General features: G+C 32.7%; 2 protein-coding genes across 2 annotated transcripts; both read left to right on the top strand.

Annotated features, from left to right (window-relative positions):
* Positions 1-11,889: 11,889 nt before the first annotated feature.
* On the top strand, positions 11,890-37,232 carry LOC127701634 (protein PF3D7_1417600-like). Its single transcript, XM_052205615.1, has 10 exons — positions 11,890-15,273; positions 19,479-19,626; positions 23,074-23,265; positions 23,668-23,776; positions 24,256-24,329; positions 25,845-26,038; positions 27,201-27,284; positions 30,043-30,124; positions 36,049-36,164; positions 36,755-37,232. The coding sequence occupies exons 1-10, from the start codon at positions 12,014-12,016 to the stop codon at positions 36,891-36,893; spliced, it is 4,398 nt and encodes a 1,465-aa protein (XP_052061575.1). The 5' UTR covers positions 11,890-12,013; the 3' UTR covers positions 36,894-37,232.
* Positions 37,233-51,050: 13,818 nt separating this feature from the next.
* On the top strand, positions 51,051-52,927 carry LOC127701923 (sex peptide receptor-like). Its single transcript, XM_052205893.1, has one exon. The coding sequence runs from the start codon at positions 51,051-51,053 to the stop codon at positions 52,128-52,130; it is 1,080 nt and encodes a 359-aa protein (XP_052061853.1). The 3' UTR covers positions 52,131-52,927.
* The last annotated feature ends 19,162 nt before the right edge of the window (positions 52,928-72,089 follow it).

The raw sequence follows: 72,089 nt of genomic DNA, 5'->3' as shown, positions 1-72,089 counted from the left end.
CCCATTTTTAAACTCGACAGTGAACCAACAAAGTATACAAAAAAGAACAAACTATAAAAACGAGTACAAGAGAGAACTGAATTCTAGAGTAACGATACATTACAGTACAAAAATTAACAAAAAAGAGTAAAAAAGCAAACCCAAAAACCCAAAAATCTATGACAAAGTTCATGTATACTTGCCATATTTAATCTAGTGTACACAAATCCCTTTGAGTTTTACCACTTCTGAAAACATCGCCAATCACCTACAAACAGATATATGATAAAAGGTTGTTTTTAGCCGTATCATTCTGTTAAATTGCATAGATACTTTCTGTATTAAAATTAAAGTAGAATGGAACATGCAAGTAATACCTGGACCTAATATGTTGGGTACGGATTACCAAAAAAACAGACTGAAACATAGACTGAGACAAATCCATTCATATGAATCTCTTTCATAGGGTATACATTTTCTTTTTTCAAAAAATGAAGTTTGTAGCAACATAAATATATACTAGTATTTAAAAGAAAAAATGTCAAATTTATAAAGTATTTGAGAGCATAAAAAAGGACAGCCAATACATTTTTAGAAACAGAAATGTATCTCGCATGTGGATAATTTTGATAGTATAATCAATAATAGAAATATTAAATAGAATTCTAACATTTAAACAATATGCTAAAGTTTCCAATTCAATTGACCAATTCTGATAATAAATATTAACAAATAATCTCCATAGTAATGAGAGCCGTCAATTATTGACTCTGATAGAGATTTCTCTTAAAGTGACGTTTTCACTAACTTTAACATTAGCGGGCTACCGTCATCGCCGACACCGTGAACAATACACTACACCTTATTCTCGCTTTCGCGACTTTGTCAAAGCGCACAAATCATAATGTTTCCAATACCAAAGCACTTTTCTTTTCTTCGTTCGAACCATTCCTACGCAAGTCATGTTTTTGAATGTCAAGGTCTACACAATCAAACCTCAATAATTGGCGATTATTTCAAAAGGTTTTTAGGCAAATTTATTTTTGATTTTTGTTTTAGAATATTACATCTTATGTAAATGTGCAGTAAAGTTGAACTTGTGATCATTTGTTTTTATTATTAAACATAGATTTTGAACACGAAGTCTTAAAAGAAAAATAATCAAACACAGAAATAAATTAAAGGTATGAAGGATGGTGTTACACTGTCGTTTTCTACAACAGAAATGCTGCACGTTCTGTGGTTTTACTTGTAAAGTATTTATATTGTGGTAAGCGAAGTAATGAGGGGTAGGAAAAAAAGGAGACATCAGAATTGATAGATATGCCTACATTTGCTAATGATTCGAAATTTCGTTCATTTATAAGTGATCATCAAACAACATGATAATTTAGATAGTTTTGTCGGTTTATTACATAGACCCTCGTGACTTTCTCTTCAAAGGTCGTTGGAAATGCTTGATTTTCGTTTTTGATATAAAAATAAGAAGATATGGTATGATTGCCAATGAGAAACTTTCCACCAAAGACCAAATAACGTAGAAGTTAGCAACTGTAGGTCGCCGTACGGCCTTTATCAATGAGTAAAACACATACCGCATAGCAAGGTATGAGTTCGAATGCATAACGGTGTTTATGACTCCCCTATTCTTTTAGGACGTGGCCGCACTAGATTAAAAAATAATTTGTATCAGAAAAGAAGAAGATCTGAAGATGTTTATACACATCTGCGACTCTTTTCATAAAAAATCTTACAATTAAAATTGATCGTAAGTTATACTGAAATGTGTATGACTACTCTTAAGATTTTTTGTGAAAAAAGCCGCTGGTTTGATCTTATTCTGGTAGAACACTGCATTTATTGTTCTAAAGGGCTTAAAAATGGCTTAGAAATGGAACGTTCCGGTTTTTGCGCATACAGCGATCTAACGACGTCGCCTACATTATGACGTTACGTTCTTTCTAAGAAACGTTTTCCAGTGAAAACAAACGCATAACAAATCCATGCATAGAATTGCAAATACGCTTTGAATTCGAAATGCAGGGAAAAGTTGCCAAGAAGACAAAAAAATGTAAGCAGTGTAAAGGGCCGTGTAAAGGACACCCGTGTGATGATGATAAACCTCCCGATGAAACCGACACACACCCCGAACATGGATATTCTCCAGCAGAACAGAGTATGGAAACTTTAGGAAACGATTTTATAGACAAAGAAGAACTTCCAGAAGAAATCTTTAAACTAGCAACTAAAGAGGAGATGGTAAGAGAAGCACAAATTAAAAGATAGTAATAATAATAATAATAATAATAATAATAATAATAATAATAATAATAATAATAATAATAATAATGATATTATTACTATTATCATTATTATTATTATTATTTTAATGTCCATACTAAAAATAATAATAATACTTTACGGTTAGTGCTTGGTCCAATTTTATTCTTAATATTTATAAATGATTTGGCAGAATATATTGAAAATAGTACATTAAGATTGTTCGCAGATGACAGTATTAATTATAGGGGGAAAAAAACCAGATGACACATATAAATAACAGTCTGACTTGGAAGCGGCCGGTAGATGGGAGCAGGACTGGCTCATGCATTTTCACCCTGATAAGTGCAACATTCTCAGTGTAACTCAAAAACACAAACCTTTAGACTTCACTTATAAATTACACAACCACTCTCTGGAAAAAGTTGACTCTACAAAATATTTAGGCCTAACTCTTCAATTAAATTTAAAATGGGACAAACATATCGATAACATGATGTCAAAAGCAAATCAGTCTCTTGGATTTATTCGTAGAAACCTAAAAATAGCCTCACCTAAAGTTAAAGCTCATGCATTTAAAGCTCTTGTCCGACCAAAACTAGAGTACTGCTCAACTATTTGGGATCCAACTTCAAAAACAGCAAATTTCACAAATTGAAAAAGTTAAGAGAAGAGCAGCGCGCTTCTCATGCAACCGCTTCCATAACACCAGCTCAGTAACTGAAATGATGACAGACTTAAATTGGTACCCACTTGAAATTAGGCGTTTACGATACAGACTTGTCTTCTTTTACAAAATTATACACGAAATTGTTGCAGTCCCTACATATAACCTTTTGATCCCATAGACAATAGAACTAGACATAGCAATCCACACTCATCTAGGCAAATACAAACATCTAAAGACAGTTATAAATATTCATTTTATCCACAGTTATAAATTGGAATCATCTGCCACAACAAATAGTATCATGCAGTACAGTACAGGGATTCAAGAGTATGATCTCAGAATCTGCTGTCATCCCCATTTTCTATCCCTAACTATTTTGTTATCAAATGTATATAGTTTTATCTAAATGAAATTTTTCAAATGTACCTACATTATATTGATTCAGTTTTGATTTTGTTTTTTTTATTTTTCTTGCTACAATGTAAATTATAAAATTTTATAGTCGACGCCCGTCGAATAATCTTCAATAATTGAAGGATCGCTAGAAACTTAAAGAAGAGAAGAAGTTAGGTTTAGGGCGAGCTGTTTTAATTTTAGGTTTTATTTAGTGTAACCCATATGGTCCGAATCTAAATAAAGTTTAACTTACTTACTTACTTACTTACTTATATGGGTTGGGTCCCCTAGATTAAATGAAGGCCATAATAATAATTAAACGTGGCAAACGATATTTTTTATATGCAAAGTATAATTTCAGTGAGTTGGAAACAGTTATCTCTCTTTTTACGTGAAGTATATTTTTTTATATTCGGGCATTTGTTACCTTTTCTGACATCGGATTCGGACTTCTTTTAAACTGAGTTTTACTACATGCGTATTGCTATGTGTTTCTTTTCTTTATTCTACATTGGCTAGAGGTAAATGGGGAGGGTTGAGATCTCACAAAACATGTTTAACCCCGCCGCATTTTTGCGCCTGTCCCAAGTCAGGAGCCGCTGGCCTTTGTTAGTCTTGTATGTTTTTTAATTTTAGTTCATTTATATGTTTTGGAGTTTAGTGTGACGTCCATTTTCACTGAACTAGTACACAATTTTATTTAGGGGCCAGCTGAGGACATCCTCCGGGTGCGGGATTTTCTCGCTGCGTTGAAGACCCATTGGTGGCCTTCGGCTGTTGTCTGCTCTTTGGTCGGGTTGTTGTCTCTTTGACATATTCCCCATTTCCATTCTCAATTTTATTGAGGTTTTTTAATAAATGACAGTACATAAGCATTATTTTATCATTTTAGTATCAACTTGGGATGGACCCAATTTGTATTGTAGCAGCTATGGGACATCTTGACGGCATACGAAGATTTGTAGAGGCTGGTACTAACTCAAATGACAAAAGATCAATGGTATATAAACCGCCCTGTTGATAACATTCAATTCATCCAATGGAGGGAGATTTAGTCTACACAATCAAGGGAATAAATATGACTTTTAAAAAACCCAAACAAGATGATTATAAAAAAAAATCATGCAAAATAAAACATTACTGAATAGCAAAAAAATAAGTATGTGTGGTATCACTGCCAATGAGTCAACCCTCCACCAAAGACAAGGATTTAAACAGCTATAAGTTACAGTACGGTCTCGGGCAGCAATAACAAAACCAATAGTCAACTATGAAAAGGCCACAGGATAACAATATTTAAAACATTGCAAAAGAGATAATTAACGGCTTGATTGTGTAATTATTTTACATCATTAACTAAGAAATATATCTGTGAACAAGATACGATGGATATTTTTAGTGAAGACAGAATTTAACATGATAACTTTGCTTTGCATAAGAGGGGATGTGAGTTATGCGCCAACGAGACAGCAAACCAACACCACACAAAATCTAACATAAGTACATCTAGAAAGTCTACATATTATGAATACGACAATGAGTTTCAATCGTAACTGCACACGTATATAAAAATGTGCATATTTTAAAGGATTTTTATTCAATAATGTTTAGAAATTGAATAAGTTATTTGTATTTTTTTTCGATTTTCAATTACAATCCAACTTGTCGAAGTTGATCTTGAACTTTAGATATGTTATTATTTGAGGGGAAAAAAACTTGGTGAACGTACAAAATTAATTCTGGTATGTAATCATGTAGCCACGCACACAAAAGTCAATGTTGTTAACGCAACAGTTCGTTGAAATGAGAGTATAAAAAGACATGAATTCTGAACCAACTGAAGTTTTCTTGCCCGCTGTTCAAACGCATTTTCCAGTGCCGTTAAAATGAATGTAAATTAACATAACAATTCAAATAAACATATTGTGCAAGAATCGGAGACAGGCCACTGGTCACAGATATATTTAGTGGTGAACGTTTAAATTTATTCACAACCTTAGTATACACATATATAGATCAAGGACGATTTAGAGGTTGACACATTGTGCAGACACATGTCTATTGTTGAAGACTGTATGTTGCCTTCTAGATGTCTTTTGGTTGTTTTCGTCGTTGGAGTGCTGTTTCATTGACGTATAACCTAAATCTCCCTTTATTCATACGCGAACATAAACACAAAGCTGATTAAAAGCCACTTTGTGTTATAACTGACTAAGAAATGGTTCAAAAGTAACGACTTTTTTTTTATTAATTACACAGGATGGTAGTACCCCTCTGATGTTGGCCACACAAAATAAGCATTTAGAAGTGGTAGAATTGTTACTGAACTACAGTGCTGATGTGACGGCGGTTAACAATGTGAGTATATAAACGATGTGTTTTACATCCCAACTATCAAAAAGGCTTATTATGTACAATACATAATACAGGGACAAGTAAATATACTACAGAGTAAACTGAGACACGAACACTTGTCGATTGCATAGAAAAATGCAGTTAAAATTTAAGATAAATATAGATTCTACCACTTGATCGAGTGTGATACGATATTTCTTCAATCGAAGCCGTAAAATTTTTAAACATATTTAAAAATTTGGTAGCTAGCTACGATCCTGGCCTAATCTAGCTTCGTGTCGCTGACAAGTTGATCCCGGAACCCAGGCTAACACATAGATCTTTAGACGATGTATGTAGATACAGAGTTTCTTTCTTTTCAAATAATCTGCACAAAAGATGTGTCTTTCAGACACAAATAAATTATTAGGAATGTCATTAATTGAAATTTAAAAGTAAAAACAAGAAGGTCATCATCCGAATAATTTACTATGTCTTTGATTCTGTTTTTTGTTTCCCTTAATGTATCTCATTGACATATACCCCTCACTGACGTTTATCCCTCATTGACGTTTACCGTTCATTGACGTATACCCTCAATGACGTATACCCCTCATTGACGTATACCCACTTATTGTACATTGACGTATACCGTTCACTGAGGTATACCCCTCATTGACGTAAACCCTTCATTGACGTATACCCCTCATTGGGTTCCCTTCTAGGGTATCTCGTTGACGTATACCCCTCTTTGACGCATATCCCTCATTGACGTATACTCCTCATTGGGAGTCTAGTGTATCTCATTGACGTATACCCCTCCTTGGGTTCCACTCTAGTGTACCTCGTTGACGTATACCCCTCATTGGGAGTCTAGTGTATCTCATTGACGTATACCCCTCATTGACATATACCCTTCATTGGGAATCTAGTGTATCTCATTGACGTATACCCTTCATTGACATATACCCCTCATTGACGCATACCCCTCATTGACGTATACCCCTCATTTGGAGTCTAGTGTATCTCATTGACATACACCCTTCATTGACGTTTACCCCCCATTGACGTATGCACCTCTTTGACTTATACCCCTCTTTGACGTATGCACCTCATTGACATATATCCCTCATTGAAGTATACCCCTCATTGACGTATTCCCCTCATTGACGTATACCCCTCATTGACGTATACACCTCATTAGGTTCCACTCATGTAAATAATTATTTTTACATACGAAATAAATAGCGAAATGTTCAGGTAGCTATGAAAAAGTATAAAAAAACGTCTACAACAACGATTTTAAAACCCCTCCAGATTGAAAACAAAATGCAATTGAACTTCGTGGCATTATAAATACTAACCTGAAAGAGATCCGATATCAACTTCGAAAATCGATTTAAAAAGCTTACTAGATGTGTTTATGTAGTTTACTGAATATCGACTCTAACCAAAACTCTGAATTGACTTGAATTGGATTTAACTTTTTTTTAGGAAAATAGCAATGCTTTCATGGTAGCCATAAGGACAGGTGATGCCAAATTAGTCAACACTATATGGCCATACAGGGGAAACTTAGACGTCAATCACCAGAACAACGTACGTTTATTGTTTATAGCTATAATAAATAGTCTTCACGAGATTAGTACTAACAGTGACTACATGGTATATGACTAGATTTTGTTTTGTCCAACTGGAAATATTATGTCGTGATACATGCGAACAAATATTCAGAATCGGCCGGTGACATTCCGAATCTCAGTCTTGATGATTAGTTTGAGGAATGGCATTTCTATATTGAAATATAAAGAAAAAAGGGAATAAAAAAAAGCTTTCGCTTACTGTAGGGTAATACACTAAAACAGATCGTCTTTTGACAACGAAGTGTATTCACAAAACAAGAAACGAGGCTTTCAAAAAAATGTTGGACGATAAACATACTGAAATATTCACTCGCTAAATGTAAAAAATCACAAATAATCCAATCTCTTTTATGAACATTTGTGTGGTTTCTGATTAGTTTCCTTTTGGAAGATCGATTCGATGAACAATGACAAGTACTTCCAAATATAAAAATGTCCAAACCCGTTCACTAAAATATAAAATTAGTACATCTGAAAAGGTACAATGATGAGGGACTCTGGCGATTATTACTAATAAACTGTTAAATTTAGCTAAATCATGTGATGTAACTTTTTCTATAGCTGGGCAACACTGCTCTCCATATTGCCACAGACAAGTGCTGGGATGCCTGTGTACAGTTTCTCTTAGCTAATGGTGCAAATATCGACGAACAAAATAATGTAAGTCATCAATAAAGATACATACCATTAAATGTTGCCGTGTCAAGATCAATTCCTGAGACTCGGCTATCGGTAATGTAAAAAAGTGATCAACTTGTCTATATTAGCTGCGTTTAATCTTTATAAAGAAAATACCAGAAATAAACTCTATTTACAGACTATGTATTTATAAGTCATTCTCTATTAATAACTGTGAAACATACATATCGTAACCTAGAACGGATTTTTCTTCTTCTTCGTCTCCTTTAATTTTAAGGTTTTTTGTTTTTATTTTTTCCCTTTTAAAAACATTTAAAAAGCTTCTTTGTGGACCTCTTCAGAATACCATACTGATTGATTAAAGTGTTGTGAAGTTGTTAACTGAACTGGGCTTAGGGAACAATTAAAACTTGTTCGTCTGAAGAATGCATGTACCAATAGACTTAGAAGAAGCGCAGTGTGGCAGTTTTATTCTAGATCTTACACGCGCATCGATCATCACGTACTAACACATTCACACGTACATGTCAATAGATCAACGATCGAGCTTTATCTTAATATTAGGTCTCTAATTTCGTGATAATTCGCCGTTTTAGAATCTAAAGGATCATGGATAATTTCATTGTTCTTACCCCGAAAGAAAAACAACTTCACGTCATTGACTGAATTTCAATTGTTTGGGACGTTGTAAGCCAATCACAGGGTTTTGGCATACGCTTTTGAAAATATTACCCAGAATGCATTAGATTCTGAAACGGCAAATTGGCCTTCGGAACACCCAAACAAACATTAGCACACGAATACCTCGCATAATGTAATAAACTTTGTTCTTAGAGTTTGTACCAAACGTCATAGTTCAAATAAAAACGAGTATAAAATTCAAGATTTTTTTTATTACTAATAAGTATTTCAAAATATAGGATGGATACACGCCGTTGATGGTGGCTTCTTTGAAAGGTGATCTGAAAGTATTAAATCGACTTTTGTCATCTGGAGCAGATCTACTAAAGGAAGACATAGTAAGTATCTTACGAGACAATGTCTATCCTATCCTATAGTGAACCGACTGTTGTCGGCTAGAGCAAATGACTAAAGTATTAAAGTAAGTACTATACGACATAAGTCTCGTCGTATCACACTCAGCAGATTGTTATGCAAGACAACCATAGTATACTTTTTATTGGGTGTATCAGCGGAATTCTTATGTATTACATAACTATACACTCGTCCCGGCATGCTCTTATGGCACAAAGTAGAAAGACGGAGAGCAGATACAAATGATCATGTGACATAGTATAAATGTGATAAAAAAGATGTTGGATCAACGTCAATGAAACAACACACAAAATGATAAAAAGACATAATGCGCTCGTTGTTGGCGTCCGTACGACCTATAGTTGCTTAAATCCGCTTTATTTTGGACTTTTTTTGGATTCTTGATTAGAAGTTCACTTTTATACCGGATACATGTACAAAAACGGTGTTCACACCGTTATGAAAAAATAAACATCAATTTTTATTCACTTTATGGCATTCATGAATGTCATATATATATATATTATATATATATATATATATATATATATATATGTACCGATCTTTAGACCTATTTTTAAAACTGTGGACACTTAGTTATTTAATAAGATAAAGAAAGTGATAAGTTATCATTAAAACTTGGAACGCTTAGTTATTTAATTGAATAAAGAAAATTATAAACAAGACTCAAAAGTAACCTGCAATTATGTTGATTTATTGAGACTTGAAATTATATGTAACAGTCATACTTTTCTTTCCAGCAAGGATGTACTGCATTGTGTCTTTCAGCCGAACCAGACCACGAATCAGTTCTAGATACACTCTTAGCTAAAGTTTCCGACCTGAATCTTAAAGAAAGCTTTGTAAAGGTACACTTTAAAGCATTTGCGCATAACGAACACTTTACGACACATTCAATCGGAGAAAGAAAATGAAACAAGTTAATACATTTCTTTGACATTCTTATTTGTTCTTTTTTATTTGGGAAAAATTGTTCCTCCTTTATTTTTGACTACATTTTTTGGATACTGTTATTCCTTCTATTCTTTCACGAGGTCAAAGATAAAACTCTAAGGAAACAAGTATCAACGTCATAAACAAGGATTAGTATGGTCAGTTATCGGTCTTAACTCTGCCTGTATCACCCTGCTCAGAGCGCCCTTCATGAAATTGCATTTTACTGCCTTGTGATGTCAAATTTATTGACACTGCCTTGATAACTTAAACCCGGACTTATCACCGACGTAATAGTGTTTGACACCACATTCCTGGACAATATGACAGGTGTCGTTATTTCAAAAGGAAATGCTCATCGTTTTAGTTGGGTTTCTGTATCTCAATCTTCTTTACTGTGTAGTGTTTTGTAAACTTGATTATCTCCACGTCCTTTTTTTGTCTTTATGACGTTGTGTGAGCACGATGAGCGGCCGTATTTCCGAAGTAACTGCTTACCATTTTATGCTGAGTTCGTTTGTCACAATCTTTTGTTGTCTGTTTGTGATATGTTGACCAATGTTTATCTTTAAGGTAACAGGTCCTTTAACGAGTGTAATCACAAAATTTTATGAACTTTTGAATGCAACTTAACCATGCGAAACTGCATATTAATATTAAATAAGTTTTACACTTTTTGAGATAAAGCAAATTCGAAATCTTATTTGGATTTTATTTTCTGAAAACACGTTATCAACTCATATTTATCTTACAATTCTACCGTTTACCTTCTTTTTATCACACAAAATTAGATTTTCCATACACATTCTGACAATTTTGCACATCCGGTAGCTTGAAAAGAGCTTTATGACCCATACTTTTTATGTGATATTTTTCAAATAAGCATGATATAAACTATATTTTGGCTAATCATTAAAATAATCTATCGAATTTGATTTAGACCCCCTGATCTATCTTAAGGCATAAGTAGTTATCCGATGTATAAAACGGAACTTCTAGTAGCAATCGGAATTTTTTTTTTAGAACAGGCCTTTACAGTAAAACTATGCAATATTTGTTTTGGTAATATCGAGGGTGATATTTACGTGTATCCTATACATTTGTCATTTTTTTCTGCAGGATATTTAATTTGCTTTATCTCCCAAAGTATAAAAGTTAATGACAATTTTTTTTCGATATTCATATGCAGTTCCACATGCGCTAGTTGGTTGCTTATATCATAGAAATTCACGAGATCGCCCATGTTCGTGCATGCTACTTTAATTGAGTCATTTTACTTTGTAGCCATTGTTTACCTTTCTTTTTTAACTGATGATTTTTACACCTTCCTTATATTTTTTGTTTATTGCCATGATGATCATTTTTATTATAACAATTACTATTCTGAATGCTCGGGAGCATATCATTCAATAAAATACAATCTCCTCTGTATTGATTTCACGAATCTATAAATGTATATCAACATACTGTCGAATGAGATAACATACTTCTAAGTTTGTAAAGTTTCACTAAACAAACTTTTCAGAACCGATTGGACCGGATAAAGTGTCCAATGGGTGAAGATGATCTGGAAGAATTGTTAGTGGCTGTACTTCTCCTGTTTGAAAAACTTACTGGACTTGACGATTACAGAGATGTCCTTCATAAACAGAAAACTTTACCAAGTGTGATGTCAGTTGTTCAAAAACATCTAAAGATGAAAGAAGTTACTCTACTAATGGTTCATATTGCCTGCGAATGCATGTATCACAGAAATCCAGATTTTATCGATGAAAGATATGTTCAGCAATACATAAAGTCACGTGGTTTTGAGCTTTGTTTAAAAGCACTAAAATTGCATTCTGATACCAACAGGAAAGATTACGAGCTTCTTATTTCCTGCTTTTTTCCAATAATCTGTGCAAGTCAGACCTCAGATGGTAGAACATGGATTGAAAAGAACCACTCAAAAATTGCATGTTATAGTTACATACGGGATCAGTTCAACAAAAAGATTTGTGTTGATTTTGAGAACGGAAGAGGAATTTGGAACAAATTTTGGGAAAGCTTCAATGATGTACAGAAACAGCATCGAGACAAAAAGATGGCTGAACTTCTTGAAGAGGAAGAAAGAGAGAGAAATAAGAAAATTAAGAAACGCGAAAGAAAGAAACAGCGACGTAACAAATTACAAGCAGTGAAAACAAAATGCAACGGCGACGTTGAGAAAATGAATTGCGATGAGATAGGTAATGAAAATAGAGATCAATTAATCGAAAAACATACTGAAATCCTCCATTCTAAGACAAAGGATACAGAAGTGATTCAATGCAATGGAAAAAATTCAGACTTTCACCATAAAGAAGAAAAAAGGAACCTGAAATACGAAAATGTGACTGAAAATGCTAGAACATCCAAATCGCGTCGCTATGCTAAGTCAAAAAACTTCTTAGATGAGGTGTCTGCTCAAAGTAATTACGGAACAAATGAAACTCAGTCAGAAACACAAAATGACAAATGGGTCACTGTGCAAACCAGGAAAGCTAATTCACGACCTGATACAAGTACATTAGAAACTGACAGTCAAGATATAAAACCTAGCAAGAAACTTCAATCAAACGCAATTGACCAACAAAAAGGCAGTAAGCGTTGGGCTGATGTAGCGAGGAGTCAAATATTCACTAAACATTGTAAGGAGAAACCAGTAAACAGTTTGGCAAACGACTGTGAAGTCAGCGTGACAGTACATGGCAGTCTTAAAGAAAAACACAAATACAAAAGAGGCGATTATGAAGATGATTTTCCAAGTCTAGACCCAAAGACGTCGTCCAAAAGAAATTCACCAATTGAGCAAAGGCGAAAGTCAAACGAATCTAATAGTCCTATGATTGATGAATGGTGTCCTGAGGAGTGTCCTGACGAATGGACAGCAAGAAGTACTAGTTCAACACCAACTGAACTTGAAAGGTACAGTTCTTATTCAGACAGCAATAATGATGACAATCAGACATTGGAAACGCTGGACCTAATTGTTGAAAATACACCAGGTACTTCTTATCAAAATTCGACAGAAGCAGTTCGAAATACAGGGGAAATGAATAGAGATGTCCTCGGTCTATCGAATACCTGCATTGATTTTGGTTTTGTTACTACAGACGAGAAAGAGAAAGCAATAGAATCTGCGCTAGACACTGCAAAATATACCTTTTCCAAAGCACAGATGACGTATTGGCAAAATAGAGACTTTGTGCCCCTTCTATATGAAAATGGAGTTCCACATTTCAGCAATACAGACGATCAAGTCAAGATGCAAGTAGGTAAAAACAGGCAAAACATGACGACAACAACAACTAAGACGGAGAATTCTAAATCGTACAATGGAAAACGTATATACACGACACAGCCTGCACAGAGTGAATGTATATCTGATATCAACCATGAAAATCAAGGACTGAGAAGCATAAGAGCTGAAACAAAATCGGCAGAATTTTGTGATCCGAATTTAAAAAATGTCAGTTATAAGAATAAGGCTCAACCAGTGGTTGATGAAGTTAACAATATAAAGTCCAATAATGATAACGCTCCTCAATATATGAACATCGGACAAAGTATATATAACAACAGAAAGACCAATACTCATAACGCTCATCATTATATGAACCCAACAAATCATATACAAACAGAACCAAGCCCTGAGAACTTTGGCGAATCAGAAGCTGTCAAAAATTGGCTGAGAAACGATTCATTCAATATGATGTCTAAACCTGGACCACATATTGTCGATAATAGAAAGTTCAATGGAGGTTCACCTTTGTCGGTGTCTTTAGATAAAATGAAGTATTCTAACAAAATTGACACATTAATACCGAATTACCCAATGCCATGGCAACAAACAGAACCCCAAACGAATCCATTAGCAAAGGCTTCCGAGAAGAATATAAAGAAAGATGATCATACAAAGGCTACCAATCCAAATATCGCTGTAAGTGATACCAATACTACCAATAATATTTCTCAGCCAAATGCTACTACATTTTTCACTAGCCTCAGTAATTGTGCAATGGCTAGCACGCAGAATGAAAATAAAAGCGACCGATCGCTTGTTGACTCGAACAATCAACATTTGAACGAGGCAACGAAAAATAACTTGAATTGTACTAGAACAGATAGCTATAAGTTGTCAAGAAACTGTTTAAATGGACAGGCCAATGCAGATGAAACAGAGAATTGGTATTTAAGTTCAAATAATCTCAATAGGGTAGAAACGAAATCAAAAATGGCAGAGAAAGAATTCGATGTCAATAGTATTGCTGTTGTTAAACCACTAGGGCCAATTTCCAAAAGAGGCAACGATGAGAGCTCAAGGATGACCAGTAACAACACCTGTTCAGACAAAAACTGTGATCTAGGTGAAAGTATTCTTAGAAATGTAGCAAATTTAGATATTGCTGATGAAGATGTATGGTATCCATCTAGACTTAGAGGAGAACCTGAGGAACAACAACCACGTCAATTTAGCTCCAATCAAACTAATATTTTCCCTGGTTTTCATGATAACTCTTCTACTGAAGACAATGACAGGGACACTTTCGACTTTGGCTTTAGTGATATTAAGAAATTGGCAAGTTACCAATTGCAAAAGCAATACAATGAAGTTCGAAAGAGAGGACCGGTATATGGGTCGTTGTATTTCCACGACATTCCTTACTATGCTTCTTGTCTTGGAATTTCAGAACATGAACTAGAACGCTCATTCGTATCGGATTTAAAAACTACTTTCCAGTGTACCAATGAACAACAAACGGTTAATGATATTGTTCAATTGAACGAACACAAATTAAACGTGGCAATTGATGCAACGAGTAACATAGCCGACAATTTACAAGACGACAACATTCCTGATTTGTATAATTTTACACCAGATACAACACCACCTGCAAATCAAGCTGTTATCACAAGATCAGATAACGACGAACCGTACCCTTACCTCCTTGCTCAAGAATATGCTACAGATGCTGGCACTATGAATCATATAAAAAAACCAGTGTACGAACCTACACTCTGTGAGAAATATAGGTACCAATTAGCACAACAAATTCAGAATATCCAGACCAAAAATCATATGCAGAGTACAAGTACCGAAAATCGTTCACCAATGGTACTCCAGACAGGTGTGCAAGATAACGGATTATGTCATCCACACAAATATGCACATGAACACAATACCATTCAACCATGGATACAAAGGAGCATGAGATGGCGACAGAAGCTGATGGAAATAAGAAACCTACCAGCAACGTGCATGAAACGGTTGGACAGCATTTTGATCCCGGTTAACAATGAGAAATATCTTTTTCCTTACTCGTATGTATGATATTATTTTGTTAGAACATTAATTTCTCGAAGTACAGCACTGAAAGACACCAAAAACAGAATCACCGATATTTTTCAACTTATAGATATAACAAAAGAGGTTAAATCATTTAATTGTGCAATTTAATTATCACATCAGTTAACAAAATGCAAAATTAAAGCTTTAGAATCTTCAAAATTTACTCTAAGGTGATGTCATCAATTATCTTACTGTCGACATTTATTCCAAAAAAAAGTCAAACTAGTTTTTGAAAGTAAAACAAACAGAAGGAATTATAGAATCGCTCTGACTTATACACACCACCTTGTACTTTATCCATATTTAGAGGATTAACGTTTTTGTTTTTGCGCCTTTAATTCACAAGGCTTGAATTGTCAAAGACACTGGACAGTATGATAATATTGGTAATGCAAAGAATTAAGGAGTATACAGACATTTATCGGTCGTACCGCTCTCTGTTTCACTCAGTTCTTAATAAAATTACATATCACGGCTTTGTGACGTCAAATACGTTGACCCGGCCTTAATAATTTTGACCCAGACTTATCACCGCCATCATAATTCATTAAACGAAGAAAAACACTTTGTTCTATCATGCACATACACAAATACAACCCAATAAATCGATTATCAGGTTGTCTGCATATTGATTTTGTAAAATATCAGCTGCGATCACAATATGAAGCTTTTTGTCGAGTGAGCGCAGCGATTTTTGTCGAGTGAGCGCAACGATTTTTGATACATATGTGATCTATAAACAACCATCTTGTATTAGGGGCTGATCCTATTTCTTTACATTTAACCCTGTAAGTCGTTACATGACGAATGTATCCATATAGGAGAGCTATAAACAAAAATCTTGTATGGGGGCGCCGATCCCATTTCTTTACCTTTAACCCTGTAATTCGTTACATGACGAAAGTATCCCGCTGATGAATTTGTAGTCGACCTTACAACTTGTAAAATAATGTTGAAGACCTTTTTAATTTATGTATATCATAATTAATGAGACCCGTTTTAGTCAAATTTCCCGCAGTTACTGTACATGACGTTGTCAAGTTTGTTTACAATACTCAAGGGACTTTAATCTAGCGCAACAATAACAACTGGAATAGTGACTGTCCGCATTAATAATGCCGGTACACTGCAAGTTGGCATACATACATAGGGAGTTGCTGTCGTCAAACTATTAATAGATATCGAGAATTTTGTCAAAACAGGGAAAAGTGAGCATATAAATATATAGAGATGTTGTATGATTTCCAATGAGTCAACTGTCTACCAAAGACCCAAAGGTCGTGGATGTAAGCATCTACAGGTCACCATACGGCCGTCAGCAAAACCTATAAAGTTATATAACCATATAAATAAAGGCAACAGTAGTATACTGCTGTTCAAAAGTCATAACTCGATTGAGAGAAACAAATCCGGGTTACAAACTAAAACCGAAGGAAACACATCAACTATAAGAGGAAAACAACGGAACAACAGAAACACTGAAGTGCAACAAAAACAAACGCCAACATACATAGAAACGAACTATTTGATAACAACTGCCATATTCCTGACTTGGTACAGGGCATTTTAAGAAAAAATGATGGGTCGAACCTGGTTTTATGGCTAGCCAAACCTCCCGCTTATATGACAATATTAAAAAATATCGCTAAAATGACAACACTACTTGACAGAAATACAGCACAAACAAACGCAAGAACACTCAGCACAGAGAAACGCACAAATAAATACTATAATAGTCGTAAAATGCACCAGTATGACATAATGTGAAACAATTCAAACGAGAGAAACCAACAGCCTGATTTCTGCTAAAAATTAAACAATAAACAGGTAAGGCAAACATTTATATGATTTTAATTTATCCACATCTGGTAAAAAAAAGTTTCAAATTCTTATCATTTCTAGTATATCGTTCATTCTAGAACTCACTGACATTTTGCATTTTCTATAATTTGATTTATAGATTTAATTTATCTTGTGAAAAAGGCATTAATTTAATTTGAATGTCAACGCATAAATCTTTAAACATGTATAATTGTTGTATTTTATCTGCTGTTTGTAAAATAAAAATATCACCAGGATAAAAGTAACAGTTGAAGAAATAGTATAACAGTTTAATGGAACTTTAAACATCAAACCTATTACCCACGCTGTAGGACAAGTATTAAACTTGTCTTTTGTAACTTTTTTACCCACACGTTTATTGTTAAATTTGCTTTTACTGGATTCACTTTTAAATTTTAACACAATATATAATCTGGTACTTAATTTGGCGTTTTATAATTGATGTCTTATAGTGGATTCAGTCCCGCGTAATTAATGTTGTCGTCATCATGCTGAAATATTGTAAACAACTTAAGATTTATCAACTGAATAAATTCGTTGGCTTCTGTCAATTTTAAAACGGAAAAGAACCCATTTGTTATAACAAATATGACTTAAAAGGAACGTTATATTTAATTTACAATATCATGTGACGAAATCGTCATAACAATTCCTACCTTCTGTGTGTATATCATTTTCTCATTTGACATGTTATTTGAATTGACTTCCATTTAATCGGGAATCAGTTAATTGACCACGAAAGACATCCCTCCATAAATCTGCCATCATTTTATATTGATATTGTTACCAAATGAAAAAAAATATATAAAAGAGCTTTAATTTAATCTTTAGCATTTTTAATGAGTATCAATCATGATTTTTTAATGAATGTAAAATGTATTTGCTGGAAAATCATCAAAGCAATGTGTCCACATTCTTTTTTCTATTTATCCAAGAAGTGAATAAAATGCCCTTATTGATTCTCAAAATATTATTGATGTCCTATGCGCGAAATTTAAAGCTGTCATAGAAAGTTTTACTAGCCTTTGTCATAAAGACGAGAAACCTAACGCTCTCTATTGCATAGTATTTAAGGGAATTTAAGGAATGTTTGATAAGTAATTTGTTATAAATTCATTAGCGTTATCGATGATATTTTTGAAATTTGAATTCAAATAACTTTACTTGCTAATCTATGTCAGACAAGGATGTATATACAGATGGGAATTATGTCGATACCTTTTGAGTCAAAACGAAACTTTGAGCAGTAAAATAGAAATAATACATCATAAGAATAAAGATGGTAATAAAAGCATGTGCGAAACTGGGTTCAGTCAAGTAAATATCACAAGAAGTTTGACTATTTAATGGATTCAAGTGTTTATTGGACTAAAAGCAATGACACACAATAAACCGTAATATGCCATAGATAAAAAACCCCACTTTTATTAAAAGTTCCAAAATAAAATATAAGATATAACTCTACTGGATTTTAAATTCATATTCAACCCGGTCAATTGGTCAATTGTCAATATTCTAAAGAAATGTGTCGAAGAAATTAATTCTATATGCTGCTTTGTTTGCTAAGTAATAAAAACACATTCATTTATGAACAATTGCTTGATTCTTCAAAGAAAAGCAGTGTTTAAAAATTTAGAACTGATTAATATGAAAAGTTCTCCGAAAGTCTGCTTTTTTTCAAAAGCAATCCGACAATGCCAACGAAAAGAAGATGTAAAATGAACAAATGATAGCAGTTAAACTATTTGACTTTGTCGAACAAAAATACTATGCAGTGCTTTATATTCATACAAATCTTTTCATTCTGTTGAGTATACTGGTACAATATTGCATACGCATATTCGTATTTTCATTATCTGATCAGATTTCTATTTCAAAACAGTTGTAAAAAGATACCATTATCGTTCAACAACTTTCGTTAACATTCTAGACCCAGAAACGGAATACAGAGTCAGTAAAATTTAAGAAAATGTAAATCGGAATTTGAAATATTTTGAAACTGTTTCAGTAGAAAAAAGTAAAATAACTTAGGAATCGATTCCTTATTGACAAACAAGTTGTTTTAAAAAAGATCAGGGTTAATTGACGTTATAATGGTTGACGTTCGGTCCACAATATAAATGTACTTGGCATTTAATTTTGGTCTTATACTGTTTTATAAAGAATATGAATCTATGAATTTTATTTATGAGTTTTCCTTGTTTTAATTTGGAATAGGTTTCTAGTAATGTTTTTGACGAAAAAATATTAATGAAATCGACAGTCTGAGATCAAAACAGTAGACAGTAGACAGGATTATATAAAAGATCTTAAAAACAGTCTTCATTTTTTTCAGGGATACAAATGCAGTACTTGGTTTTCTTACCGACGGATCAGAAGTTCTGGTTCATATTATAGATATGACATCTCGGACTATCAACTCGGACATTCTTAGAAGTATTACTTCACCTCGAAACTCACATTACTTTCTTGTTAAGTATCGGGTAGGTTGCACAGTAACATATAACATGCAGTTTGACACCACTATCATTGTGTTGTCACTTAAGACATTGGAAATACCTATTTGAACATCTTCCCGTTATTTACAAATCACGAACAATTTTGACCCGTTTTATTTCGGTTGTAAAGATAACGTGGAGTATATCATTTGGCATCATCTGTTAATGAAACACAACGGCCAAGCAGTTGTTGTAGCTTATTTTGTGCAACTAAATTTCCGAATCGATTTTAAAAATTTAGTTGCATAAAAATCAAGGGTTACAACTCGATTACTGTGAGAATAACTTTTAAAGTAAACTTTTCATATAAATGATAATGCTCGTACTGCATGACTCATTGAAGATTTTTTTATGACCAACATTGTTACTTTATAAAGTTAGAAAATGTAAGCCTATGCTCTTCTAAAACTAAAAACCTGTAAAGCAAACTGTAAATTTGATCATATTTTTTTGCACTATTTGAATATAAAGACCAATCACTTGTTCGCATTAGGGTAACGCATTTATGTTTGGAGCATATGAATTTCATGCAAAAAGTCATACATAAAACACTTTTAAAGCGTTGCTATGTTTAAATAGTAACTAATTTTGAGGTTCAAATTCAAAACATTTCTATGTTTGAACACATATTTGTTTGTCTGTTTGAAATAAGCACCATGTTCTCAAAGTACAGCTGTTTCTTTTTGCTACATTATTTTGTGCAACATGAGGAAATTATTCATTTATAATCATTTATTATTGCATGTTAGTTCTAGCATATGTAAACGTTGTTGTTTCTATACGTGTACGATTTGTATACTATCAGGCGATTAGAATCTGATTTCTGACAAGGACTTTTCTAAATCACCATAATGTAATGCCATTTCAGCCACATTTTTTAAAAGGGTGTCAGTTCTATTTCATCGTTTATGTTATAGTCAATAGACATTTACGTATAATGTTAATATCACAGTAGCTGATCGCAAAAGTCACACACTGTACTGTAAAATCAAAACAATAAGTAAAGAGCGAAGACAATAAATTGGGATTAGACAACTTCTGTTCCGGCAGACAATAACAAAATCCTTTCATTATCTGAATTAAAGAACTGTGGTGCTATTTACATTTACTATTGATGCTTTCAACGGCAAGTGTTATCTATTAAAAAAACTGCATTGACTACTTCATTTTGATTTTCGAAGTTAGTTTAAAGGCTTTAAATGTTGGTAATAAGTTAATAGGACGACATCAACCGATCAAAACTAAATTTTCCCAATAAAAAAAAAGTCACATTAAGATATGACATAAGATAATCACTGGCGAGGATCTTGACTTTGTAGTAGGTTTATCTAAGAAATTATATTTAATGTCTAAAAGCATTCGAATAAACGGACATTACTTTTTTTTATTTATGCATGTTTTTGTATATTTACGCCAAATGACATCATGCAAGGCTAAAATGAATTACTGCCAAAATGTAAACTCGTTTTATCACGATTGAGATAGCATACGTCTCATTTTCTAATTGAAAATGTAATCGAGTTTCAGAAATTGCCATCTTTCATTTCCTCACCTCTCTCCGGACACTGTCGTGTTATTAATCCATCCATCATTATTTCGATTCCATTTCCCAAAAGCCATTCGGATGTTCCCATTGTGTCTAATTGCTTTCCTCACTGACTTAACATAAAGTACATATTTTCAGTCATATATTTCCTAAAATATTACAAGAAAGGGAAGAGGAAAATGATTTATATAATAAGCACTAACATTCATATTAAAGATTTTAATTTTACAGAAAACAATATTGCTAACAAAGGATTCATTGATAATCAAATTAAACGTTGTTCTATTTTCTTCCTTTACATTGTTGCTTGACAGTTGCAGAATTTATTGAATTTTTGTAAGTTTAGTAAATGTTTTTCATGTTGTTATTTTGAGATTTTAAATACTTATTATCGATCGCTTAAATGGTGTGAACAATTAAAATTAAAAAATGGAGTCAGAAATAAAAGCAGTTATGCATGGTGTGAAAAAGTAATGTTAATGCATTCGCTATAACCAGGTAATTTACTAAATTTAAAATACGAATTGGTCCTGTACAGTGGTTAATTTCAACTTCATTTCTAAAAGAAGTCTTTCCGATATTCCCATTGTGTCTTACTGGTTTTTTCATTGACTGAAGATATAGAGACATTTTTAGTCATATATTTCCTGTAATATTACAAATATGGGAAGAGGACAGATGATTTACGTATTATGAGCTATCTCATTTAAAAGTTGTTAGTTTTACATAAACAGGATATTGCTTCTGCATTCTTCGATGATCAAATAAAACATTGTTTGCATGTTTTGTTCCTTCAATTTTGTATTTGACACTTAAATCATGTTTTTCATTTCATTAGTTCGTAGACTTTTAAGAATTTGTTTTTGATATCTGTGTTGTTTTAATGTGTTAAATTTCTGAAGCTGTCAATGATAACAAAATGGTATGTATAATTTAAATGGAAAACGAAGAAACGAAAAAACATTTATTTGTACGCGGCACAGAAACGAGAAGAAAATCTAGGATTAAAGATCATTTCTTCCCTGCTTCATGTGTAGTGCAAATGAAATTTATATCCGATACGCTGTATGACCATTTCCGTATTATTTTAACCCTCACTAATTGAATTATATGGTGGACGAATCAGAATTCTTTCGTAATGTCAGCAACAGATTCTACAGAAACATATTTTTGATATTGTAATAAAAACAATATGTGATTATTAACATGAAATCACGAAGTATTTGTTTCTGCAGTCAATGAAATTTTACAGAATGTTTTCATGACACTAAGTGGATAAAAAAATCAAGATACGATTTTGACGAAATACGAATAATTTTGAAATTGGATAATTATTATGTCGTACAAAAGTGAACATTTCCCTGACATCTGCAGATGCTCAGATGTTCAAATGTGATTACAATTAGAAAAACGAAATTAAAATATTTAGAACTTTATTTTTATTAAAGCTTCGCACATACTTATTTCGTGCGAAGTGCTTTTATGTGTCAAACGTTCATCAGGTACACTCATAACTATAGTTTGAAAATTGTTAAGAAATATAAAAACAACCAAAATGGTATCTGACAGACTAACCAAAACTGGCTCAACTAATGAAATGTTCTCATGGTATCCCCAACGTTCCAATTGCTCAACTTGCTGACATTTAAAACCGTACAACTATGCAGGTGTAGCATTGGAAACGTTTGTGTTCCATTCATCATTGAAACGCCCTCTAAAAATTACAAATAGTTAATAACTATAAGTAAATCTTTTGATTTTCTTTTTTTAAGTAGTGATTTCAATATTTTGTATTCTTTTTCAGTGTTGAATCATTATTTATAAATTGATTATCTTCCTAAGAGTTTTATTTTTTCATATCAGAACTGTCTTTCAATATTTTACAGACATTTGCGTTCGAAAGTGGTCGATGCTACGTCGCCATGAATTTGCCAGAATATTCTCTCAGTGAATACCTGTCTATATTGAAATCAGATAGTCGATCAGACCCAATGGTTGTCAACAAACTCGCCTGGCAGTTCCTAAAAGGCCTTTCATCTATACACGAGGGACTCGGCTTGCAGCACGGTAACATGATGGTATGGTTATTTCACACTACACTGTTACATTGAACAAATGTGAGAAATATTGGTATATAAGTACCAAGTAGCTTTGGTAACATAAAATATTGTCCATTCCAAATTAAGAATGTAATCGTCATTTATTTTCCATATTTTTTTCCCCATTTTTCCTCATGTTAATCCATCTGACATGACTCTGTGCAGAATAAAACTAGTGTTAGTCTTCCATCAACGATAAAAACATTACCACACATGAAAAAAGAACCACATAGTTTAACTATATTTTCAGTGACAACAATTTACTGGAGTTTCTAACGGTATTTTTAAAAAATTACCTCGTCACATTACAATAATATATTCTAAACACTACGAAAAACTGCTACATTTGTTATGTTTTTTATATTATTTGCTACATTACAGCCTTCTAATATAGTTGTTGATGTAGAGGGTAAATTGATGTTGAGTGAATATAGCTTTCTAAAACCAGAGACAGCCAAAGGAAAATTCATGGGTCTTACAGCAGTAGAACGTAAGTATCAAGCATCTTAGAAATAACTAAATAGAATCTGTTTGTTATATTTCCAAGTTGTTTATCTTACTGTATCTAAATCATTTAATGACGAAATATAAAATAGCATGTTTATATATAGTTATACTTTGTCTACATCTACAAACATCACAAATAGTGGAATCTAAATCTCACTTGTATCACTGATATGAATGGTGACACTAAAAGTGACTCCTATCACTGAAACCTTGGGCTAAAAAAGGTCATGTTCTTTTTTCTAGTTACTTTGAAGCAGACAAAGAATGTGCCTTATCATCAACCTAGAGTACATAATCTTTTTACAAGTCATATTTCCCAAAGATTTAATCAAACACATATCCCTTCAAAGTAACAATGTTATAACGTTAATTTCGATATTTTTTGTTGCTTTATTTTGCTTTAGAAAGTATTTTTAAAAAGTTTAACCTGTTTTTGTGACACGGTATTTAATTTTCATATAGATGATAGGGCGTGTTGGAGTCCTTCGGAAGTTATAACAGAAACCGAACCTTACTCATTGAAATCAGATATCCAGGTAAATACATTGTTTTTTCATTTATAGAGTAAAACTCAGAATTGATTTAATCTTTAAGAACTGATTACAGAATGAAAGGAAATTGTCAGGTATATACGTCAAGATATAAATTAAAGGGATCAACATAGAATTATTATCTTTACATAAGTTAAGATGTTTTATTGTCAAACGGTTTTTTGGCGAATTTATGCATTTACATCAGAAACGTGATAGTCATCCTAATATCCTTAAAAAGAATCCATCATTGCTTTCAACATGATTATTCTTGTCTCTTTACAAGTTCTTTGTATCCGTCATCGTTGTCGTTTTCTTTGTTTTCATCGACGTTCATTATTTGTTTTTAAATATCAAATATTAGTCAAACATCACAGCATGGCCATTGCTTCTTCATGACCGAAACACAGAATCTGGAGCAAACATTTGAAAATGTTTTTTTCTTCTTCATTTTTATGTTGTATGTTGTATTTTGTATACTTTTAATTGTCTTTTGGTTGTTTTTTTTGCCATGTTATTGTCAGTTTGTTTTGTTTGAATGTCCCATTAAAGGTCAACTTTACCTAAGGGGATTAGAAACTTTGTTTCTGAATAATTTCTAAATTCTTTCTTAAACGGACAATTTAAGAAAGTATGTTATAAGTTATGTCAGGATTGCATCACTGAATACTGAGATGTAAAACATCAATAACCCTTTTCAAGCCTTCATGGAATTTCACGTTTCTTCATAGTCAAGAGGTATATTTGTACTATTTTTTAGTATTTTTCTTTAATAAATTGACTTCACATTTTTAGCAGTTAACATATATGTTATGTCTGTGGACACAAGCTTCTTCATGATTAATAAAGGCAACAGTAGTATACCGCTGTTCAATAGTCATAAATCGAGAAAAAACAAATCCGGGTTACAAACTAAAACCGAGGGAAACACACCAACTATAAGAGAAAGCATTGAAAACACAATTATGAAAGTATATTATATGTTTCTACTTATTGAACTTAGATACACATTCGGAATTCTAGGTTGCAATGCTCTTCATCTTCGTGTTTGATTTGACTCTCCAACTTTTTTATTCGAGCGCCACTGATGAGTTTGATGTAGACGACATGCGAACTTATATGCCTGGTATCTCTGATGAGTTTTTTACAGCCATGTCATTTGCAAAGCCTTTGGTTGATAGTTGTCTCATTGTAAATTTTGATAAATAATTCATTGCAAGTTCTTTCAGTTTAAAATGTCTATGTAGCCCACCATCAGTCAGTGATTTTTTCTAGTTGATATATATATATATAGGGGTCGATATTTTATATTGCAGTTTTAGTCAAATATTTTGGAAATGTAAAGAAATATGTATACACAAAACAGCTTTGTATATACGGTAATCTCCTAAAATAAGTTACATCTGTGATGTTACTTATTGTGTTTTTTTCGATTAACATAGTCATGGTTATTTCTGATTGACTGTAATGAAACGGAGAGTATAGTTATTGATTAATAATCATATGGTGTTTGAATTTAAGGTAGCGGGTATGATATTACATTACATCTTGTCGGGTGGACATCATCCATATGGAGAAATAAATCTCGAAATACAAGTTAGTCTCCAGCAAAACTGGCCCAAAATGGCTTATATCAGCGATGAAGTCAACGGACTTATAAATGACATGTTAGTTATGCCACCATCAACAAGACCATCCATGGAACAGATCTTGAAGTAAGTTGTTTTCTGTCTGCATTTTTTTGGAATTTCTTGCCTTCACCCTTTATTCCTGTCCTTGTATCGTTCTGTTCACCTCTTTTCAATCGTTTCTTCAAAAGTTTAGCATGTTTTTCAAATAGCTTTAAGTCTGTAAAAAAATAAGGAGCGTTAAGGACTCTTTTTGGTCTAAAAAATTGAAGAACTACGAAAACAGAATATAATTGATAGGTAATTGCAAAGTTCATGAATGTTCACCGATATTTGGTGGTCGAAATATACCATAAATTAGATTTGTCTAAAAAAAACTGTAACGTTCAAACATAATTTCGAGTCGGGAATTTTTAGCGCAAAAAAATGTGGGTCCTAAAATTAAGTTCAAAATTAACATCTATGAAATCTATGAGTTGTTATATAAATGTTTTCATCTTGACAAGAAAGCTTAAAAGATTTTTTCCATGACGTCATAAGGCAACATTCATTATAACTTCATGAATCGTAAACTGTCTGGTTTTTTTTATCTGGTATTACTTCATCTTTAAAAAAAAACAAATAGCCAATTGAATTGGATTAGCATTTCAGTGATAAACTATCCCCAATAAGGCAAAATACACGCAGGTAATATGATTAAGTTTATATCTTCACCTGAGAACTTTACCGGAAAGTCATGTTAAACACAATTATACACAGTATATAAGATGTTTAATTTTTCTGATTTATTGCCGCTGTGTTTTCTTGAATTATAACGGGTTTCTTTGTTCTACGAAAAAAATCAATGTGTCGCGCATTCTGATACATATGTCTCAAATTAGCTGTTTGGTTGGTTCCCTCTGTATATATGAAGTATGCCTTTCGGAATATGTAAACATTGTCAAACTTGTCAAATACGACAGGCACCAGACTAATAACTGGTCGGCTCGGGAAAATGAAAGAAGTTGTATTGTTCCACTTGATATCATCTCATTCATTTTAATGTCTCCCGATTTTTTCTCTCGCAAACAACCTTCTAAGACATTATATATCTGTTCATACAATTATTCATCCGTTTTTATGTTTTTTTCCCGGAACACCATCGATATTGTGAACTATTTTAAAGGTTTAGATTCAATTTAACCATATTTAACCACATGAAGAGCACACAAACATGTTAGTGGCGATAATCGACTTCATTGTATTTCAGACATCCTTATTTCTGGGCCAATGAAAAACGTTTACGGTTTGTGTTAATTGCTGGATCCGACGTTCTGCGTGACATGAAATCAGGGTGAGTGATCTCGAATTTTCTCATTTTCGATATTTCTGTACAAATACGAAAATCTCTTTAGGGAGTAAAATTCAGGATCAGATTTTCGCATTTTGGCAAATTGTGAAGGATTACTAATTCTTTTGTTTGATTCAGAGATTTCATATGTAAATTCGTTAGAACAAATTGTAGAATTTGATATCAAAGACAGTAGTTTATCGATTTTCGCAAGTATTTTAATCAATTTTGAACTTATCAAATCAAATATAATAAATAGCAAGAGAGCTAGCAAATTTACTTTTTCATTCTGTCAAAGGGAACTTTGAAATACATAAATGGTTTCCAGATAACTTAACTATCAAAGAAATGACATCGTTCTAGTAATTTATAGTTCTATTTACATAATTATGTAGTCATTATCAACATAAAGGAAATTTATTTGTCTTGACCTTACACTGTAAGGGGGAAATTGGACAATTGATTCCGTCTGTATGATAAACCGGCTGTGTCATTAATGAAGCCATGTATAGACTGACTAATATAAATCTCTCATTCTAAATCGAATAAATCCCTCCAGCTGACCATGTAATACTGATTGATCATTAATATATTTTCATCAATTTCGAGATATCCGATCAGATCAGCTTGCTTAAGGAAAAGTTTAGAGAGTCAAAATACTACTAAAACATATCACTCATACAAATGTCAAAAGAAAAGATTTCACACGATCCTTTCCAATCATAATATTTTAGAAGTATTGGTAAACAAAAATCACTGTACAGTAAAAATAACTAGGAAGTACGTAAAAATTTTGAACTTATATCAACCGAAAACAATTTAAATGTTTTTTTTAAAGTATTTATCCTCGCACGATCATTTACACACACATTGACGATATACGTATGGACTTGATAACATGACTTGGTACGAGCGATCATTTACACATACAATGACGACATACATATGGACATGATAGCATGACTTGGTACGAGCGATCATTTACACATACTATGACGATATACGTATGGACTTGATAGCATGACTTGGTACGAACGATCATTTACACATACAATGACAATATACATATGGACTTGATAGCTTAACTTGGTACGAGCGATCATTTACACATACAATGACGATATACATATGGACTTAATATTTGTATTTTCGAATTACGTTCATTGTTTTGTACATAAATCAGGCCGTTAGTTTTCTCATTTGAATTGTTTACATGAGTCATTTCGGGGTCTTTTATAGCTGGCTATGTGGCATGGGTTTGATCATCGTTGAAGCCCGTACGGTGACCTATAATTGTTAACTTCTATGTCATTTGGTCTCTGATGGGGTGTTGTCTCATTGGCAATCATATCCTATCTTCTTGTTTTTATATTGATTGCATGACTAAGTACAGGATCAAAATGTGAACTATTTCTAAATGACCACATGTTACTTCTAAATCCTGCTGAATCTTTGCTGCTAACCAGCTGGAGGCTTGTATTCAAAAGTTGTGATATTAAAGAAAAATTATTCTTAGAATTCGAATGTCGGAATATATTCAGCAAATGACCTAACAACACATAAAAGCACGAATGCATATAACAGTGAATTATTTTTGTTTAGTCGTGAGTCAATCAGAAAATATTTTTCGATATTTCAGTTTATGGATTAGCTATTCTTTTATTTTACCTTGACTTGAAATCTAAAACAGACTTAGAGTGAGCGATCTTTTCCTTTAATATGTATCATCAATTCGATTTGACGCAACTTCGTTGTCTGGAAAACAGCTATTGTTATATGACGCAAAAGGAGTGAAAAACATGTAAAATTGGACTGGGAAATCACAGTATTTCATTCAAGCATACAATCAATGTTTTGAATAAGTTCCTATGCATTTGACTGTATATTCACTGAGGAGTCCGTTCTTGAGATATTTACTGGAGAATGCCTACGTAATACCATTTTAGCATAACTGTATAAAGAAATGAATAAAAACGTAATTTCAAGTTTTTATGTGTGGATTCACATGGTGGGTGATGCACTGGCAGGAGACGCGTACCCTGTCGATGCACCTGGTCTTGCTCCTTATGGAGTTCAGGCGTTTTCCTACTTGTGTGTGTTGTCTTGATTTTTCTGGTCATCAATTTACGAGATTGAACTGCTTTCTATTTATAAAGACTGTCTTTTCGATATGATTTGGTTATCTTTGTTGTTGGGTTTCCGACTCATTGACGTATACCTCACGTCTCTATTTATTCAGTTTTAATCAAGACAGATTTGAGAAACTTGAGACAGCAAATTAATACATATCAATCAGTAGTAGAATACTTCAGTGCTGCTAAATGTTTGTTTGGATATTTATTCTATCACAAACAGTAAATATTACTGTAATATTATTGCTAGTTTTAAGAAATTTGCATTTCTAAAGACAAACTGTCGACCTTTTTTTTATACCAGCACAAGAATTGTGTTGCACTCAGGTCGATAATTTAATAGATATGTTCATGTACGATTCTTATTTTAGAAAAGATTTGAAGATTGAGAATTGTTCACAAGAAACATACGAGTATTCTTTGAATAATGTATTTTAATTTATATGCTTACCAGTATCACTGATTTCAGGATATTTCTGACTAAACAAGAACAATAAATTTTTAGATATTTCTCGTAGTTAACTACCTATTACAATATAGGATAAAAAATATACACTACATTGATTTTTTTTATCCAAATGATTCCTTCTATTTTTATAAATGCTAATAAGTGTTTCTTTCTTTTTCAGTACATCTACGACAGGTGGGACAGGTTGGACAATGATTGATATTATCAATAGTGCCTGTAAAAATGCCATGTTTTGTGAATGGGTGAGTTACAAATTTTTTTCAAGATATTAACTTACATGTCTATTTAAACTTATACTGTACCATGTGGTAACATGTCCTTGCACACTTTAATACATATATATGGATAATGACATAACCCTTTAAATACGTATTCAACGAACAAATAATGTTTTTTAATATACTTTTCGTTATTCACTTTTCGAAAATGAATAATACGTTCTGTTGCAAGTTCGGGAGTCTTGATTTGGCTTTTCTTTTAGAGATGTTCTCCATTTTGAGATTTTGTTTTCAAGATAGCCCAAAATGAAGTTCTAGATTAAGGAGAAGTAATACTATTTCAATACGCGTTACCATTGTTCAGAAAAAAAACTATTCCCAATTGCTCAAATAGTTTACCAATTGCAGTTTGAACTCATCTTCACAAACTGATCAACTGGTAAAATATTTCAAGTAATTGCTTCCGTGATAGGTTGTTGTACGACTTTGCCCCCAGCAGAGCTATAGAAAAACAGTACATTAGAATATAGCAAAGTGCTCTCGACCAATGAAATTGTAGAATTTGATGCCTCTTAATTGTGAAGAATGAATGTAAATCGTGTTCTTAGTAAGGGATTATCCTATTATTTGGGTATTTACAGTTCAAAACAAAGAGTTTCTATAAATGAGTTACAACTGCCCCGAAGCACATTTATCAGGTTGAAAGGATTTATCACACAGTGATTGAAAATGACTAAAAGTTGAATTGTGAAACAAAAAAATCAAAATAAGTTGAAGTCTACTGGTGCAGTACAACTGGTACCTTTAATGTTATTATGAAAATATTAATAACTTTAAATTACTAAAAAATTAAACAATATCAAAGCAATGCAAAAAAAGAAAAAAAAAGTTTTAAAATCAAAAACAACCTAAATCTTTAGCTTTCCAAAACTCTGATAACTGGACTAGCGGTTGGGAAGAATAGTTATTTCCAATATTCCGTTAAGATTTTAAAAAACAAGGAATTTAATTTAAGTTTTGAATATATTTAAAACTTTTAAAGGCATTTTATTTGAACATTCCCTTGTTATAATGAAATAGTATTTGATTTAAGAAGCTGGACCAAAATATTGGCTGTGAAAATAAAATTAGTTGTAACTCAAATATAGTTATTTATTTAAACTGTAAATAAAAAAAAGGATAATTCCTCAATAAAATATTACACGATATACATTCATACTCACAATCAGGAAACATATACAATTCCTACCTTTTCTTTGGACTGTTGTCACCTAATTTCTATAACGCATTTTTTTTTAAATATTTCCCAAATTATAAGAATGTCCTTACATCACTAAAACTAATCCATAAATGAAATGCCGAAAAAGGAAGTCATGCATCAATTATAAACATTGCACTGACAAAGACACTAATTCTTGAATACAACCAATCAAGAGATCATTTGAGCCTTGAGCACTTTACAATATTCTAAGTTTGTAAGAGAATGATAATCCCTTACTTCATGATAAGTACTCGCTAACGCTCGTACTTAATCATGAAGAAAGGGATTATCAGTTTTTTATCGGAATAATTGTATTGGAAATAACAATTATCCCCAATCTCTGATCAAGTAATCAAAGTTTTGGAAAGCTAAAGATTTAGGTTATTTTTTTATCTGAAAGATTTTTTTTTTTTTTTTGCATTGCTTTGGTAATGTTTAATTTTATAGTAATTTGAAGTTATTAATATTTTCATAATAAAATTCACGGTACCAATTTTACTGCACCAGTAAACTTCAACTTATTTTGAGATTTTTGTTTGTTTCACAATTCAACTTTTAGTCAGTTTCAATCACTTTGTGATAAAACCTTTCAATCTGATAAATGTGCTTCGGGGCAGTTGTAACTCATTTATAGAAACTCTTTGTTTTGAACTGTAAATAGACCCAAATAATAGGATAATCCCTAACTAAGAACATGATTTACATTCATTCTTCACAATTAAGAGGCATCCAATTCTACAATTTCAATGGTCGAGAGTACTTTGCTATATTCTAATTTTAGTTGTTACACGGACACTTTTTATGAATAGAATCACTCGTGCATGATCAGTGAGTTCATGGGCACTGTAAATTTCAACTAGATTTGAATTTTTTGTTTCACCGACATATTTCCTGTCTTTTTAATAAAAAATATTTACGTTAGCATCAATAACTATATTTTTTTCAAACAATTCCAGTAACTATTCATATTAGTACACTAAGGGGTTGACCATTTAACTTCAAAAGGCCGGTTATGGTTTTTTCCTAAAAAAAACACATTTTGATCCCCAATTTTATGAGAAAAAATATATAAAGGTCAAGCAGATGACACTGAAAATAATGTTCTGGCTCCTGATTTTCCGGATACCGTATATAATAGTGCTGATTTCGAAAAAAAAAATATTTGGGCGATAGCGTTGAAAAACTAAATAATTTTCTTACTCAGAAAAGAACATACCCCCTTTTGAAGCTAAATGGTGGGTCCGTAAATGTATTTTTTTTTTCAATATATGGACATGAATAGTATTCTGGACAATTCTGAAAGAAATCCTGGTACCAACGTTTATATTTCAATAAAAGACAGGAAATATATATATAAAAATCAAATCTAATCAAAAGATAAAATCCCTATCAACTCACCAATGCACGATTGATCCTATAAATAAAAAGTGTCCGTGTAATACATGTTCAAATATGCAGCAAATCGTAAAACACATTTTGATCCCCAATTTTATGAGAAAAAATATATAATGGTCAAGCAGATGACACTAAAAATAATGTTCTGGCTCCTGATTTTCCGAATACCGTATATAATAGTGCTGATTTCGAAAAAAAAAATATTTGGGCGATAGCGTTGAAAAACTAAATAATTTTCTTACTCAGAAAAGAACATACCCCCTTTTGAAGCTAAATGGTGGGTCCGTAAATGTATTTTTTTTTCAATATATGGACATGAATAGTATTCTGGACAATGCTGAAAGAAATGCTGGTACCAACGTTTATGTTTCAATAAAAAGACAGGAAATATATATATAAAAATCAAATCTAATCTAAAGATAAAATCCCTATCAACTCACCAATGCACGATTGATCCTATAAATAAAAAGAGTCCGTGTAATACATGTTCAAATATGCAGCAAATCGTAAAGAAAATCATTCAACTTATGTCATCAATTTTGGACGGTAAGCTCTGATTGGATCATATAGTGACACGTGTTTAATCCTGATCAACACTATCAGAGACATATAAAAACCTATAAGCATGAACATTTTTTTTTTAATCCAAAACATATGCCTATATATATATATATATATATTAACAAGACATGGACATGGCACATCCTGCATTTTTTCAACAAAAAAAGGATGAAGCCTATTTTAAATTTATTTTAATCCCCCCCCCCCCCAATAAAAGCAAATGGTAGCTTGCTTACCTCTGAAATCTTTTTTATACATTACTTACTTGCGAAGTTGCATTTCAAAAAGTCTCAAATGTGTATAACATTCACCTTTAACTTGAAATGGTTCTTTTTATAAAGTTATTAGATTTTTGAATTTTTTGAGAAAAAATTCTCGGCTGAAGGGAAGTGAGAAAAAAAATTGAGTTTAAACTGTAACTTACATTAACTGGTATATGGCCATTTAAGTTTCTAATATCTTTAGTTTTGCTACCTCTTCTAAATGCAAAATGTACTTCTTCCTTCTTGAAACGTCGTACAAGTCAGATACAAAACAAAGGTAACAAAAAAAACAGGCCGGAAACAACCTGCCGTATAGTTTGTCTGCACTTGTAGTCAGGTCAAGGTCCTCGGCTATCGCCTCGGACCTTGACCTGACTACTCGTGCAGAAAAACTATCCGGCAACGGTTGTTACCGGCCTGTTTCTTTGTTACCTTTGTATTGTATCTAATACTTAGTGTGAAGTGATTGCAGTGAAAAGAAGGTTATACTTACCATCCAACGTCAGCTAAATATTGTCGATGTCCTAAATTTCAAATAAATTAATGACTTAGTATAATATGAGTTTTCATGTCAAAGTTAGACCTTTTTAAAGCAGTCTAACTTTGACATGAAAACTTCTATCCTAAATAAATTTTATAAATAACTAGTTCAAAACATTGTTTTGTTGATTAATAATTTGTAGCTTTGTTTTCTAACAAGAAGTTATTGCGGAATTGTAACTTGGATATTTTTTTTATATACAATTACTAATCTGCTAGTTATAAAGGGAAATAAGTCACATTATAATCAGCACAATTTTATTCTGTCAACTATCAACTTCCTTCATATTGACATTTTATAAGTATTTTGTTCTAAACATTTTTTCCATGATTAATAAACTATTAATCTATTTTTAAGATGATTAAAATTTTGAAAAAAGCTGTTGAAAACATATTATGTGACACAATCAAAGTTGTATAAATCATACAGACTCCTCTGTAAATTAAGAAGGTATCACCAGCCCAGTAGTCAGCAATTCTGTGTTGACATGAATTATCATTGATATGGTCAAAATTATAAATTAAAACTGTTTTGCAAAAATTGAATTGTTCAAAATACTAAGGATTTTCTATCCCCCGAGGATTAGATTTTTTATAAGCAGTATTTGGCAAAATCTTTCAGACTTTGTTTCCTCAATGCTTTTCAACTTCGTACTTAATTTGACATTTCAATTTGTTTTATTCTAGTCTCAATGGTGAGTCTTCTGTCGACAAAACTTGTGTCTGGCGTACAAAATCATTATCATGGTATCTTTGATTAATTGTTTTTTTACCATGAGTGAATACAAGTTATTTCCCTTTAATGCCAGCAGATCAGTAATTGTTATAGGAAGAAAATATCCTAATTACAATTACACAATAATTTCCTGTTAGAAAACAAAGCAATAAGTTATTGACTCACCAATTGTAAGAACTAATTATTTATAAAAGAGGGACGAAAGATACCAGAGGGACAGTCAAACTCATAGATCGAAAACAAACTGACAACGTCATGGCCACAAATAAAAAGACAAACAGACAAATAATAGTACAGATGACACAACATAGAAAACTAAAGACTAAGCAACACGAACCCCACCAAAAACTGGGGGTGATCTCAGGTGCTCCGGAAGGGTAAGCAGATCCTGCTCCACATGTGGCACCCGTCGAGTTGCTTATGTTATTACAAATCCGGTAAATAGTCTAATTCGGTAAGTCACATTCGTGAAAAGGGAAGGGTATTGTAGTTACGACATAAGGAACATATCCGATATCATCTGTGAAACGGTTATTCCATAACGGTCAACCAACTCGTGATGGCGTCCGTAAAATTTACGAAGGGATGACTTCAACTTCACCATTTGGAACTCTTGGTTTAATAGCTTCCTTGTGAGCAGCAATCTTCTATCAAGGAAATCATGATATTATAAATCATGATATTATAAAATGTCATTAGGATAGAAGTTTTCATGTCAAAGTCAAACCTTTTTAAACCAGTGCCTTATACTATAGTAGGTAATTATTCTTTTTTCAATTTCATTACACAGACATTAAATAATTGAAGTTGGATGGTAAGCATTACTTTTATTTCACTGCACTCCTTTCACTGAAGCAATACGCTTAAATATTTTATCAGTTGATCGGTTTGCGGAGATGAATTCAAACTGCAATTTGGTAAACTGTTTGAGCAATTGATATTTTGATAGGCCAAAGCCTTCAAGATAAGCACAGTAAAATCGATTAAAAATGTGAACCCTTTTGTTTTATTTTTATTTTGTCTTACCTATATCATAGTAAAGACATTAAATATTGTTATACTGGTTTATCAATTTTTCTGTTCCTGATGCTCGAGTTGATAACACTTTACCGTGCTTAATCTTTTCGGGGTTGAGTACATTTCCTTTCAGTTCTTTTCTTAATTTGTTTCTTGTTTGTTTGATATATTGTAGACGTCAGTTGTTGATCTTGTGGTTTTGAAAGAGATGAGATCCTTCCGCCAATACAAGAACACATTGGTGGAACTAGTTTTATTTGTTTACAACTGCTGCTTACATTATGACAAACTGTAAGTTTTTTATTTGTTCAATTCTGTATGTTTCTACGGGCAAAATTACATTTATTAACACAATAAGGTGTTCACACTAGATTTGGACGTAGAGAAACAATTGTATTGGAGAATGATTTATAAAAGTTTCCTTAATCATATTCCGGTTAATAGTCATAGATAAATTTTATCTGAAATTCAGTAATTTTAATTTTAAAAAGGGAAAGGCGAAAGATAGCAAAGGGACATTCAAACCCATAAGTCAAAAACAAACTGATAAATCATGGCAAAAAAAGAAAGACAAACAACAGTATACACAATACAACATATAAAGACTAAGCAACACAAAACCGGGGATGATCTCAGGTGTTCATCATACAAACAATCATGATTCTTTCCAATCGATTTCGCTAAATATAGTTACAATGTACGTGAAAAATTTACAAATCGGTCCGTCGGTAATATAAATCTTAAATCAAATTAGCAGATCATTGCAAATATTTTATATGAAGATTTTATTATCTTCATTTCAAACTTTTATCGTTAATATGCAGCCATGGACGATAAAACTTTTAAGCACTTTTGTTTTATTTGTTATTTTTTATTTTCAGTTCACAGTCGGCAAGAGACATCATTGACGAACCATGTAAATATTTCCTAACAACCTTCCCTGCATTGTTCATGTCAGTTTACACCGCTATAAAATCATCGTTTCGCGTAGAACGTGCTTGTTACAAACCGTTCTTTTAACCAACAAATTGTGACATAGAAATAAAATCATGACATTATGGTTTTGATAATCGTTGCATGAACTTTTGTACTCATTAAGTGTTTTATAACTATCTGTTACAACATTTTTGTAGCTATTTTTTTCAAATACTTATTTTTGATCCATTTTTTGAAAGGGCAGCATTTTTAAATGAACTTTATTCCATTTTTTATGAATATTTATAAATTTTTAATGATTGTGAATTATTTTCTATATTCAGAGTCTTTCAACAATTTTAGTGATATATTTTCGTGTTGTATGATTTATACATCTCAATGACATCTTTTGTAAAACAGATAAAATCTTTTTATAGAAAACAATATTCTTGTCATTTTTATTTCTACAATACGAGTTGCGAATATGAATATTGATGCTGTCTTATCCACATAATGAACAAACAGAAAGGTATAGAATAAAAATATTATATCCATTCATGTTTAATGAAAGAAGAAATCTGTCATGAATTATAACTATTCAAAATGTTCTATGTCGATTGAATGGTTGAGCAAGGTTAATTCATACAAAGCCAATAAGTTTTTATTTACAAAACTAGCATGATCTGTTATATCTTTGTAAGGAATCGCCGGTTCAAACAAAAAATAAGTATAGAGTGTCAAAAATGTCAATGAGTTTATTGGTAGAAAACTTCCAATTTTTCTGAAGGTTGATTGTTTGTGATCTTTATTGAAACAAAACCTGTCGACAAAAGTTGAGCTGCATACGAATTGTTCATATAATGTGCACAATGTTTTCGTCAGCATTATAAAATATCGTTGTCAGTATGAAAAGCCATTTGATCACTGAAATATCTTAGGAATGAACTGCTATGATAAAGTCATGACAGATACATTGCTGGTCGTTTAAGAACTACAGAAGACGATTTGAAATTAAATTCCTGAAGATAGACTACTGGAGCGTGATATGTGCTAAAGACACATGTTTTTGTAGAAGACCACGCATTGATCTTAATATACCTTTTGTGTTTTTTTTATTGTGTCGGGTTGCTTTCTCGTTGGCTTTTCTGTCCCCACTTTTCGCCCCTTTTATTCCACTTGTTTTTTCAAAATTCTGACATACTGCTATTATACCTTGAGCCACCTTTAACCCAACTTCAAGTGTAATAACTGTTCAAAGTTACCAGGCTACTATTTCAGGTTAGGGTGAAGGTTGGCGCCTGTTGAAACGTTTAAACCCGCTGCAAATGTATGCACCTGTCCTAAGTCGGGAATCTGTTTCAGTGGTTGTCGTTTGTTGATGTGGTTCTTAAGTGTTTCTTGTTTCTCGTTTTTTATATACATTAGACTGTTGGTTTTCATGTTTGAATTGTTTTACACTAGTCATTTTGGGGCCCTTTATAGCTTGTTGTTCGGTGTGAACCAAGGCTCCGTGTTGAAGGCCGTACTTTAACCTATAATTGTTTACTTTTTACACATTGTGACTCGGATGGAGAGTTGTCAATTTGGCACTCATACCACTTCTTTTTATTTCTATTATAATGTAATACGGCTAACGCGCGTTTCGTCTGCACAACACTCATCAGTGACGCCGGAATCAATCATTAGGAAGTAGCCGAAGAGCATTACAAACAAAAATTCTCAAATGTTGTAGATAATCTAGCAGAGGCTTTCTATGCCTATGCCTATAGATACAAAAAACTTTATTTGTTCAAAGGCTTTTGTATTTGGTCATTTTTGTTCAAAGTAGAAGATACTTAAAAATTTTGAGAAATTAGAAATATATGTATGAGATAGACGGTCATGTTTTTTCAACAAGTTAGAACAAAATGAGGTTTAGGTTTGCAAGCGTATTATTTCCATTTAGGCTTGTAACAATGTATGAACACTAAATTTACAGAAATTGACCGTATCGATACTATTTCAAGAGTGCTGACTAATGGGCTGGTGATACCAAATATAAATGTATTTAAAGAAGCTAGATACAAAGATAATCAGTTACTGTTGAATGGGTGACAAACAAGGTCGTATATAGTTACCAATCAAATCCAATAGCATGTCGCATTTTCATTTTCTCTTCAAGTACTTGGGATAACAACAATACTGCAAAAGATTCTGTATGAAAGTTCCCCTACACAACTCTTCATTTGGTTTCATTTGAATGAGAGAAGACCGCAGAGCATGCTTTGGTTATATTTTAAAAGTCTCTTCTCTAAAACTCTCTAATGTTTTGAAACATTACTGCACTGAAATATGAAGACTATATATAAACAATATCTGCATGCGAATCATGCGGCAAGCATTGTGATCTATATTTCAAAAGATTAGTTTGAAATGCCAGAAGTTTAACTATTACGTTAAGGTGACAAAGACGAAAACAAAATTTCACGGAATTTTCAATGTATGTGATTTTTAAACCCGACCAGTGATTTAGGCAATGTTTTGTCTATTTTGCACGAGAATGGAGTTAATCTTACTACATTTTCAGTTGTGCCTACTTAAAACTTGGGTTTTCAAAATTTCTCAGTTGAAAGCAATATTTACCCCCTGGATTATTTTTTAAAATGTTATTTCGGTATAATGAAAAATATCTTGCCATCATGAGATGAACGTCACAATTGTTATCTCTTTAAGTGTTGACTTACTTCGCGCTAAAGCTCTCGGGTAGTTAAAAATTGATATGTTTACCTTGTATGAAAGCAATAGTTGTAGATGATCCCTCAAACTATCAATACTCTTATTTTGACATTATACACTCCTATGATTTTTAGAAACTGTTCGTGACGTCTTTACACTTGTCCTGTCCTTTGGACTAGCTTTCAATAAAGGCGAGCACTCTGATATTGTTGAGCCTATTCCAGCTAATGTTTAAAGTTTTTTTATGTAGTGTTATCATACCACTGTAACGGGTTTGGGTGGTATGAGTGCTCACAAACATTTTAACCCCATCACATTCTTCATGTGCCTGTCCCAAGGCAAGAAGATGTAACGAAATAGTTGTCGTTGATTGGTGTCTGACATATTTATTTTTCGTTCATTGTTGTATTATAAATCAGGACTTTAGTTTTCTGCTTTGAATAGTTTTACTTTGTAATAACGAGGCCTTTTATAGCTTACTATACGATATGATCTGATATCGGTTTTTGTTATTGATGAATGTCGTACGGTGACCTGTAGTTGTAAACATCTTTGCCGTTCAGCAATTATATAACATCGTCTGATTTTTATATCAATTTAAAATTGTGCAAATGATAAAGACGTTGCAAATATTAAACGATTGGTTCAGAATTATGACAATATATCCCGATATCATTTAAATGGCTGTCCCAATGAATCAAGATACTCAAAAGCTCTCTAATGCACTGGCACAAGACAAAATTAAAACAAAAAGAAAAAAGAAAAAAAAACATTCATTTGCAAACAAAGGGTATCCGAAAAAATATACTAATCCCAGCATTTTTTGTCACATTGAAATACAAGTATAGAATTTTGATTTTGTAAGGAATTAAAGTTTTGATATACAAATAAGAAGCTGTGATGTGATTGCCAATGAGACAACTATCAACAAGGACCAAGTGATGTAGATCATTCAAACATTATGACTTAAATTTAAAGCAAGTTCGACGAAATTTACAAGTCTTAAGTTTTCTATGTTCTGTCTTCTGTACTATTATTTGTCTGTTTGTCTTTTTATTTTTGGCCATGGCGTTGTCAGTTTGTTTTCGATCTATGAGTTTGACTGTCCCTCTGGTATCTTTCGTCCCTCTTTTACACGTGACTTCGAAATTCAATGAACTATTTCAACTCGTATAAATCAATCGCTTAAAATTTCTGACAATAAATGTATTTTCAGAAGTTTAAACTCATCAATAAATATGATCAGTTAAGTGCAACAGACCTGGTTATTTCTTATCTTTATTCTAATGTGTTGCATGCAAGAACGTTAATTCACAAGAAAAGTATAATTCAAAGCAAACTAAGGTTGGACCTGAAATAGGTAATCTAATGTTCAAACGTAGGAGTAAAGACAGTTATTTTGGTTCTCATTTCTATTCGTTTATCTGTAAAATGGTAAAGGAGTGCCAATAGATCATTTCAAATACTTGAAGCAGTTATGAAGTTATTTCAATTCATTATCACTGCACGACACAAAATATTCAATTATTGCAATATAGTTGTTTTAAACTAAATCAATCAGAAATGGGCTCGATCAAAAATAATAAGTATTCTTGTACACCAGAAATTAGCATATACGGCATCTGCGATAGCAGCATTTTGGAATATTTACGTCACGTCATTTGGTCTTTTATTGTAGATATCATACAAGCCGTTTCACTGGCAATAAAAAGTAAATTACAAAATTACCAAACTCCGAGGAAAATTCTAAGCGGAAAGTCCCTAAGTAAATGTCAAATTCAAAAGCTCAAGCACATCATACGAATGGATAACAACTGTCATATTTCTGACTTGGTACAGGCATTTTCTTATGTAGAAAATGGTGGATTAAACCTGGTTTTATAGCTAGCTAAACCTCTCACTTGTATGACCGTCGCATAAAATTCCATTATATTGACAACGATGTATGAACAAAACAAACCGACATAATAGGCAAAAATGTCAAAAATGTAAAAAATAGGGGTATAGCCGTCAACATTGTGTTATAACCTAATCACTACAAAAACAGGCAAATATGTCAACAAAGACAAACGAAAAGTCATATAGACAAAGCACATTAGCAAAAACGAAAGACAAGAATACAAAAATTTACCATAGCACAACAACACAATGACGGGATGTACAAGTACCGAGCCACGTCAAATGGATATTACCAAATATAAACTAAACAGTAAAAGTAATAATTTACAAAGACAAATAAAAGAATAATATAACACGTTATTAAGATGATAAACAACGTTAGTACCTAGAATCTATACTTCAAGACCATCGTGTATTATTTGTGAAGTTGATACGCAATATTTATCAACAAGGTCTTGGTATCTTCCGATGAACTTTTGTAGAAAAACGACGAGACGTTCTTTGACATATCCCTGGTTTATCAACTTTCTGCTTAGACACTGGTGACGTTGAACAAAGTCTGAGTAGCAGCTGCAAGCTAATGAATATCGAATGAGTTGGGAAACGTATATCCCTTATGCAGGTGAAGTCATTATTTTGCTACTAAGGTGGGGGAAATTAATAATTTAAAAATTAAAATCGTCTCGTTTGTCATAGATTCTTGTACTGAGATGACCGCTTATGTTTTTGTATGGGGGACTACCTGAGTGCTTATTTATTCTTATTCTTTTACAAGACACTCGTAGTAGTACGATTTACATAGAAAGACAATATTATTTGAAGCTTTGTCCGCCGGAACAACTACATACTTATCGTGAAGAGATGATAGACATTTCACAGCCTCTTTGTCTCTGAAAACAGACTTTGGTCGATCATTCACACAGTTTTTCAACTTATGAATGCGACGTTTTATCAGAGACCTGATTGATTTGACCCATTCTGACAAAGTGTCCAGTTCAACTTCTTCTCGTTTAGCCCATGCTCTAGCGTAGTCCTCAATGGAATCCATAATTATTTTGAAGTTATGGTTCCAATTGATGTGTTGGAGTTCTCTAAACTTAGGACCATGAGATATCACCTTTCGGAGATGTTCATGTTGAATTATGTTTAGATCCCCAGTAATAACATGGCTAGAGAAGCTGCAAATATAAGGCGAGTGGGAACAGTCACAGTTCAGAGGGTTTTTCAGGTATTGTTTTAAATCAAGGTCCTGCAATGCTTGCTTATAGTAAAATACTTAAGATGCAATGGTTTTGGTGTAACTGTAGGATACAATAGGAACAGACTGATTTTGAAAATAAAGTGGAATGTTAGATGTTACCTCCTTGTGATGTAGAACGTTGCTGATGTTGATTGCATCAATTCCGTTATTGGTAAACTGAACAGGAAGGAATTTCCTCTTTTCCTCATGTAAAGGTTCCGATCTTACTGGTTTAAAAAGACTGAAAAGAGCTACATTACAAATTATACTGACCAGTCTGTATATTGGAGAAAATGTATTTATGCATCCTTTGTCAAGTGCATAATCTCTCAAACATTTTAGATCATTTTAGAAAATTAACAGGCAGTGAAAAAAGAATAGTTCTAATATAATGTAACCCTAGTGGATGATGAAGATGTAAAATAAGAGTTACCTAACTAACATTTCACAGGAAACGTATTTCTTGTAAAGATAAGTATCTAACTTTTAACCAAGGTTTAACAATATTTAAAGCCAGGTATCTATGATGAGTTATTTACAGATTTGAGTTCATGCCATTTAAAAATATTGTTTCCTAATGGCATATCATTCTGGTCGAAATTACTGGAAAAATATATGCAGGACACCGACCTAATTTTCTTGATGATTAATGTAAATAAGGTACACCTATGAAAAAAAACCCAATAATATTGTTCTTTTGTTTTGTTATGGCAGTGAAAATTCCAAATAGAATTGCACAGTTGGAATAAATTGACGGCAAATACTCAAATTAGAATAGTCTAGTAAGATTGGTGCAATTTAGTGATTCATTGTAACAGTATGATAAGAAATTATGTCAATTTAGAAAAAAAATGTTTAATTCTAAATGATACACCTGTATCGCTTTATTGCATTCTAAAGAGTATTAAAGTAATATTATCATTCCAATTTACCGCAAATAATGAATGTTTTATATGGATATGAATAATTTGAAAAATGTGATGAAAAGGACAGGCGAAAGATACCAAAGGGACATTCAACTCATAAGTCGAACATAATCTGACAACGCCATGACAAAGAAAGAAAAAGACCAAAATACAAACAGCACACACAACACAACATAGAAAATTAATGACTAATCATTACGAACCCTTCTAAAAACCGGGGGAGATCTCAGGGCTCCGGAAGGGAAAGTATGTCCTGCTTCACATTTGGTACCCGTCAATGAGCCATACGAATCCAGTGGTGTCAATCAGATGTGGATTCTTAAAAATTCTAAAGATCTACTGTAAAATCGTCATTTACTTTCTTTATAATTGTTCAAAATATCAAAACGTTTGATTATTCGACGTTATATATTACTATTTACCATGTTCAATTGAAGGATCGATTACATCATCTCATTTAACAGAGCTTTTGCTACTACAACTTGGAATCATGGATACAAATTCTTGTTTTTGCACGAGACTCTTACTTTGTGGAAAACCACAAAGATGCCAAAAACAAATACACCGAGGATGATACCATTAAAGTACTCATTTTTTTGATCGACAACATATTTGTTGAGTTTAGTTGATTGATAATTCAACCGACAGTCGTAGTCCAATGGTAATTTATTATGCACCCCACTAACCGATTTGTTTTTGTACTCATATTCAGATAAAGAACACTACCGAAACTAGAAGCTTCATGTCTTGATATTTTCCTCAATATTGACATATATGGACGACTTTGAATTAGAATTTATTTCAGACGTGGTGATTTCCTATTCATAATCCCCTTCTGCACAATCGTTTGGCGTTTATATATCTCAATTGATACGTATCACTCGTGCATATTCACACTAAACGGGTCTCACTAGCATGTGTGTGCTCCTTGCACAAAAAAGACTCTAACAGATTTACGAGGAAGATCGACTAAAAACGATACTATTTAAGTGTTACAGTCACCATAACGGATTGGGTGACCCATACAATATGTCTGTGTCTCATCTTACTGGGGCAGTCTTAGATCTAAAGATACCAGAATAGTCGTCTTATCCGACTGTGTTCTATTCTCGAATGTGTCATATTGACTGAATGTGGATTTGCGTGGCAGGTGATACATATAGTCAGAAGAGGCTCTCTCGGTTGACGCATCCGGTCTTGTTACTTTTTTGGAGTTCATGCAATTCATTCCGTTTTTGTTTCTTACCTTGACTTGTCTTTTTTAAACAATTATGTTATTTGAACATTTGTATAAATCTACTATTGCCCTTATTTATATAACTAAATTGGCGGTTTTTTTTATTACAACGCACGTGTACATAGACGTTTTAAAAAGAAAATCCTTTATTTTATCCAAATCTTCAGGAAATGCACTGCTATTGATGACCATAACATGACATATTTCATAGAAATATGATAAACAATCTGCGCAAGTTCGAAGGGAAAAAACCGGGATGGAAGAAAAAGTAAACACATGTGGAAGGATAATATTATTGGTCAATTCTAAAAGAAAAATTTGAAGACACCAAATCATTTTATCTGTTTTTTATCTAACAACTGTTATGACAAAGTTAAAAACAAATGGGAACGCATGGAAAATAACAAACAAAGCATTATTAATTATTTTGTGATTGTTTCTAAAGGTTACGATCGGTAAACTTCGGCATCAAATCCAAAAATTAGTTAGCAGCAAAAATACGGGAAAAAATTGGTGCAATTGGAGTTCCCTCACGTTATACATTATGGATTCATAATAACGTTAAAAAACGTGCATAGTCAAATTAGTTAAGTATATATACATGCCTTTGTTCCATTATTTCTTTACCATTTCGTTAAAGATGAAATTTGAAGGCAAACTTAATTTTAAGAACAGACAAAATATATAAAATCACACATTTGTTCGAGTCGACAAATAATTTATAAAAAATCCGTAGTACTGACTATCAGTTAATTCACCCGTAAAACTATCATGTATAAGGAAAGAGTGTTAACCAGACAATTGGCTTCTGTGGAATGCCGCCATGCAAAGATTAGTCCCGGCTACACGTAACAATTTCATCGGCCGTCTTCAGGTTAGACTATCTCAAACTTCAATCGCCCGACAATTCAAAATTTACAAACGCATAATTTCACTACTTTGGTAAAGATTGAATTAAACTGGATCAAACTGTGGATTAGCTCAAGATCGCCCTAGAAGTGTTAGATCACACAAAATTGATATACAACTGGATATTCCGTCTACGTATCGAACATTCACTTCTAAAACCACTGCTGTTGGTCAGCAATTTGTACGCTGAATTTCTACCTAGACAGTCCAAAACAGGCTTAGCGAACGCGGAATTCGACCAAGATGATCATACGTATGACCAGTTTTGACCAAGGGTCACAAATGGGTTCGCTGGTGTCATACATTGAAAGTCTGGATTCTGATACCTGGTGCCTAATTTGGTTAAGCGATAGTCCCGTTTTCTCCTCAAAATGTGTGATGGCAGAACCCGCGTAAATGTACGTTTCTCCCCTATCTGGCAGTGGAAGCGTATTGTTATGGGCTGCAATAGCCTAAAACTAAAGAACAAATTTCGCTTAAAGCGTTTCCAAAATAATTTAACGATTCAATGTTATAGAGATGACTTTTTGCAGCCACATATGCTTCATTATATATATCAGCATGACAATGCCCAATACGACAAGGCTAACTATTAATTTACTAAATCAGATCAACATTTATGTATATTTGCAGTGTCCCTCAAAGTCAGCAAAGTCAGCAAAGTCAGCAGATTTGAACACGTCTAAAAACGCCCGGGGCATTGCAACTACTCATTGAAGCTATGCAACATGAATTGCAAAAATATCACAGGTCCGAATACAAAAATGGATTTGATTCACGACACGGAGATGCAAAAATGTGTCAGCCGTACATAGTGGTGGTGATAGAGACTTAGTTAAACTCCACCGGAATTTGACCCAATTTATTGTACGTGCCTCCAGTTTACGAGGACATCTTCCGCTCAGCATGAACTACGGAGGTATTAGAGAATACTTGCTCGAACGTCGCCCAGTATGAAAAGATTTGAAACAGACTTCATTAAGGACATGGTGTCGTCTATAAAAACAGGTGTCCCTTTATCGCCAGACATGACAATTACCTGGAATATGACACATTCAGATCATCAAACTAATGACAATAGTAATAATCATCAAACACGACCGTATACAATTCTACTACAAGCCATTTTGGACTTTAATGACTCTGAACAACACTGTTTCATTTCTAATTGTAAAACCAAACATTGCAACACCTGTGAAATTTAATAACAGATGCTCAATTTCCTAAAATTTAACTAAAAAAATCTTACTACTAGTATACCAGGAGTTACGATGACCTCAATTGTGAATCAACAAATCTTGTGTACGTATATGTTTGTAACCTTTGCGGATTGGTATTTGTCGGTGAAAGGAAAGAGAGGCTTAATAACTGTATGTGCAGCCATAGGTCATACATTAACAGCAATGCAAATTGCATTGTTGACCAGCATTTTAATCAGTCTGATCATTCAATCCTTTCTATATGGGTACGCATCATCGAAACCATAGGACTTAAATCCTCATCTTGCAACAACCCTCCGTATACAAAAGGAGGACTACTGGTTTGGAAAATTGAGATGAGGGACACTATACGGACGCAATGATACAATTGATGGTATAAGTATCATATCTGGTCATTCCCGTATCTAGGTGAATGTTATATAGATTTTCAACTCTGTTCCTCGACGTAGACGCAGGCATGGTCATCGTCATAATAAATCAACTACTTTCATGATAATTCTATTAATGACCTTTTGCAATTTATACTGAAGCTGTTAGGTATTCATGAAGTCAGCACGAAGCTTTATTCACTCCCCCTTTCAAAACTACATTGTCTGTACAGCTTATGTCTGGAAACCACTGTTACAAATCCCCATTCAAACCTGTATAAACTTACAACTATCATTTCGGGTATTGCTAGTACCAAACCAATTGCGTATAAAAGTTTAATTACACAAACACGTGTTGCAGTGTCTTCTAGGTCCCGCTGGCGACGCAGCTACTAGTGACCTTAACATTGCCGATAGCACTCCTCTGCGAAATATGTTATCCAAAGTCCCGAAATATCGTGAGCCTAAATCCATCAACTGGAAAAACAACTTTAAATACGGATGGATTCGGCCTAGGATTATGCCAGACAATGGGCTAAACGCGAAAAAAGAAGACGTGGATACTCTTTTCGAATGTGTTAAAGCTGTGAGGTCGTTGAACAAATTATGATAATGTGAACTAAATACATATACTCTAAAACTCCCAAGATCTGTTTAACGTACATATAATCTAAGTATCTTTCCTCATGCAACAGTATAAAACATTTTCTATCCTTTTCACAAGTATTCACCATTCCAAACTAAAAGATAAATTGAAAGAAATTGTCTTACTTTTTTTTAGAATAAAAAACTGGCCGACGTTGAAACAAATATTTGTTTGAAGGAGGGACGAATCATACTTTGTAAAAAAAACTACTATGATTATAAACAAAAAATATTCTTAAACATGATTCTTGATATTTTAATTGACAACCCATTTGTTACGTTTGGAGGACGTGTTTTTCAACAACATCGGCATTCCCATGGATACAAACTACGCTCCTTTTCTTGCCAACGCTCCTTTATTGATATGAACAGATTTCATACATGAGCTTCTTATGAAGATTGAAAAGCAGCTAGCATTATCCTTTAGCTTCACGTTCCCCTATATAAATGATGTGCTCTCAGTAAATAAACTATCGAACTTGAAATAAAGGATAAATCAGATACAATTACATCTGCTTTATATCTTGACTTAGATCTAGACATTGATAACGAGGGTCGATTGAGAATAAAACTTTACGACAAAAAAGTAAAAAAGTAAGATGATTTCAGTCTCCTAATTGTGAACTTTCCTTTTCTATGTAGCATCATTCCAGCAGCGCCGGCCTGCATTTGGAGTATATATGTTTCTCAGTTGATACGATATTCCAGAACTTGCACTTTCTATCACGATATTTCCTTGGTAGAAATTGCTGCTTACAAATAAGCTTTTAAACCAAGGGCACCAAGTGCTGAAGTTGAAGTCATCCATTCTAAAATTTTACGGACAACATCACGAGTTGGTTGACCGTTATGGAATATCTGTTTCACACATGACGACGGATAAGTTCCAATTGTTGTAACCATAATACCGTCCTCTTTTCATCGAATGTGACATCAACGAATTATACTTATCTCCGAATGTGTACTAACATGAGCAACACGACGGATGCCACATTCAGAGCAGGATCTGCTTATCTTTCCAGAGCATCTGAGATCGCTCCTATCTTTTTAAAGGTTCGCGTTGCTCTTGATTTAGTTTAAAGTTTTGTTCTTTATGCCCTTTAATTTTTCAGTGTTCGTGTTGTTTGTACAGGTAATACTGTCTTTTTTCAAGAAGAACGTTCTTCATTTTCACAATTTTAAATTCAGTCAAGTTTCAGGGTTCTAAAATTTACATGACCGATGATTTACGAATTTAGTGATACCTTAGGGTTAGATAAGAGTCAATACAATTCGCTATTGCGCTAAACCTAATTTTTTATATAACTAACGTATTCTATAGGAGTAACACGACGGGTGTCACATGTGACCAGGATCTGCTTACACTTTTGGGACACCTGATATCATCTTCGGTTTTTGTGGGGTTCGTCTTGCTCAGTCTTTAGTTTATATGTTCTTTTTTCTAGAATGTTGGTTTTTTTTTTTTGGTTTTTTTTTGTGTGTTTTTGTCGTTTTTTGTTTTTTCCCATGGTATCATCAGTTGGTCTTCGACTTATGAGTTTGACTATCCCTTTCGTATCTTCCGCCTCTCTTATCTTTGTTCAGTGTCCTGCATAACATGTGTGTGTGTGTGTGCAATATTAGCTCAATACAAAATATACAACATGCATTGCTGTCAAAATCGGTTTGAAGTATACAGAGTTGTTTTTTTTCTTTTTTAAAAACATTATGCGTTTCTTATTTTTCAGAGTATAGTGTATTTCAACACTATGCCAATATAAAGAATTTTTGTTATCAAATAACATTCTATCAGAAGTATACTAACGAAAATGTACATTTTGTCACAATGACTTCATGACCCAGGAAAAAAAACTCGTAAAATTTTCTGGTTGTACCTTTTCACTTTTATAATCAGGTTTAGTTTAAGAACAGTCTTCAATCAACGAATAATAAAACGTTACATTTTGATGAACCTTTAACAGTTATTTTCCTCTTTAAAAATTCTTCAAACAGGTCATTTTTTTTGGTAATTTACCTTGATCCAGACTTCATTTTCAATGTACAAACCAAGACATATCGTGTCTATGGCAAATAAAGAGGTATCTAACAAATACGCTAAAAATGTCAAAAAACAACTCTTGCTTGAGTAAAAGACGAAAAATGTGAAAACTTAACACAAAATTGATACCACTTACAAAATACAATGTTTTTATACAGATATCCGTAGCTTCATTTTGTGACACGTTAACAAAGAAGGTGTTAAAAATAACGGTTTAATGGCCCAAATAGTGTTACATCAAAGTGGGTTCGTCTTCATAACTCACAATAACATTATATCATCAAGTACCCTTTTTATAGTTTCTGTGTGATTTTGTACAGGAACATATTTATACATAAAATGAAGTTTTGACGTTAACTAGCGAATGAAATGTTGATTTACGTCAATTTGTGCTGAAAAATCTATACTTTCGATCTCAAAATTCACAAAACGTATATGTTTTAACATCATTATTTAGATTAAGAGCTTTTATCGGATGTAATGTCGTGACTTCATTTAATTATTCGTTTATAATTCCGACTTAAGTTTCAATTCTACAGATTTTCAGGACTCTGCGTAATAAAAAACAGTAACAAATTAGACCTTTAATGGTACTTGTATGGAATAACTCTTATAAAAAATATCATTGACTAAAAGGAACATGTTATAATTATTTCGGGGAATGCAGTTGAATGACTGGACGTCTTAACTTAGGTATATCGCCTTTGATACGTAATATTTAATTTATCATACCAATTAATAGCGACATTGTACATGATTATTCACCTGGAGATAAACACTAGCGTAGGAAGGATAAACGACAAAGCAGCTGAATTCTCTCTATTGGTAATTGGATTTTATCAAACTATACGTTATTTTGTTTAGCATTGTAGATATCTTGAAAAGTTAAACTAATTCATTTCAAATCTGTGTTTCAGAAAAAAGGATTGACAAGATAACAAACGTTCATGTTATGTTTTAAAGTTAAAAGGAATAAAGCATTTCAACATGAAATCGATAAAGGCTCATTTCGGATTGCACGAATCACGGAACGTTACGATATGTGTTCCTCACTTGTTTCCGCCAATGGCCGACATAATTTACGGATACATAATACCATCTTTAGCTATAATTACAATTTGTGCTAATTCCTTAGCCATTCTGGTTTTTGTCACAACAAACCGCAAATCACCGACTAATATTGTTCTGACAGTGCTTGCGTTTTCGAATATTTTTTCAATCGGATCGATAAGTCCGATGTTTTTCTTTGTTTATGGGATAAAAAAGGCGGATTTTATATACGGATGTGCATTTAGTGTGTACCATGATTCAGCATACTATGTTACATCTAAGTTTCATTGTTTTTCAATTTGGCTTACAGTCTTGCTTGGAGTAGAGAGGTACATTGTTGTTGCTTTTCCGATGATTGGACCGCGATTCTGCAACCGGAGAAATACAACTGTGACTGTAATTGTCATGTTCATTTCGTCTTTTCTAGTTATGATTCTTCCTAATATGTGGAGTAAACACTATATGTCAGCAAGATTTAATATCTCTTCTACTGATTTACCTCATCTACAAACACCTGAAGGGAACTCGAGCATTGGTAACAACATAATCGGTGTGGATGTATGCGAATGTACATACGAACCCTTCGATTTCGAGTACAATAAACTTTATAACTGGCTGAGAAACATTCTTGGGACAACCGTACCGTGCTTGATATTGCTAGTAACAACAATACTTCTTATAAACGAACTGAGAATAAATAACCGTAATATACAAGAACTTCATTTTGACCAGCATATCAAAGAGAGACGGGAGCAAAAACATATGTCAAGAGCATCGAAACTTATCATAGTTATAACTGTGTTTTTCTTGCTTACCGAGCTTCCGAATGCATTTTTCTTCACTTGGATAATTTTAGAACCTCATGCGTATGACTCTGCTCTTGACTCCGAAGCTCGATTTACATCCGCCATTATATGTAATTTATTTGTTTATATTGCATGTACCGCAAATTTCTTTATTCTATTACTGATGAGTCATTATTTCAGGGATAAATTGAAATATTTCGTGTGTCTTTATTGGTTGCGAAAACCATCAACATACAATCGACCTCAGTATAATTATAGTTACTCTTCAAAGTGTTCAAGAACTATTTGAAATGAGACAATATCTGGCCAGGAAAAAGCTTCTAAATTATAGTTTTCCTGTTGTGAAGTTCTTTCTCCCCTGTGAGAAAAGGAGATTTCAAGTTTATTTTTTACTGTATAAATGCTATGCATAACTATATTATATACATGTCAGATCAGATGGTGATACATTTTTCTGAGGTGACACTCTCACAAATACTTATATATTTTGGATAAAAATGAAGGATATTGTATGAAATGATCAGGAACGATAACCCGGTGAATTTTTATATAAAGTAGTATTACTATAAATGTTTGTAACATAACATCCAAACTATCGAACTTGATCACTTCACTTCTAGCAGTGGTCTTGTTTTAAATATACATTTATTCAGTCTAGCTATTTCAAATGTCCATTTCACCATATTCTACTGTTAATTTGTCATAGATGGTCTTTATGCTACTTTGGTTGTATTTGTTCTAGCGCTAGTGTATTGTCGGTCAACGGATGACAATATTTGTAAGAAGAAAACGCCATGTATTTATTTATTTATTTATTTGTATAGTTCATTGACGTTCAAGAAAACAAATCAACATGAATACCTTTTAGCTGTCTGAGTCTTGAGTGTGAGGTATAATAGGGGTTAAGTTTGTTATATCACTTTTAAAAACTCTTCCCGCAACTGTCAAGTTTAAGAACCGGATCAAAGGGTCGATCTTTTATTAGATAGTTATTTCGATCTTTTATTAGATGGTTAATTCACACTTTAAGTCATCTGGCTTACTGACAATGCAAGAATAAATACAATTCTATTACAATGAATTTTTAAAGTATTTGCAATTTACTCTAAGAGATTATATCGTAAATAAAGATTGGTTTCCTAACTACCTTAATTTAAAAAAAAAACAACCCTGCTAATTTGAAACACTGACGAATGATATGTTTAAACAAAAAATGTATATGCAGATTTGTTTTGCAGAAAATAGTTGAGAAAAAAAACACTACGATTTATTGTTTCCCCTCGTGTATAAAATAAGTTTTCAGATTTACAAATTATAACTATGGAACAAACAAAGTTTAAAAAAAACCTAAGTGTACTCTTTATCGCTGATGTGTAGATTTCTCCTGATGAAACTATTCATTTAGCAACTGTTACTGTTTTTCAAAAGGTTGAAATCAATGTTTGTTATCATTACATTATCAATAGCATAGGAATCTAATAAATTAGCACGATTAAAACGTATGTGCCATTTCGAGTTTATGTTAAACATGTATAGTTATTTTTGATATAAAAACACAATTTACTTTTGAAAAAAATAAAAGAAAACAACACGTTATAAATTTCATGCGTTCGAAGCGCTTTTCTGAATTAACCTTCATCCGGAACGCTCAAAGCCTAAAATTTGAAAGCCAAGGATGTATGAGAACCAAAACAGTTGAAGAGCTATATGACCAAAAAGTTTGAAACGTTGAAACGTACATATAAATGAGTGTAATAACAACTGTAATCTCATCGTCCACAAAACGTACATATAAATGAGTGTAATAACAACTGTAATCTCATCGTCCACAAAACGTACATATAAATGAGTGTAATAACAACTGTAATCTCATCGTCCACAAAACGTACATATAAATGAGTGTAATAACAACTGTAATCTCACCGTCCACAAAACGTACATATAAATGAGTGTAATAACAACTGTAATCTCATCGTCCACAAAACGTACATATAAATGAGTGTAATAACAACTGTAATCTCATCGTCCACAAAACGTACATATAAATGAGTGTGATAACAACTGTAATCTCATCGTCCACAATTGTTGTCTCATGCTGACATTGGAATTCACCTTTTATCATACAATCACACATTTTGCTATAGTTACATATACAGATGTAGAAAACATGAAATATTCCTTCGGTTTATATCATCTATGTTATTCTGTTACTATTTGAGCAAACGGAGATACTAAAAGTACTTTTTACGTCACATTTCATTTTGGGGTGCTTTTGGCGGCCCCGTTTAAATAAGGCGATTCTGGAATTAAAAATTTGAACATTTATATGGACAGTCTAAAAATTGTAGAATAAAATCAGTGTGGAAAAACGAAGATTATTTGTACAAGCAAGTCGTACAATAATATTTGAAACATGTTTGCTAAGTATAAATAGTTATTTCAATAGTGACCATAATTGATTGATATAGTCTTTGAAAGTTAATCCGATAACACATTCGTCCGACCAACCTCTAAAAATCTGGAGATGTGGTATGATTGCCAATGAGACAACAATTCAACAGAGTTCAAGTGAAGTGGTAGTAAGCAATTACAGGCCACCTACCAACTATAAAAGGCCCCGGCTTAAAAAAATGTGAAACAATTTAAACGAGAAAACTAACGGCCTAATTTATAACAAAACGATTCATGAAAGATATGAACCAACGAATATCAATGTACCACAGGCTCCTGACTTGGTACAGGCATATAGTTGGCCGGAAAGTACGTACTTAAATAGTACAAAAGGGCAAAACATCGGAGAAAATGACTACCGATAGATGTTCAATATAAAACAGTTACAGAAAATACAAAAAATATTTGGAAGAAGTAGAAACAGTGCTTATTCAAATGAGCTATAGTTATTTACCTATATCCGAATGGGGTACGTATAGGTAACATTAGCGACTTAGTGAACCAGTCGCTAATTAACTTAGTGAACCAGTCGCTAATTAACTTAGTGAACCAGTCGCTAATTAACTTACCGAGGTATATAAACTGATAATGATTAATAGAAAACATAAGTAAATAGGATTAAAAATTTTTATCTAACGAGCAGTTGAGACGGAAGCCATCATCAAGACGAGGTGAGAAAGAAACTCGATATGCGTTGTCAAATATGGGAACTTTCCATATTTAAGTCAAATTAAACAATTCTAACAATTGTTATACGTTCGATAAGAAATTTTACGTGATTTATTGAAAACTATTAACAAACAAAGGAATGCAAATGACGTATTTTCTAGGAGTCTATAGATGTAAGAAGATGTGGTACGAGTGCCAATGAGACAACTCTCCATCCAAATAACGTATATTCTAGGAGTCTGACTAACATCCAAGATTTGCAATTTTATTAAAATAACCTGATGAGAAAGAAAACAGAAAAAAATTGTATTAAACAAAAAACTGTTCAGCCGTCTTCGCATACGTTTTAGTTTCTTTTTTTTTTTAATTCTATTTTAACGTCTATTGCAGACCCTGTCTGTTTCAGTTAAAAATATATAATTAGTATGCTAAGGTAATTCGGAAAGATATATCATCTTATCAAAGATACTTGATAAGGGTGTGGATCCAAACTTGTTTTTGTTTAAAATGCAGTGAAACATTCGACACGGTATACAAGCTAGTTATTTTTTATAATAAAACTGCCTTGGTGTGTAGCAGTGATCGATACAGATCAGGGTTCCCCCTTTTTCTTACATTTATATTTAAAAAATATTTATTGGAATCCTTTTTTAAAAGTGCTAGATCCTCTCCTGAGAAGTGTGGAATATATTATTTTAGATACAGCTATGCGATAACAAACACCATATAATAAAAGAGTATTTGTGGATTCTGAGTAGGTACCTTCTAATATATATAGCCTCTAGTGGTATTCTTATTCAGTGACGGTAAACGTGTTGACTTTCCTACACGTTACTCGTCTATTTGAATTAAGACTGACATTTACAAAAACACTCTACTTCAATTATCTTGTTCACGTGCTATAGTTGTAAATTAACTGCTTATTTGTGTAGTTTTATTGGGCTTAAAAGCTTTAACAGAAGTACATTTTGTATGAAGCGCTTCCTTAAGAATGTGTAAAACTACAGATAAAAACGCAATCCTTCTATTCTTAAGATAACAATTTAATGTTAAAACCATTTTATTACGAGTTAAGAATAAGATTTTGTTTTGTTTTGTTTTAATTATTCCTACGTTTTATTGTAATGTTGTCATGAATCTAGCATGTGCAGTCATGGATGAAATACAACAGCAGTTTAAAATACCACGTGATTTTTGCCTGCCAATAACTATGATTGGATAATTATAGTGGACTGACAAATCAAGAAAAAGTCGCTTATTTTAAGAGTTTAATGGACCGACATACCTCAAGGCTGAAAATCCTCATGATGATAGAGTATACATTATACTATCATTTTAGCCCTGTCGTAGAGTTTTCTCACGGTGCAGTTTTTTGTAAAATCGCGGTAAAGCGTGATTTTTCGATTTTTTTCTTTTTCATTATCAAACACGGGAACGCTTATAATTGATTACTGAATGAAGATATCAGCAAATATTTGCTATAAAATGAAAGAATAATGTATCAGCTTTCATGAAATATCAAAATTAAATATCATTTGAAAATGCACATTGAGTGAATTTGAAGAATTTCAATTGCATGTGACATTTTTTTCAATCTTACCGTCTGTCAAAGTATAATAAATTTCTTGCACATATCAACCGTAGTCGATTTTGACAAAAAATAGTGGAACAACCAATACTTTAGATGTTTTAATATATCAAAGTTTGATACAACATATAAATCAACTTTTACAAGCCTTTTTTCTTAAGATACTCATCATATAGCAGTTTTATTATTCAATATTCACCTCAATAAGTCATGTAACGCTCCCTTTTCCTATTTTCCCCCGACTTATAATTTGCTGTGATTTTCATAATGAATTAAATATGCATTTTCTTCATTTTTGTAAATAAGAATATAGATTTGTATCAATGTTTGTGTTTAGGTGTTTGAATAAGTACAGATGTTAAGGTTTAATAACTTGTGAAGTGTTTTTATTCTTTTTGAGTTTTTCGAATAGACTAATTTTAAACCACATTGGAACGCATCCGAATAAAACAAGTAGAATACATTTTGATAAATTTAAATTAAGGAAAAACCAATGCGTGTAATGATGAATCAACTTTCGTTAGCATTACCATTAGACTGATCCAAATGTTTATTCTGCAGACAAAAGTCATACAACGAGCCAAGCAATTAAGGCATGTCGAGTCATTTGAGCGTGCTGCCGATTATGTTTTTAATGACGCAAATTACCAGGCAGGCTATCCAGTGGTGAGTTCACTCTCCTTAGATAACTTCAAGGACAAGGCGCTGTATCATTCAACATGCATTGTTAACTACTGGATGAAATGAAAAAATAATTTGCTTCTGATGCTTCAAATCAGCCGGAGCATGATGTTGCTTTCAAAAACTAATAGAAAGTCTACATGATGATCTGTTTGTGAAAAAAAGCAATTTTGTTGTCGTATAGTTTGCTAGTTACATATTGTTCCTTTCTTCTAGATCCTTCATGATGCAGAAAAAATTGTGAAAAGCAGTTTACGATCGTTCGAAATTTCAAATTATTTCTATCTATTTCCGTCAAAATTTAGTATTCCATAGCTTTACAATTTTTTCCTACATCTCTGATAAATATTTTGTCTGGTTAGTAGATGACAATTATTTTCATATGGATAATGATTACAATGCACTCTCATGTGATACTGTACGGAAATGTATACGTTTAGCTGAATGTGTGGTATCCCTGTATTAAAAACCAGTACACCCCTGATCAGAGATGGTATGGGTATTGTACAAAGTCTTTATGTAAAAAGGTACAACAGTTATTGATATTTGGCCAAGGACGCTTTTAAAACCCTAACAGCTTTTTTTTTGAAAACTTCGGGTGTGTCGTAGACGTGTTTGGTCGATATGATGTGGAACATTCTACAAAATCAGCAGGAAGAATAAAGAGTTAAATTGAGAATGGAATGCTTCAAAGAGACAACACGGTTTATTTCAAATTGTGGTAGATCTAAGGTTCTTTAAGTCATTGAATGTAGATCAATTAGAGATTGTAAGAAATTTCTTTGTGCACCTGAAAATAGACAGGGGTTGATAAGATTTGTAGGTGACGATGCACTCTCGCACTACAATAATTTTGATTTGCAAGAACATGACAAAATATTCCTAGCGGGATCTTTTCAAAATCTATAGAATTTGAAGCAATTTCGTGCAGGATCATCATCTGTAAGTGACTGAAGATGCAGATATAAGAATTATATGTTTGCTAATGAACAGATGGTAAAAAGTTATTCCAGGGGTTGCATTTTATTAAAATCAAGACACTGTCACGGAATAGAAGTTCCTTCATAATATAAGTTCCAAATGGAAACAATATTCTGGAATATTATTTCCACTGGAATAAATATTAAAGTAAATGTTCCCAACGGAATAAATGGTATAGAATATTTGTACCAACAGGAACAGATACTATGACATTGTTTATAACAAAGTTTCCAGTGGAACTTCTGTTAGGCGGAACAAATATACGTTGACAACACTCATGTTTTATTTCTAATAAGGTCTTTCCCTCAGATGTCAAACATGATGAATTGTGGTTTCAGACTGGAAGCGTTTCTTCAAGCAAAGACGAAAGACGGTTTTTACCCGTTCACGACATATGCAACTTTTTTTTAGTTATTGGACCACCGATCGATGTCTTGCACACCACCAGCTGCTCACGCTCTTACAGGATGCGACACGTCTTCTTTAATCGGAATTGGGGAAAAAACAATTACAAGGCGTCGAAACAAAACCCTTGCATGTATAAGAATTTGTCAATCTAGCTGGTTCTAATATTGACACATCTGTTGCAGTGAAAAGTCAATTCATCGCGGATCAATATGACCCCAAAAGCAATGCTGAATCACTACATGGTGATCTGAATAAACTCAAGAGTGAAGTCGGCGCTTTCTTAGGGTGCTAACTTAGTGAGCCTACCTCCTTCACATTCTTCGAGTTTCACTCTACGTGTACGTCTGGATGAATGCTTATATCGACAAACCACCACCTAGGTCACCTTTGGAATATGGATATTGGGAATAGCTCCATAGGTTCAGTACGCTAGTATTTTGAATCCAATGTCCTATGACTTTTTAAAGGACCTTGTTTGACATGTGAAGGCAAAACTATTTGTAACAAAACTTGCGTATGCTACATACATAATTTGTCGTGCACCAGCATTTGTTGTTGTCAGGGCAGTGGTGATTGTAGAAACCAGCTTACTCATCAGATTGTTTAGAAGATTGTTGCGATAAGGATGATGATTGAACCTCTCTCTCTCTCTCTCTCTCTCTCTCTCTCTCTCTCTCTCTCTCTCTCTCTCTCTCCAAAATAAATACCCAACAAACCAAACGAACAAACCTGCCAGTGGTCTCGGACATGGACGCGGTTGCTGCGCTTTCAAACCAACTGGAGATATTTTTGTATCGATTTTTTATCGAATATTTGTATCGGAAGTATTACATACCATGACATCCACATATTTTTTCTTAGTATTCCGTTACCTTTTCAAATGGACTTGCATATTGGTGTCTATAGTGTTAGTGTATTATATACCAAGACAGCTTCTTTTGTAGCGTAATATCCCTTTGAATCGTGTTTGTTTGTAGTTCACATATATATCGGGCTTTCAAATTGGTTTTAGTCAAGTCTGCTATATTTGCCATTGTTTGTCTTGCTTTATAAAAAAGGGGGACACAAGTTCTCAATATGCTATTGCTCTTGTACTGATTTACCTATTAACATAAAAAAAAATCATATACTATAGCGTCATGCAGACATTTATACATGAAGACTATTTTTTTTTATAGTTCCAACATTCTTATGGGTTTAAATGATCAATAATGAATTTCATCATTTTTTCATTAAATCATGGACCGGGTGTTAACTTTACAGTACTTATTTCTCCTCTGTTCTTTATGGCATTTTAACAAAATTTTCCCAAAAATATCTTAATATGTTGTCATATATTATTGCATAGCTAAATATTAAATATGAATATTTTTTGTCGATAATTTCCGTAGATAAAGATATTTTTTTTCATTTTCTTACATATTGGAAGCGAGGGTATACATCACTAATCTCTGGCAATCAGCCATAAATATGACTGGCTGAATTCGTGGAGCATTCCCAGAGCATGCTTCCATAGAAAAAAAATTCTCAGTTATCATGAGGGACTACCGAGATATTGTTCAAAATGTCCAAAAATTGAGAATTTTAAAAATCCCCCTTTTGACCTTTGGCCACAGTTTTCAATAATCTGCACCACTTTGGCACTCTACGACATGCCTTAATCAAAGGGTATTATATTTATCTTCAAGATACGACCAAAATTAGCCGTGAGTTATTTTGGTCCATTAAGTTTTTAAATTTACCTTACTTGTCATCGTACTATTATGAAACATGTATGTAATGGAACTATTTATGCATGAAATGTGTATAAATGTCAATTTATTTAGTTTTGGATGCGTTTTGGTGGCGTCATATTTTCTTTTTTGTCCCTTGGATATGTAAAATTTATTTTTGTATACTATTTTCACCATTATTGGGATATCTTGAGAATAACAAGACAAGGGTTTCAGAATGTTTTATATTGCGATTTAAATATTTAAATGTTCTATAATTAGGAAAATCAACAATATTGGTGTCTACTTATCAGGGGCGAAGGTAGGGTGAGAAAATGAGAAAATGTATAGAAACTATCAGTTTGTTTGTACTTATAATATAATGACTCTAATTAATGATGTAAGTTACCCCTTAATTACACATTTAAGACAGGTCATCAGTGATATGAAATAACAATTTTGTAGAGATATTGACAAACAAATATGATCAAGCTGAACAGGTTATATGTATTCAACAAAAAATAATATCGAAAAGCAACACTACATTTTGGAGAAGATATTACTATGTTGAAAAATTTGTGTCTCATGCATTTTTTCTTTGAACAATAAAATATGTTTAAACTTATTAAACACTTTCATGGTTTATAATTTTAATTTCAAAACAAGACTCAGGCCCAGGTTTTTGTCTTGTCTTGCAATACAAAATAAGGACATGTGGTATGATTTTTGATAAGACAACTATCCTTACAGACCCAAAAACATAAATTTTAACAATAACAGGTCATTGCAGCCCTTCAACAATGAACAACACCAATATAGTAAGCAACAACAGTCCTCGGTAGATAGCAACTAACGAGATAACCATTGTAATACAGGTCCTCGGCATGGGCCAGGCACGTACAAACTATGATAGGGATTCAAATATATTTTAATGATCACACCCCCCCCCTTTTTTTCAAAGTTTTCCAAACCTCTGTAATAGTAGTTTGTCAACACAACATAGACAGCAAACTGTAAAAATCCGTCCGAAAAGGATTTACTCATCAGATCGATAATAAGCACCAAAACAAATAACAAACAGATAAAATACACAATAAAGATCTGTTTGAGTACAAGCCTTACTGAAAGTTATTATACCGAGTAAAAATAAGTTAAGCTACATATATTTTCATTTTCAAACACTTTTAAATTGTAGTTTTTTTGTCGATTAGTAGTTGCATCATATGGTTTATGTTCTTTGTTACAATGATTTATGTATTGTTATGTTTACAAGTATAATTACTTTATGAAATACAGCATGTTAACTTTTTTTACACCATATAGTTCAAAGCCGTAATTTCCCTTCCCGTAATAAAAGAGAGCCGAAAGATAAGAAAGAGATATTTAAATTATTAAGTCGAAAATAAATTGACAATACCCTGGCAAAACACGAAAAAGGACTGAAAGACAAATAACAGTACACAAAACACAATATAGAAAACTTAAGACTGAACAAAAAGAACACCACTAAAAACCGGTGGGGGGTCTCGGGTAAGGAAGGGTAAGCACATACATGTCAGGTGCTTAGCGGAGAAGCCGAAATTTTTAAATATAAAGTATTTGGATAAACATCACTTGGGATCAAACCTGCGACACCCGCATTATGAACAGGTGGTACCACGGTACTAAATTGTCTTTAAAAACTTCTTTCTTTAAACATAGTAAACAGCTACAACATGTCAATTTTAAAGCAATTTGAAGAACGTTTTTTTATCGATTTTCAGTGCGTTCAATACAAGTATACATCTATTTTAAAGGAATATTTCAGAAAATAAAAGACGCCCGAATGGCGTTTTACCTTCCTTGACGTTAAAAAAAAATGATTAAATTTTTGTCTAAATATTTTGCACTTTCTTGCATTATGGATTGTTGTGTTTGATTGTTGAACTGAGGAATTCAAAAGATAGATCCCCTTTTTTCTTCATATTATTTTTTTAATGGTGTATAAAGTTGGAAAAAAAAACATGAAACACAATTTAAAGGATATCACTTCAAAATCCATTTCCATGATCAAAAGTTGATCGATCTTTCCCTTGGGAAAAAACGATAATGATTGTGAAAACGTCTTCTAAATAGAGTTAGTTTTTCTTCGTTTTTTTATCATTTTATTTTCCTTTCTTACATAACAATTTCAATTGTATTTTATTTTAGTCAATTTTTCTTTTGCTAATAGATCGATCCATTTTGAAAACATTTCGCTATGAATCAGTTTAGGAAATGACACCATATTGGTCTAACGAAAGTGGTTTTCTTAGATTTGTTGCTTCTTAAATGTATAAATATGGTCAGAGGTAATTTTAAGCGGGTATGCATAAGAAAATAAAATCCTGTTCAAATAGTATCTTGACTGTGAAGGGTTACAATATTTACAACATTTGGTCAAGATAGTTAAATGGTAGACTTGTGAGCACGTAAAACTGTTAAAAACCACCACATATTGTTGCTTTATCAAGTCAGGTTTTCTGGACCATGTGTTATTCTTTGAGGTTTTGTATTTGCTTTTACGTCTGTTTTTGTATAGTTGGTAGTTTGTCTGTTGTACTGTTAAGTATTTTTTGTTTTGTTATTTCTGTTATTTCTGTTATTTTTGCAATTACTGTTGTGCTGGTAGTATGCATTATTACATTGAAGGAACGAGGTTTCTACCTATTGTTGTCTTAACAACCACTGGAAATTATTTTACAAGTGATATGGAGCTGAGCTTATCTCCAACAAGATCTATAACGCATCTGTCTAAAGCCGAATACATGTTATTAAGAAATATATACATTTGTATAAAGTATTAATGTCAGATCAATTTGTCATTTATGTAAACAAGGAATAGCATATAGCCATGATACAAGTATGAAATGACACTAAGTAGATGATACACCTGCAGAGAAGAGTATGTTAATAATTCTGCGTATTATACATGTACAAAGCACATTGCCTAGGTAACTTTGCATCATTATGGTAACGTTAATATGTTATTTGATCTCGAGTGATTATGAATTTGACAAAATGATGCACTTTTTTTTCTAAGACCTTTATGGTTTTTATGCTCTAAAATGTTTGATCTTTTTGGTCTTTTGATCTCGAGCGCACCTGATCTACCCAGAACCACGTGTCGTGTAAAGATTCTTCGACTTCATCGAGTTCGATCGATATTTACATAATAATATTAACGGTACCAATTTTTTTGCACCAGATGCGCATTTCGACAATTATTGTCTCTTCATAATATATCTTCTTGAGATAGTCGAATTTTCTAATTAGACAATGTAAAGCTTTTTATATATCTAAAATCTAACGACCGTACTGGAGAAATATCTTATCACACGAGAGATTGTTGTGGAATCTCTTTCTCTAATGATTTTAGATGATATGTGGGCAAACAATAGATTTCGTTTTCAATTATCTACCAACAGATAGTTTTTGTTATGATTGACGTAAATAGGCATGATTGCCCTTTTTCGAGACGTCACAATAGAAACATTCGAGGAAAACAAGAAAATTTGACGTTATAATTGAATCATAAACATTGAAAAACTAATATCAAGCGAACCACATGTTGATTATGAAAAAAATCTAATAAACCGTTAGGGAACAGTATTATTAATCGACCAAGAATAACATAAATACATTTTACCACTTAATCGAGTGTGATACGATAGTTTTCCTCATGAGACAGTTAAATTTCAAATCTGTTTATATAATGATTTTAGACGATATATAAGCAAACAATATTTTCCTTTTTCATTGATCTAAAAGAAAAAAGATCGTTTTCTTGTCATGTGACTTTCAAAAATGATCGTATTTTTTCTAGACGTCTCAATAGCGAAATCAGAAATAAGCCAGAAACTTTAACATTATAATAGATTTTGACCACTGAAGAATTCATCAAGAAAATCAACTGGTCGGGAGGAATATAAATCGGACAAGAATTAGAGATAAAAAAACATGTATCAATAGAAAGAAGTTCATAGAACGGATCTTGAAGTTGCCTTGAAAACAAAACGGACAACAATCACCATAGAAACAATGCTAAAAAATTACAACAAAAAAAGATATTCATATGTTGATAACTTAAGAATGAGGAGATGTGGTATGCTTGCAAATGAAACAACTATCAACCAGATTTTTAATGACATGGATGTTTGTTATCATATGTCACCATACGGCCTTCAACAATGAGAAAAGCATATACCGTATTAAAGTCAGCTATAAAAGGCATCGACATAAAAAAATGTAAAACAATTCAAACGGTGAACTAACGGTCTAATTAATAACAATACAAGTTAAAAAAACAAAAAAAAAACAAAAAAACAAACAAATATGACGGATACGAACCACTCAATTAAAGGCTCCTGTCTTGGAACAGGCACATAACGAACGTGGCGGAGTTAAACAAGTTTATGAGCGCCCACCCTCTCCCTCGTCTGGTTAGTCTATTTTAATTACTGTATTGAATTAAAATAAAAATCTGAACCAGAATGCTACAGATGTTCATATTTTATTTTGTCCATCCCTACCACGAAAAACTTGAAAATGAAAAAGGAAGATGATAATTGACATCGAGAGTATTAAAAAAACAAAGTAATATATATAATATAAAAATAATGTGGTATCAATGATTGCCAATGAGGCAACTCTCCACCAGAAACCAAATGACATAGACGTTAACAACTATAGGTCACCGTACGGCAATCAACAATGAACAAAACCCATACCGCATAGTCATCTATAAAATACCCCGAAATGAAAAATGTAAAACAATTCAAACGAGAAAACTTACGAGAAAACATCGGCCTGATGTATGTACAAACAATGTACGAAAAACAAATATGATATACAGCAACAAACGACAACCACTAAATTACAAGCCCCTGCGGCCTGCCTTTGGACAGGCACATACAGAATGTGGCGGGGTTAAACTAGTTTGCAGGCGCGAAATCATCCCCTAACCTGGGACAGTGGTGTAACAGTTCAACACAAGAACACAGTCACTATAAAAATCAGTTGAAAAGGGCTTAACTCATCAGATCGATACAAAGCAGAAAAAACAACTAATTAGTTTGTTTTCTCAATTGAATTGTTTCATATTTTTCATGTCGGGACATTTTATAGCCGACTATACGTATGGGGTTTTTCTCATTGTTGAATGCCTTACGGTTGCCTATAATTGCTTACATCCACTTCTATTTGAACTTGGGTGGATAGCTGTCTCATTGGCGATCATGCCACATCTCCTTATTTTTTATAACAAAAACAGACCGGACGTGGAAGGGAATTTATACATCCCCACAACAAAAACGACAATAAGTACAGATCTGAGAGTACTCGCAGTTACTAACAGCTAGTTCAAAGTTAATAAAAAAAATTATAAAATAAACTTTCTAATACTAAAAAATGTTTGTTGTCTTCAACCGCAAAATTGTAATACTTAACAATTAATTCCGGTCAAATTGTACGTCAGTGAGGTAAATGGCCGCTTATCATTGCACCAGTGTAAATTACTTACAAGTGAGAACAAAAAGAGAGAATATTTCAGTCTTTGATTTGTAAGGAAGTCGTTAACATTGTGAATGTTATAACAGCAAGTATAAAAAAAATATTTAAAATTATAAAATTTAAAAAAGGAATTCCAAAAACTATTATTATGAAAATGCTTAAAATTTGTAATCACATACTGTAAAAATGTTGTGATTGAATATTAGAATGATAGATTGCACATAATGCTTCTTAAAAATGAAGAACTGTATATATCTTGAATAATTAGATAAATTGTATAAGGAGATATCAAATTAAAAAAAAGTAGGAAAAAACTTTAACTTCTCAATATTGGGAGGGTCACACCTTCAAAAGATATGCAAAATTTTTATAAATTTTCAAAGATCTGATTCGAAATCTGAATGTGGAGTTGATTCAACAAGTTTTTGAGTCTGTTTTATTTTTAGAATCTTGTTTAAAAATGTTTAAAAATGTGCAGTTGATTAAACAAAATATGTAACGACTTGTTCACATGTACACGAATGCCCGATTCGTGCAACCTGACCAAAAATGAATTCACCATTCTGATCTTATTCATGCAGATAATAACGGTATTTTTGATTACTTGATTGCATGGCATACATTAGTGCGGAAAGAGAAGATTCCCTACCTCTAAACCAGACAGAATGGGATTCAAAAATATTATTAGCACCTATCTTTTATAATGAATAAACAAACAAAAAAGTAATAAAAAATATTGTTTAAGAAAATATTACATGTAAAAGGGGATAGAAATAATGAAGAATATGTTGTTTGATTGAGATAATAAGCCTATAACTAAAGGACTGTCGTTTTTCTTGTATCTTCTTGAATAAAATAGGGGATCTCTAAACCCCAACTTCACTTTAAATAATAAGCTAGATAATTGGCAATCATTCTTTGTAGCATACATGTCTGATAAGTTGGCAGATTTCTTGAATTAGGTGTTTATATTATTATTTTATAGTTACTATATTTCGATTATTTCTATCTAATTTTCCTCTTTTAACGAGAACTTATATAGCAAAATTATTAAATGGAAAGTATTTCAATATAAAGTTTTAATATAAGCTAGAAAACGAACTTGCATGGGATTTGTTAACGTAAAATAGAGAACCAGGAAGTTTTAAGTTTATAAATGATTAGCTCATATTACCATACCGAAATGTTACTGAATTAGATTCTTCGATTAAAGTGCATTTAATGAACTAGAAAATTATTTGGAAATGATCTTTTAATGATGTTTATTGAAATGAAGCTGTGTTTCTAAAATGTAGAGGAAATTGCAGGTGCAATTATCGTGCATTCAGAGTTCAATAATACAAACATGTTTAACCCAGCAACATTCTATAGTTTCCCTGACTGAAACTGTGAAGGTTCTGTTGATTTTGTGCTCCAAAATATGTTTAATTCTTAGCAAATCGAAATTGATATGAAAATAAGAAGAGGTAGTACATGTATGATTGCAAATGAGACAACTTTCCACCAGAGACCAAATGACGTAGACGTTAGTAACTAATATAGGTCACCGTACGGCTTTCAACAATGAGCAAAACCCATACCGCACAGCAAGCTATAAAAGGCCCCGACATGAAATATGACTAAAATTCAAACGAGAAAACTAACAGGCTGAGTTATGTAAAAACCAAATATCGAAAAAAAAAAATGATAAACAACAACAAACGACAACCACTGAATAAGTTTTCATGTGTGCACCATTTAGAGCTCGACATATTGTTTAGGGTCTTGTTAATTGCTGAAGACTTTATGTCGCTCTCTAGGTGTCATTTGGCTTTGGGTTGCTGTCTCATTGACGTATACCCGTTCATCTCATTTAGTCATAGTAAAGACAAACTAAATAGAAATATGCACCCATGCACTTTATGGTAAAATAAACTAATTTTTAATAAAACGGAAACACATCAATTTAATTAAAAACTCTATTTGATAATATTAATACTGCATCGATAAAAAAAATTGCATTCTATAAATTAAGTTTTCAGCCCATTGACAATACATTGTACGTTTGCGTAAAAAAACATCAATCACAGTGAAATATAAACTGCATTTAGTTGGTAATTTGAATGGCAAGACAAATAGAAACAGTTTAGTCTGATATAGTGTTAGATTAAAAAATAGAAAAGCAAATATGAAAAAGACAAATATTCAATGATTACATAATAGATAAGTATGCGCTCTAACAAAAATCATAATGTAGTTTAAGCAATCATAAGGATATATTACTTATTAACTTTAATACTTATTAAATGTTTGCGCTTTAGGCTTTTATTCTTATTTTATCGGCATTTGTTATCACTAAAGTTATTACTAGAGAAAAGAGGGGAGGGGTTAGAGAAAGACAATGTCCCTCGAGAGGAGAGGGAGATTAGAGGAAGACAATGTTCATTGAGAGGAGAGGAGGTTAGAGATATTCTCGTCATTATTTTTAAAGCTATTATTGAATGTATCTTGTTCATATCATTGTCGAACGACATTAAAATCATGTATATCTATGACATAAAGGTCTAACATTTACCCTGGCTTGTCTTACAATGAAGCTTTATTCAGATTTAATGACACAATGTAAGGATTTAGTGAATTTGGTTTATTACACATTAGTAGCAGAATATAATTCTGAAACTCAATGCATGGGATTTACATGTAAGTAATAAATAATGCGTTAAATACAACAAAACATCCCGTATGTAGGCCTAAATCGACCCTTTATACGCAAATGTGACCTACCTAGTTAGACTTATCATCTGGTTTGTACTGACATAAGCAACACGACGGGTGCCAAACGTGGAGCAGGATCTGCTTACCCTTCTGGGGCACACAAGATCACCACCGGTTTTTGGTGAGGCCCCGGTCTTTGGTTTTCTATGTTGTGTTTTATATACTTTTGTTTGTCGTTTGGTCGCTTTTCGTTTTTTGCCATAGTATATAAATATCTCATTGGTATCTTTCGCCTCTTCTTTGATTAGGAAAGAGGATATTTCTATTACCTACCAAAAGTCAACCTACATATCTATTCATGCAATGTTACTTTCATACAGTCTGCTATAGGATGTTGCATATATTAAAATGTATTATGCATCTGTGTTTATTGAAATTGTTTCATACACTGAAATGAAGAAATTAAAACGTGCTAGAATTTAGAAAAAAAAATTATAGAAAACAAATCAAATTAAGTACTATTTATTACTTTATAATATGTATTTGTCTCTACAGAATAAACTAAAATATAGTTACATAGCTTCTTATTATGTCAGAAAGACGAACATGCACTATAAGGTTAAAAAAAAGACAATTTATAGTAATGAAAACAAGAAACATAGCATCTAAACTTAACTATCTTGAATTTATAATTTCATATACATTTTGGCGTTTTTAAAATGACAAGGCTCAGTTTATTTACTTAAAGTACAGTAATGCTAAAATGAACAATGGTTCGTTGCGTCATGTATTCCCGCCTTCACAAACCTTACGGCAATGTTTTGGTGTACGGTATAAGTTGTTTTGAATGATCCCTAGTGTCAAAATAATCGAAAGGTGAGACAGAGTCGACATTGAATTTGAAATGATAAGAAAAAGCAATTGCCAAATTTCCAAATTGACTTTTACTTATTAGAGAAACAATTCACTATTTGTATTTACGAATATTAGATGTTGGTTATATGCCAGTGAGACAGTAACTGAACAACCCAACTCTACTAACAATTTACAAAATATTAGTATTCATCTTTTAAGCGCATGCGTTTGCCATTCATAACACGAGTTTACACTGCATAAATCTATAATGTACATGAAAACATAATTAATACCAAACAATCTGTATTAAGCTGATGTGTATGAAATAGACATGTTCTAAACATTACTTACATCTTATACGGTTTGGAATATAAATAGTGTTTTCAAAAAATAGTTATACCCCAGTTTCTTTGACATTGTGAATGATATTATTACTTTTATGCGTATGAAATATTGAAGATTTCATCACTTTAGGGGGGAGCAATCTTATCCAGCCAAGTAACAAAATGAATTTGAGCTTTTTTCGAAAATTTTGACTCATGGTTATGAAGACAAAAAAATTAACCATACTTCCAAAGTACAACAGAAAATTGAAACTTATAGCGGTGTAAAACCTGGAGTCTTCATTAAGAGACGAATATTTAGGATCCGGTTCAATTAGGATCCAAATGTAGATAGTAACAAATGGAAGTTCTATCAAAAGAAAACAAACTGCTATGACGATAATTGTTCTTGATGTACGTTCTATTTGCTTGAGATCTCGTCTCTCTCTGTTTTTTTCCTCTGAATGTAGTTTTAATATCTGAATAGTGTCTCTTTTCAATTCGGAAATAAGAAGAACTGTTGTAACTGTCAACATAAAACAAGGAACGATTGTACCCGGGATTAACTTAAGGCATGTATAAATTGTTCCGATTGTCCGTGCCAATTCTACATATTCACAAATACACAAATTCTCATATATTTCACCCGTGTCTTTTTCATAAAATGCTCCTCCGAAATAAGTCTTACTTTGATGATATGGCACAAAATTTATGACAAAAGAAAGTATAAACAGAATAAGAATTCCTAAGAATGAGTTCCTTCTTGTCCATAATCGCGGACCCCTCAATGGAAAAGCGACAACAATATATCTCTGAACTCCAAGCAGAGTAGTCAACCATATTGAAAGAATATGAAAAATATTGGCAACATAATATGAAAAATCATGATATATGCAAAATGGATATCTTAATATTTTGTCCTTGTTTCCTAGACCATATACTATAAATAACATAGGACCAATAACGCACAGCGCCAGAGTGTCTGATAAAGCTAGAGCGGTGAGAATCATATTGGTTGGAGACTTGCAGTTGGTTGTCATGAAAACCAAAATTGCAAGAGAATTGAGAAAAAGTGACACTACAGCCATGATTGGTAAGCTATATCCATATATTACCTTATCTCCATATGGGTAGTCTAAAGCATGACAAAAACTACGATGAATAGTATTCCTATTGTAGGTGACATTATCGAAAAAATAATCCGTAAGGTTAAATTCAGATGGACCGAATAAATCACGAAACATGGAAGCCATTACGTCACAAGTTCCACAGCAGACGTCAAGTCGATAAACTTTTTGATCTCAGTTTTACAATTCAGAATATATGTTGAAAAAGTTCAATAAAACATATCCATATTTTTGTCCAGTAAATATTACTAAAAACAAATTTAGCTTACTAAATTTCTGGAAAGATCACATCTAAATCAAAAGTCACTGCAAATAACTTAGAACAAACATATACAACTGTATATTTTTATGTTGCGTGTTATGACAAATTATTGTGCAGAGGATCAATTGATTTTTTTTACGTAACTTCCTTGTGACAGTCATAGTAATAGTTTCTTATAAAATATGAAAATGAGAAAGTGTTCCATGGGATTTGACAAAAGTAATATTGTTTATAGCAGACAAGATATACATTAATTTTATACGATGTGAAAATAACATGCAACTAAATCATTCAGTATCACACCATTCAAAGCAAAAAAAGAGACTTTTATAGAAATAAGCATCAGTACAACATGTATATGCAAATGTAAAGCGAAATTGACAAACAGAATAGCACCAAAGAAGCTACAAACATAAACACGTTTGGGTTTAAAGGTAAAACAACCAAAGCATAAAACAGGCTCGTCAATAAAAAACTTGAAATGAAACAACAGAGAGAAACTGGGAAAAAATTAACACAATATTCCACAGAAAAGGTTTTTACCAAGGGAATAAACTTGAGAAAGAAGAAAAGAACTACCCCTCACCGTGTATGTATTCGTTCTGTTTGTCATGGTATTGGGTGGTTTGTATTGTCCTGTATGCTTTCGTTCTGTTTGTCATGGTATTGGGTGGTTTGTATTGTCCTGTATGCTTTCGTTCTGTTTGTCATGGTATTGTGTGGTTTGTATTGTCCTGTATGCTTTCGTTCTGTTTGTCATGGTATTGGGTGGTTTGTATTGTCCTGTATGCTTTCGTTCTGTTTGTCATGGTATTGTGTGGTTTGTATTGTCCTGTATGCTTTCATTCTGTTTGTCATGGTATTGGGTGGTTTGTATTGTCCTGTATGCTTTCGTTCTGTTTGTCATGGTATTGTGTGGTTTGTATTGTCATGTATGCTTTCGTTCCGTTTGTCACGGTATTAGGTGA

The sequence above is a fragment of the Mytilus californianus genome, unplaced genomic scaffold (assembly GCF_021869535.1).
Source record: "Mytilus californianus isolate M0D057914Y unplaced genomic scaffold, xbMytCali1.0.p SCAF_5, whole genome shotgun sequence".
Classification (NCBI taxonomy): Eukaryota; Metazoa; Mollusca; class Bivalvia; order Mytilida; family Mytilidae; genus Mytilus; species Mytilus californianus.
This window is presented reverse-complemented; position numbering and strand designations above follow the sequence as displayed.

Coding starts and splice junctions, on each gene's coding strand:
- LOC127701923 (XM_052205893.1), top strand. CDS start 51,051: ATGGCCGACATAATTTACGGATACATAATACCATCTTTAGCTATAATT.
- LOC127701634 (XM_052205615.1), top strand. CDS start 12,014: ATGGCTGAACTTCTTGAAGAGGAAGAAAGAGAGAGAAATAAGAAAATT. Junction 15,274..19,478: donor AAATATCTTTTTCCTTACTC/GTATGTATGATA, acceptor CATTTTTTTCAG/GGATACAAATGCAGTACTTG. Junction 36,165..36,754: donor TGCTTACATTATGACAAACT/GTAAGTTTTTTA, acceptor TTTTATTTTCAG/TTCACAGTCGGCAAGAGACA.